This window comes from Ipomoea nil, unplaced genomic scaffold (genome assembly GCF_001879475.1).
Source record: "Ipomoea nil cultivar Tokyo-kokei standard unplaced genomic scaffold, Asagao_1.1 scaffold2742, whole genome shotgun sequence".
Taxonomy (NCBI): Eukaryota; Viridiplantae; Streptophyta; class Magnoliopsida; order Solanales; family Convolvulaceae; genus Ipomoea; species Ipomoea nil.
The window spans coordinates 206,200-278,288 of NW_017619170.1; the positions used below are offsets into that span (position 1 = coordinate 206,200).

General features: G+C 38.7%; 3 protein-coding genes and 1 pseudogene across 4 annotated transcripts; 3 read left to right on the forward strand and 1 right to left on the reverse strand.

The window, feature by feature from the left end:
* Nucleotides 1-129: 129 nt before the first annotated feature.
* On the forward strand, nucleotides 130-2,847 carry LOC109156609 (F-box/FBD/LRR-repeat protein At1g13570-like). Its single transcript, XM_019304463.1, has 4 exons — nucleotides 130-234; nucleotides 1,229-2,073; nucleotides 2,146-2,310; nucleotides 2,400-2,847. Exons 2-4 carry the CDS (start codon nucleotides 1,231-1,233, stop codon nucleotides 2,670-2,672), a joined length of 1,281 nt encoding a protein of 426 aa, XP_019160008.1. The 5' UTR covers nucleotides 130-234; nucleotides 1,229-1,230; the 3' UTR covers nucleotides 2,673-2,847.
* A 4,431-nt stretch (nucleotides 2,848-7,278) lies between these two features.
* Nucleotides 7,279-9,961, forward strand: LOC109156608 (F-box/FBD/LRR-repeat protein At1g13570-like). 2 transcript variants are annotated; one of them, XM_019304462.1, is made up of 4 exons: nucleotides 7,279-7,362; nucleotides 8,332-9,176; nucleotides 9,261-9,425; nucleotides 9,515-9,961. In XM_019304462.1, exons 2-4 carry the CDS (start codon nucleotides 8,334-8,336, stop codon nucleotides 9,785-9,787), a joined length of 1,281 nt encoding a protein of 426 aa, XP_019160007.1. In that variant the 5' UTR covers nucleotides 7,279-7,362; nucleotides 8,332-8,333; the 3' UTR covers nucleotides 9,788-9,961. The 2 variants fall into 2 exon arrangements, with proteins under 2 accessions (XP_019160007.1, XP_019160006.1); XM_019304461.1 differs by lacking the exon at nucleotides 7,279-7,362 and having other exon boundaries at nucleotides 8,110-9,176.
* A 25,576-nt stretch (nucleotides 9,962-35,537) lies between these two features.
* Nucleotides 35,538-36,528, forward strand: LOC109156587 (annotated as a pseudogene).
* A 219-nt stretch (nucleotides 36,529-36,747) lies between these two features.
* On the reverse strand, nucleotides 36,748-38,989 carry LOC109156612 (F-box/FBD/LRR-repeat protein At1g13570-like). Its single transcript, XM_019304464.1, has 4 exons — nucleotides 38,875-38,989; nucleotides 37,498-38,337; nucleotides 37,251-37,415; nucleotides 36,748-37,154 (listed from the first exon to the last, which is right to left on the reverse strand). The coding sequence occupies exons 2-4, from the start codon at nucleotides 38,290-38,292 to the stop codon at nucleotides 36,873-36,875; spliced, it is 1,242 nt and encodes a 413-aa protein (XP_019160009.1). The 5' UTR covers nucleotides 38,293-38,337; nucleotides 38,875-38,989; the 3' UTR covers nucleotides 36,748-36,872.
* Between the last annotated feature and the right edge of the window lie 33,100 nt (nucleotides 38,990-72,089).

The following is a 72,089-nucleotide window of genomic DNA, read 5'->3' on the forward strand; positions in this document are numbered from 1 at the left end:
ATTGAATAAGGTGGTGAAAAATGAGGTGGACGTTGGGACCCACAAATACCTTAGAAATAACCCTAAGTTACTGATAAGGATGCTCTAATAGATCGGCGGGGATTTTAAAGTCTAAATATATAAGGAGTAATAAATAGATAGGATCAGACGATTAGGGTTTACATAGAAGGTTGTCATCCCGACGAAGCGGAGTTGCTTGTTGCTCCGTCAACAGATCCGACCGTCTCCGTTCAGGTGATTTTAGGCTCCCAGCATTATCTGTATTTAGTTGTTCTTGTGTTTATTTACTTTGCTTTTACTAAAAAATTTCAGTTTTTTACTTTAGCTTGAGTTTGATCTTCTAGACGGAACTTAATTGGTTTGCTACATTTTTTCCCTTACATTGCCTTTGAGCCTAAAGCTCAGGAGTAATACTCCTAGGTTGGCCCTGTAACTAAGGGTGTGTTTGGTTCGTACATGAGAATCAAATACTTGGTGATGATAATGTGTTTTGGTGAAAATATTTTGCATGTTTGGTAGTTAGGGTGAAATTGAAATGATTATCAATATTGATGCTTGGTTGTGTATGATCCTATAATGATAATAAATATTTTTAAAATACAAAAGAAAAAAGCAAGACAATTGATCCTAATATAATGACATCCAAAGCATCAATATGAACAAAAATCTAAAAATACTAATCCAAACTTAAAAATTAGATTACCAATAAGATGAAAGGATATCCTTTTTAATTATGGAATGTAACTTTTAATTGAAGGAGTAATCTAAACCCATAGTTGTGGTTTTAAAAAGTTACCAACTAAACACTAACTATGATTTTGATTCCCATTCATAATGTGTAAACGCATGAACCAAACACACCCGAAGTAAAACTATAACCAGATTCTTGTTAATGTTCTATGATGTACAAGGGGGAAGCTAGTGATATAGTTCAATTCACTAATTTTTTCGTTTTTCTGTATATATTTGCTTTGAGCTTGATTGGTGAATAGTTTGGGTTTTCATGTTGCTTTCTGGATCTTTTCATTAAATAGGATAGTTTGCAATTTAAGTGTCACTATCATTATTATGTTATGAAATGGATACTTTTTCAAGCTTAAGTATTATAGAAGGATATAGGTATAACTTATAAGAGATGGAAATTTGGTGATTAAAAGGATACTAAATCAAACATTGTAAACTATATTTTTACAATTGGATTTTCTAATGCTGGTTCTCCTTTTATTAGAAATGGAAATCTCAAGAAATAGCAAACGGAGGGAAATGGAAGATAAAATTTTTAACTTGCCAAGCGATGTATTGAACTGCATCCTAGATCACTTGCCTGTTCGAGATGCAGCAAGAACAAGTATTCTGTCTAGAGAATGGAGATACATATGGGCTAATCACCCAAATCTTGTTCTTGAACCCAAAAATATGTTTGGAGATCTGGCAAACTTTACCAGCCGTGATTTTATTGACATAGTCGATGGAATTCTCTTCCAGCACATCGGACCCATTCTAACATTTAAAGTTAATCTTCCAGATCTTCCTGATGTGGACTTCACTCAGGTCCCATATGTTGATAGATGGATTCTTTACTTGTCAAGAAATGGACTGAGGAAACTAACTTTGGATAATTCCAGTTATTTCCTCTATGTACTTCCCTCTCATATATTCTTGTGTCAAGGACTTACACATCTGGTTCTGTCTAAGTGCATCTTCAAACCACCCTGTGGTACTACCAGAAGCTTTCATAGTCTTAAGAATCTTTCTTTGAATCTAGTTGTCATCAACCCAAAGGTTTCTGCTTCTATTTTTAGTGCCTCAAGGCTAGAGTATTTGAACTTAACTGAGTGCATTGGTATAGATCACTTGAACTTTGATGGCTGTGTAGAATCACTTCTCCACTTGGTACTTAAGAAGAATAATGAGGTTAAACTAAGTTGTTTTATGAACTGCAAAAGTATCACGCGTGCATATTTGGCAAAGAAAGGTGAATCTTTTGACCCTAATGAGAGGATCGATTTCACATGTCTTTTTGAGCACTGGTCTCAAATATCTAAGCTAACTCTGAATGGACAACAACTCAAGGTACATTTCTTTTTGTTTGTTTCCCAAATGATATATTTAGGCTGTACTATAATTTTCCTCTGTGGTGGTTAGTTTTTGGCCGCAGACTCTGTTACGAGTGCACTTCCAGTTGAAGTTAACAACTTGAGGGATCTTAGATTGTTTGGAATTAACTTCACCGATCTGGATCAAATCTCTTGCATTCTTTGCTTGCTTCATAGCTCTCCTAGGCTGAATAACCTTGTAATTTTGGTGAAGGTCAGAAACTAGTCCTCTATTTACATTTATTTCTTTCTACTCTTCTCTTAACGTCGAGGTTTGAACTTATTTCAAATTTTGTTTTATAGGTCCCATGGACTGCTGACAAAGACCCTGCTTTACAGTATTTGCAAGAACATATCCGTATAAGCGAACATATTAACAGTTTGCAGACCTTGAAGATCAAATATTTTGAGGGATCAAGATCTCAAATGCTTTTCGTTAAGCTCATACTTGCATGCTGCCCGTCGTTAGAAAGGATCACTTTTGTGCATAATAGAGTAGAGGCATGGAACCTGTCAAATATTTTGAAAGAGTTGTTGCTATTCCCTAGAGTGTCGAAAGCACAAATCGTGTTCTGAAGTTGTGACTAAAATCCAGTTAAAGTTTTTGGTTTCTCAATTTGAAATCTAGTGTCAATGAGCAGAAGAGACATGTTATTTATAGGTCCAAGTATTTTTATTTACAGAGTAGGATCAAGTTTTTGTCTTGCATTATCTGAGCAAGTTGCTAGCTATCACAGCTTTTTGATGTTTTGTTTAATTAGTTTTGAATGGTTTCACTAATGCTCATTGCACTAAAATGTGATATTTCTTGGTGTAATGGTTTAAAGGTTTGTATCTTGTTGAACACAATTGTTGAGAAAGCCAACCACGAGGTATGTCGGAAACCAATTGAAACATGTGTTTCATCTCAATTAAAAGTCTAAATTGATAGTCGGATTGTACATATATGTTTAAACTTTAAATATTATATATTCAATATGCCCTTCACGTGCGCAAGTCAGTTACTTTTGACGCATTCCAAGCAATACGTAAACCATATAATCTCTATTTTTATTAGGTGATGCGGAGATTCAAAGCCATAACCTTTGACATATATCAATGAAGTTGGATGGATGAAAAGACAGGACAACAATTGACATATTCCCTTGTAATCTATCTTGGATTAATTCCAAATAGGTACCATCCCATGTATGAAGTTCCTTATTTGCCGCGTCAATTATTTTAAAAGTAACGATTTTTCTTCCTTTAATGTTAAATGGTCATTTTTACACTTAAAATAATTATTTCATTTATTTTTCTTCTCTAACAAATTATTAAACAAATACCAATTTTGGTTCCACGAGTATTAAGAAAATGACAGTTTTATCCACATGTTTAATTCCTACCAATTTTAATTCATGACTATTATTTTAGTACCAATTTTCATTCACGACTATTGTTTTAGTGTCAAAATTCATCACATGCCGAGATCTAAAAATTTTAAGGGGCAAATACCAATTTTGGTCCCACGAGTATTAGCAAAATGACAATTTTAGTCCAAATGTTTAATTCCTACCAATTTTCATCCACGACTATTGTTTTAGTACCATTTTTCATCCATGACAATTATTTTAGTGCCAAAATTCATCACACCGGTCACACATTAGTTTAAGACATGCCAAAATATGAAATTATTAAGGGTATTTTTGTCATTTTCAAATTAAGATCCCAATTTGAACATGAATAAAGAGATTTAAGCCCTAAGATCGATTCCAATTCGCAATTATCCTCCTCAAAATGACCAATAAATAGTAAGTAAGACAGATAAAATGGGTTAGATGGAGTAAACTAAAAATTTATTTTCAATACATTGAATATTTATTTTTTAGTATACTAAACGTTCATTTTTTGTATACAACTTAAAAATGAAATGAACCTTCAACATATTAAAATGAACTTTCAATATATTAAAAAAATGAGCATTTATCAATAGTTTAATTCAAGGTTGAAAAAATCGCTAGGCGCCTGGGGACCGCCTAGGGCGCCTAGGTGACCGACCGCCTAGCGTCTAGGCCCGATTTTTACAACACTGGTTTAATTTGCCATAAGGAATAAAACATGTAAGAAATAGAAATTCATTACTTCTTCCCTTTGGAATAGTTATCCCTTGCAAGAAAAATAACTCAGGAATAAAAAGACAAAAAATAATAAAATTGACCTATTTTTTAGAATGTTATTTCATTCTCGGCTTTTTTTTTTTTGGGGAACAATGGAAAGGGGGAAACCCCAGAGCCAAGCTATAACCTGATTCTCACTATAGGACTACACCAATTTACACCCCTTTTATCAAGAGCAAGACTACACCAAAGTGCAGAGGGAGAAGCTTGGGCTGTTTACGTGGCTTTACAGTGGGCATGGAGTAAGAAGGTTGCGAGAGTCTGAATTTGGAGTGATGCGAAGGAAGTGGTTAGCTGGATCAATAATGAAGACAGGCAGGGGTGAGCCAGGATTTGTTGGTGTCGGGGCCAATCACAATTTGAAAGAGAATAATAAAATACGTTAATATTCATTTAATATATTCTAAAATACATCATTATATTACAAATCTACTCAAATTTAGAATGTCTTTCCTGCATATCACAAAAATCATCTATAATTGAATCTATACTAAATTATTTTGCAATTTATTTTTCAATGTATACTAACAAACAATCATTAAGAAATTCATCTTCCATCTTATTACGAAGCGTAGTCTTTAAATATTGTTACTAAGAAACCTTTCATTAAAGAGCAAACATTTCTTAAATATGGATAGTTCACCTATAAACATTGTCAAAACCCAATCGTTATGATGTGGAACCGTGTCTACCTTGCAAGGTGGACACGGTTCTATGTTCATAATTATATAGCTATATATATATATATTCATAATATTTGAATTTTATATTCATAATTATTGAACTCTATATTCATAATTACAGAACTCTATGTCCATAATTAGTAAACTATATGTTCATAATTATAAATTAATATTTTCATATTTTTGAACTTCATATTCACAATTATTTAATCTCTATAATCATAATTACAAAACTATATGTTCATAATTATGTTCACACCTTTATGTCCATAATTATAGAACTATATGTTCATAATTTTTGAACTATATATTCATAATTATAAAAAGTTTTGGAATCAGTTCCACCGCATAATTTGCCATCAAAACCCTCTAAACAAATTTAATTCAAGTGTAGATTAATAAGGAAAAAAGTCATTACTTTAAAATGAATATGGGAAACAAAAAGAAGAAGAAATATGTGATTGGAAGGGACAAGAGCGGGGGGAGGGCAAGGCCCCCTGCACTTACCATGTACCTCCGCCACTGAAGACACGAGTCTGAGTGGTCCGTGCAGAGATATAATACATGCTTGCAAAGAATGGATTAGAAGAGATTGGGAGGTTAAAATTTCCTTTACCTCTCATGAGCACAACACCGTAGCTGACAGATTGACAAGATACGCGGTTAAAGAAAGATGTGACTAGATTGAGTTTGAAAGGCTGCCGGATGATGTGTTTGAAGACCTTGTGAGAGATCGGAGCGCTTTGAGAGCTGGTAGCTAGCCCAGCTTGCGGGGTTACCGTACCCCATCCATTCCACACAAAAAAAAAAAAAAAAAAAACAAATTTTTTTTTGCATTAATGAAAATGAAATTATAATTGGTGACTAATTAAAGTAATTTATTTTTTTTTGAAGGAAAGTAATTAAAATTAAACTAATTAAAATACATATCAAATCAATTCATTAGAGATTCAATAATGATATTAATTAATAGATAAACCTTAATAACAAAAATTTATATATATATATATATATATATATATATATATATATATATATATATATATATATATATATATATATATATAGGGATGAATCCATTCCTATTTCGTGGACGGACAGAATCCATTCCTATTTCGTGCCTAGGCGAAGCATTCGCATCTGAGTGCGATTCTATATAGGGATGCACTCAGGTGCGAATAAGTGCTCAGGAGGGAAATGCGAACGAATCAGCGCGCAACACGTGTCCAGATCTAATAACTTAAAAAAAAACGCGGTGGCATTTTCATAAATAATTGAACATCGAAGTGCAAGTAAAATCACTTACAAGTGCACCTACTTTCACCTATAAGTGTATGTAATTTTGCCTTGTTAGCATTCACTTTCCGCAAACATTCATGCATCTGGGTGTGCTTATAACTATATGTGCAACTATTTATAACTATATGTGTAACTACTTATAACTATAGGTGCACCTACTTTCACCTATAAGTGCATGTAATTTTGCCTTGTTAACATTCATTGATCTGAGTTCAGCGGGTAGTAATACCCCTGAAATCCATTCGCAAACATTCATACACCTAGGTGCAACTACTTATAACTATGTGTGCAACTACTTAGAACTATAGGTGCAACTAAGTATTGATGCTCAGTGTAAATTTTTTACTTGCACCGATAATACATTTTACATGCACTTGTAATACATTTTACTTGCACTTCGATGTTCAATTATTTACGAAAATGCCACCGCATTTTTAAAAAAAATCAGTGTTTCTCATCCATTAGATCTGGACACGTGGACGGACAGAATCCATTCATATTTCGTGCCTGGGCGAAGCATTCGCACCTGAGTGCGATTCTCTCTCTCTCTCTCTCTATATATATATATATATATATATATATTTATTTATTTATTTATTTATTTAACTGTGCGTTTACAAAATTTACATAATAAAATATAGAAGATTAGAATTTGTTTTTTGGTATAAACCACAATGTGGTCCGGATCCAGTTCACTCCTAGAGCCACATTTCTGTGAATCGAACCTGAATTATTTCAAAATTTTCCTCAACAAAAAGAACTCCAAGAATTAAACCCATTATCTCCCATATAAAGGAGCAACGTGGTACAATTGATCGAACCAGAAGGTCCTTGGTCTATACCTATTCATTTGATGATTGTTTATGGACTTTACATATTAAAATTTACTATATTTATTATATTAAAAATTTAATTTAATTAGAATAAATTGTAAAATGAAATGAATTTCAAATTTCAAAACTAAAATTTTTACCTTCCTTGGATGAGCAAGGAAAAATCACTTCTTTTTTAATTTTAATATACACGGAGTAATAGATAGGATCACACGATTAGGACATAGAAGGTTGTCATCTCGATAAATCGGAGTTGCTTTGTGCTCCGTCAACAGATTCGACCGTCTCCGTTCAGGTGTTTTTAGGCTTTTAGCATTATCTGTATTTAGTTGTTCTTGTGTTTATTTACTTTGCTTTTACTAAAAATTTTCAGTGATTTACTTTAGCTTGAGTTTGATCTTCCAGACGGAACTTTGTTTGCTACATTTCTTCCATTACATTGCCTTTGAGCCTAAAACTCTGAGAGGTTGGCCCTGCTACTAAGGGCATGTTTGGTCGCACATGGGAATCAGAATCGGAATGGAATCAAATATTGTAATAAGGCTTTGGTGAAAGTATTTTGTATATTTGGTAGTAGGGTGGAATTTGAATTGGAATAATTACATGTTTGATTGTGTATGACCCTATACTGAGAATACATGTTTTAAAAATACAAAAAACAAGACAATTAATACTAATATAATACGGAGTAACATCTAAAGCATCAATATGAATAAAAAATCAAAACAAAAATCTAAAAAAATTAATCCAAACTTAAAAATTAGATTACCAATATCTCTTTTTAATAAGGAAATGAAACTTTTAATTGAAGCCATAGTTGTGTTTTAAAAAGTTGTCAACCAAATACTAACTATGATTTTGATTCCCATTTCTAATGTGCAAACCCATTAACCAAACACACCCTAAGTAAGACTATAACTAGGTTCTTGTTAATGTTCTATCATGTACAAGGGGGAAGCTAGTGATATAGTTCAATTCACTACTTTTTTCGTTTTTCTGTATATATTTGTTTTGAGCTTGATTGGTGGTGAATAGTTTGGGTTTTCATATTGCTTTCTGGATCTTTTCATTAGATAGGATAGTTTGCAAATTAAGTGTCACTATCATTATTATGTTATCAAATGGTTACTTTTTCAAGCTTAAGTATTATAGAAGGATATAGGTATAAGAGATGGAAATTTGGTGATTAAAAGGATACTAAAACAAACATTGTAAACTATATTTTTACAATTGGATTTTCTAATGCTGGTTCTCCTTTTATTAGAAATGGAAATATCAAGAAAGAGCAAACGGAGGGCAATGGAAGATAAATTTTTTAACTTGCCAACGGATGTTTTAAACTGCATCCTAGATCACTTGCCTGTTCGAGATGCAGCAAGAACAAGTATTCTGTCTAGAAAATGGAGATACATATGGGCTAATCACCCAAATCTTGTACTTGAACCCAAAAATATGTTTGGAGATCCGGCAAACATTAGCAGCGATGATTTTATTCGCATAGTCGATGGAATTCTCTTACAGCACATTGGACCCATTCTAACTTTTAAAGTTAATCTTTTAGATGTGGACATTACTCAGGAACCATATGTTGATAGGTGGATTCTTTACTTGTCAAGAAATGGATTGAGGAAACTAACTTTGGATAATTTCAGTCTTGACCTCTATGACCTTTATCCACTCCCCTCTTATGTACTCTTGTGTCGAGAACTTACACATCTGCATCTGTCTAACTGCATCTTCAAACGACCCTGTGGTACTACTGGAAGCTTTCGTAGTCTTAAGAATCTTTCTTTGAAACAAGTTGCCTTCTCCCTTGAGGTTTCTGCTTCTATTTTTACTGCCTCAAAGCTAGAGTATTTGAAGTTAACTAAGTGCAGTGGTATAGAGCACTTGAACTTTGATGGCTGTGTAGAATCGCTTCTCCACTTGGTACTTGAGATGAATCATGAGGTTAAACTAAGTTGTTTTATGAACTGCAAAAGTATCAAAAGTGCATATTTGGCAATGGAAGTTGAATCTTTTGACCCTAATGAGAGGATCAATTTAACAAGTCTTTTTGAGCACTGGTCTCAAATTTCAAAGCTAACTATGGATGGACGCCATCTCAAGGTGCATTTCCTTTTAAGATTCTCCGTGTTTATTTCAGAAATGATTTATTTAGGCTGTGCTATAATTTTCCTCTGTGGTGGTAAGTTTTTGGCTGCAGCCTATGTTACGAGTGCACTTCCAGTTAAAGTTAACAACTTGAGGGATCTTATATTGTTTGGAATTAACTTCACCGATCTGGATCAAATCTCTTGCATTCTTTGCTTGCTTCATAGCTCTCCTAGGTTGAATAACCTTGCAATTTGGGTGAAGGTCAGAAACTAGTCCTATATTTACATTTATTTCTTTCTACTCTTCTCTTAACGTCGAGGTTTGAACTTATTTCAAATTTTGTTTTATAGGTCTCAGAGACTGCTGACAAGAACCCTGCTTTACAGTATTTGCAAGAACATATCTGTATAAGCAAACATATTAACAGTTTGCAGACCTTGATGATCAAATATTTCGAGGGGTCAAGAGCTCAAATGCTCTTCGTAAAGCTCATACTTGCATGCTGCCCGTCGTTAGAAAGGATCAGTTTTGTAGATAATAGAGTAAAGGCATGGAACCTGTCAAATATTTTGAAAAAGTTGTTGCTATTCCCTAGAGTGTCGAAAGCACAAATCGTGTTCTGAAGTTGTGACTAAAATCCAGTTAAAGTTTTTGGTTTCTCAATTTGAAATCTAGTGTCAATGAGCAGAAGAAACATGTTATTTATAGGTCCAGGTATTTTTATTTACAGAGTAGGATCAAGTTTGTGTCTTGCATTGTCTGAGCAAGTTGCTAGCAACTTAGCTAGCTATCAGAGCTTTTTGATGTTTTGAATGGTTTCTCTAATGCTCATTGCACTAAAATGTGATATTTCTTAGTGTAATGGTTTAAAGGTTTGTATCTTGTTGCACAATTGTTGAGAAAGCCAACCACGAGGTTTGCAGGATATCAATTGAAGCATGTGTTTCATCTCAATTAAAAGTCTAAACTAATAGTTGGATTGGATATATATGTGTAAATATTATATGTTTAACATGCCCCTTACGTGTGTAAGTTGGTTACTTTTGACGGTGTTTTAAACAACACGTGAATTATAGTCTCTATTTTTATCGAGGAGATTCAAAGCCATAACCTTTGGCATAATGTATCAATGAAGTTGGGATGGATGAAAAGACAACAGGACAAGTTATTTGCCCTGCAACAATTGACATATTCCCTTGTAATCTATCTTGGATTAATTTCAATTGGTACAATCCCATGTATGAAGTTCCTTAATTTCTTCAAAACAAAAATATACAAAAATACTCTTACTCAAACACCTATACAGACTTCATAGTACACTACCATTTCGTCTGTTGAATGCACCAGAGAAATCCAAATAAATACTCGCAATGATATTCATTGTTGTCTCTTTAGACGGCACTCTGGTGCTAGAGATAACATGTTTGATTTACAAAATAAATTTTGGAGGATTAGGAATCCATTCCATACGAAATTAATTATTATACTATAGATCATGATTCACCTTATTATATAGGCTACTGACATAAAGTTCATTTTTAGTACGAAATATACTGAAAGTTCATTGAAAAAGTTGATTGACCTATAAATAATAACTAAGATAGATAAAATAGGATTGAGGGGATAAACTAAAAGTTCATTTTCAGTATTGAATATTCATTTTTGAATGTTTATTTTTTAGTATACTAAACGTTCGTTTTTTGTATATAAGTAATACAACCTAAAAATGAAATGAATCTTCAATATATTAAAATGAACTTTCAATATATTAAAAAAAAAAAAAGAGCATTTATCAATGGTCCACGTTGCAATGTGGACCATTGTGCATAGTTTAATTTGTCATAAGAAATGGAACATGCAAGAAATAGAAATTCATTACTTCTTCCCTTGGGAATAGTTTTCCCTTGCAAGGAAAATAACTAATTCCTAGAAATAAAATGACAAAAAATAATGAAGTAGACCTATTTTTTTAGAATGCTATTTCATTCTAGACCTATTTAATGAATCATGTTAGTGTAATATCTACTAATTCAATTTGTTTTCTATTTTTTTTTTATAATTACATATACAAAATGTGAAACGCAATATTTATTTAAAAAAATTCTATTAACATATAAAATATTCGACTATTAAAACTTAAAATATACAATTCAAACATTTACTTTAAGGGTCCGTTTGGAAATATGGGAAATGACTTCCGAAAGTCATTTTTTAAAAAATATTTCAGTGTTTGGGTACTAAGGAAAATGAAGTCAAAGTAAAATATTCATTTTGGTCAACAGAAAAAAAGTTTAATTTGGTAAAAAATGTCTTCCTAATTTTTTAGTCAGAAGACATTTTCTGGATTCTTTATTTTCCGATCTCTCTCTTGACTTTCTTCTTTTTTAAATTAATTTTCAAATTATTATTATTACCACCACAATCACCACCAACATCAACACCACCTCTACTGCTACCACCACCAACACCAACAACACTACCACACCACCATTACCAACACCATCACCAATAACTACCACCACCACCACCAACATCAACACTGCCACCACTGCCACATCACCACTAACACTACTACCACCACCACCACCACCACTACCACACTACCAACTCCACCACCACCAGCACCACCGCCACCACTACAACCATTATTGTTGTTGTTGTTGTTGTTATTCTTATCATAACAAATAATATGTTCATTTTCAAGAAAATGAACCAAACAGAAAAAAAAATGATAAGTTAATTATGTCCCTGAATTTTTAAAAAGGTATAATTAAGCATATCAACATGTCATTTTAGTGAATCGAAGCTCAAAAAACTGGTATGCGACCTGTAATAGTAGATCACTAGGGTTTCAACGATGTTCTAGCTACCTTGGAATGTAAAGAATTTTTATATTGGAGAAAAATAAATACAATATAACTAATGAAATTATTTCTCTTATTTAATTTATTGATAATGAATAAATTTTTTTGAATAAAGACATTGTAGACACATAATTCTAAATTAAATAAATACATATGTATTATTTTTTGTTGTAGCTACTAAATTATTATTTTTAATTTAATAAGAGTAAAATAGAGTACTAATTATGCCAACTTTGATTGGGATGTGGTTCGAACTTCAGACCTTTCTTATTGAAATCAATGAGTAAGTTAACGGTGAACTAACAGAAATTAACGGAAAAATATTTAACAGAAAATTTAACGGATAATCATATTCATTAAGGATAAATTAGGAAATTTAAAGGAAAAATTAAAATCTGGTCAATCTGAGCCATTCATTTGATTAAAAAATTTAACCACCATTCCGTCATTTTTTCTACCCATTATAGACCTAACTCTCTTGGGCTCTTATTAGTATAGTAGATATGACGTAAGAGTGAATATATTGTATATTTTGGATTTATATTTATTATAAAAATATAATGATGATATTTTTTTATTGCATTATCGGGTCAATATATCATTGATTTAGTTCAAACATATATTTAAAAATTGAGTTAATACCATCCGAGGTCCTCCCAGTATAGTGGTTTTGCCACGTTTAGTCGTAAACTTTCAAATTGACCATCTGTGATCCTTCAACTTTCAAATTTAACCATTCGTGGTCCAAGTTAACCACCCATGGTCTTTCAACTATTAAATTTTAACCAACCATGATCCTTTCAAGGGGACCACGACTGGTTAAATTTTGAAACTTGAAGGACCATGTGTGGTTAACTTGGATCACGAATGGTTAAATTTGAAAGTCGAAAGACCACAGATAGTCAATTTGAAAGTTTAGAACTAAACGTGGCAAAACCACTATACTCGGAAGACCTCACATGGTATTAACTCTTTAAAAATTTCTCATTCTTGATCTTAAGGGTTAAGAATGTGAGTTAGGACTTAATTAATAAAACATTCCTAGTGATTATAGTAAAGATATGATAGGACGTGTACATGTGTATAATGTCGTCCTTAGGATATTGAAAATTATGATACACAATATATAATAACAAGTAACTAGTCATTAGTTTTACGAAATTAACAAGAAGTGAAATAATAACAAGTCTTTATAAACAAGAGATAAATATGGAATAGATGAAGTCTGATTCAAGTTAGTGTTGGAGCCGTTGGTAGAAAAAACAAATAATAATCAAAAAATAAGATTATTATTTTCTGGAAAACAAGGGAAGGAAAGATGGAGAATTTTGGCTCGTGTTTGGCTTTGGGTTTTTGCAAGAGTCAAGCGATCATTCTTTCCTTAAAATCTTATTTGCCACCTCCCAAAGATGCTAGGAGCGTTGTGGCCTAGGCTTCCCAGGATAAAACTTGCTAGTGATTCAATGTTTGAGCACTCAAACAAGGAATCCGGCGAGCAAGACACGGTTATGGACACAGTAGGCTAAAGAAGGAGTAGAAGCAGAGAGGTTTTGAGGCTAAAAGATGAACTTTCCTGTTCTATAATTTTCTGTGTATCTCTCTACTGCCTCTACCCTCTCTTATATAGGTTTGAAGGATTAAATAGCTTTTATTAGGGCACTTTAAAGCTGGCTCTCCAACAGCTATAACAGCAGGCCACTACCTGAGAATTGAATTCAGAATTCAAAATTGGAGTTAATAGGATATTAATTACGTAATAGATGAATTCAATCCCCATAACAGTCAGAACTTTCGGGTTCCAGACCGTTGGCGTACAGGGTTCGGTCTCAACTTTCGACCTTACCCCCCACCGGCTCTTTCATCAAAAATTCGTCCCGGGATCCCTTTGTGGAACCCGAAACCATGCTTAGACACTTTTAAACGCAATTAACGACACCACGTAGTCAATTAATAGATCAAAAGCAAGAATCATGTATAATTCATCCTATCGCGACTTCTAAACATAAACAACACCCAAACATGCGAATTCTCACCCAATATATATCAAGAACATTACAATACAAATTCCCAATCCATCCTAGGGCTCTAATCCCACCCAAATCATCAAGATCATATTTTATCTTTAACATCAAGAAATATCAAGATTCGTCAAGAATTATCACATCAATACCAAGAACTTCTCTTCAACATCAAGATCATCAAGATTATCAAGAATGCACATAAATCATCTTATCAATCATCAAGAACATATCATAATTACCATAGAAGAATTTATCAAGACACAAGAATATAGGGGGAGGCCAAAGAAAGAGATTATAGCGAAGAAAATAGGTTTTGTTGAGACATGGGTTACCTCTTAGCCTTAATTAATTTCCTTGGCTATGAAGGGTCTTTCTTTAAGATTTCTCTTTTCTTGATTTCTCCTAAGGGAATTCTTGGAACTTCTTGTGTGGTGAGAGATTATTTGTGGTGTGAGTTCTAGGTGCCTCTTATGTCCCTATTTATATATCTAATAGTCCTATTTAGGATCTAAATGGTATGGACTTAGCTAATTCTATTTCATATAGGACTAAGGGTTGGGTTTAGGGATAAGAGTCCATGGGCTTATGGTGGACTCTTCCTCATTAATTAATGAATTTTAGTTCTTCTCTTTTGGGTAAAGGTTTAAATAATTAATCGGTTTAGGGGCCGTAACACGGGGTGTTACAATTATACATATGACTCTGTACTCTTCCAATTGTGGCTTGACTATCGCAATGCACACATATTGGAGGTACCGGTCTTTCCCAATTAGGAATATCCTCTATAAAATGGCGTAGCCATTCAGCCTCTTCACAACCTTTGTCCAAGGCTATCAGCTCAGATTCCATCGTGGATCTAGCTATCACAGTTTGCTTAGAGAATTTCCATGCAACGGCTGCACCGGCTAGTGTAAACACGTAGCCACTTGTGGACTTAGAGTCCTTAATATCAGATATCCAATTCGCGTCGCTATACCCTTCAAGTACAACGGGATATCTCCCGTAGTGCAGTCCAAGATCACGAGTATACCTCAAGTATCTCATAACCTTTACTATTGCCTTCCAGTGCATAGCACCGGGGTTACTCGTATATCTACTGAGTTTACTAACCGCATAGCTAGGCAATATCCGGCCTAGTACAGCTCATAAGATACATCAAACTACCAATAACTCGAGCATATTCCACTTGTGAAATACCTTCTCCGTGGTTCTTGGTTAGATGAATATTTGTATCAAATGGTGTCCTAGCCGCTTGACTATCATCCTTGTTAAATTTCTCAAGGATTTTGTCAATATAATGTGATTGGCTCACCACGAGACCATCAGATCTTCTAATGATTCTAATCCCGAGGATTAAATCAGCCAAACCCATATCCTTCATGTCAAATCTCGTATTTAACATGTTTTTAGTAGACTTGATCATCCGATCATTGCTACCAACGATGAGAATATCATCGACATATAAACAAAGGATGACGTAGCCGTCTATCGTTTCCTTAACGTAGACACATTTGTCACTTTCGTTTATTTTAAACCCGTTAGTTAACATCGCATGGTCAAACTTCTCGTGCCACTGCTTAGGCGCTTGTTTTAAACCATAGAGCGATTTAACCAACTTACACACTTTCCTTTCTTGGCCCGGAACCACGAACCCTTCGGGTTGTTCCATATAGATTTCCTCATCTAATTCGCCGTTTAGGAAAGCGGTTTTCACATCCATTTGATGAACTTCCAAGTTCCGCAGTGCGGCTATGGCAAGTATCATCCTTATGGAGTTTATTCTCGTCACGGGAGAATACGTGTCGAAGTAATCGAGGCCCTCGCATTGCCTGTAACCCTTGATTACAAGCCTAGCCTTATACTTCTCGATGGAACCGTCCGGTTTCATCTTCCTTTTAAAGACCCACTTGGATCCTAAAGGTTTACTACCCAGAGGAAGATCAACAAGTTCCCTAGTGTGATTCTGTAGAATAGAATCCACTTCACTTTTTATAGCCTCTTTCCACATTGGTCCTTCTGTAGAAGTCACAGCTTCTACATACGTTCGAGGCTCGTTTTCTATCAAACAAGATAGAAAATCAGGTTCGTTTTCTAATAAACAAGTTAGAGTACCCGAATCGTACTCTAACAAGTAAGTTAGAAAATCAGGACCGAATGATTTTCCAACTCTCGCCCGCTTACTGCGTCTTGGCTCGAGCTCGGGTTCTCTCTCAGACTCCCCATTATCTTTATCCATAGTTTCGTCAAACGTTCGTTTTGACGTACTTGATCCCTCATTGGACCTACAAGGAAATATATTTTCGAAGAAATATGCGTTCCTTGATTCTATTATCGTGTACATCCAGATTATTGGACTCGTGTACTAAGAACCGATAAGCACTACTATTATGTGCATAGCCAATAAAGATACAGTCCACCGTCTTAGGACCTATCTTTACTTTCTTAGGTGTTGGCACCAAAACTTTGGCAAGACACCCCCACACTTTCAGGTACTGGTAGGAAGGTTTCCTACCGTTCCACAACTCATAAGGAGTCTTATCGAGCTTTTTGCGGGGTACCTTATTCAAAAGGTAATTACTTGTCAAAATCGCCTCACCCCATACATCTTGAGGTAGGCCCGAACTTATAAGCATCGCATTCATCATATCTTTCAATGTAGGATTCTTTCGTTCGGCAACACCGTTCGATTAAGGTGAGTAAGGTGCAGTACGCTTATGTATTATACCTACACTCGCGCAGAAGTCACCAATAGGTGCTTCGTACTCACCACCTCGATCGCTTCTAACCTTCTTAATTCTCCGTTTAAGTTGGTTTTCCACATCATTCTTATAAAGAACGAATTTATCAACGACTTCATCTTTGCTCTTAAGCAAATACACATAGCAGTATCGTGTGCTATCGTCAATAAATGTGATAAAATATTTATTACCACCTCTCGTTTGTATCGATCTAAAATCGCACAAATCACTATGGATTAATTCTAGTGGTTCAGTTTCCCTTTCAACCGATTTGAAAGATAATTTCGTTAGTTTTGCCTCAACACAAATTTCACACTTGTTATTTGTGTCAATTTGAAAGTTAGGAATATGGTCCATGCTAATTAATCTACGCATAGAATTAAAATTAACATGACCTAGTCTACCATGCCACAAACTGGAAGACTCAAGCAAGTAAACAGAATTAAATTTGCTTTTGTTGATAACAGGAATTACACTGAGCTTAAAAAGCCCATCAGTTACATATCCTTTACCAACAAACATCCCTAACTTGGACAAAACTACTTTGTCTGACTCGAACACCATGCGAAAGCCATGCTTGTTCAACAGAGAGCCAGACACAAGATTCTTCCTCAGCTCAGGAACATACAGCACGTTGTTCAACGTCAGTTCCTTCCCGGAAATCATCTTCAGAACCACCTTGCCCATGCCTTCCACAGCAGACTGAGCAGAGTTTCCCATCCACACCTTTTCACCCTCAACGGTCTCAAAGGTGTTGAATATCTCTCGGTTGCAACACAATTGCCTGGTTGCACCGGTATCAATGAACCATTCACGAGGGTTTGAGCCCACGAGGTTCACCTCGGTCACCATAGCCGAAAGGCTAATCTCGACCTCCTTCTGATTGCTATCTCCAACAACGTTGGCTTCAGAACTCTTGTCCTTCTTCCTTGGAGCCTTGCATTCAGATGCTCTGTGGCCATGCTTGCCACAATTGTAGCATTCACCAGGAAACTTGTTCTTGGTAACGCCACCTTTCGGACCTAGCTTTCGCTTGTCCTTCTGGTTCCTCTTGGAGCTCTTACCGTGCTCCACAACGTTGGCCTTAGCACCAACAACGATAGGAACTTTCCTATCATTCGTCCTGTTCCCCTCCTCAATCCTGAGTCGCTGGATCAGGTCCTCCAGATTCATCTCCTTTCGCTTATGCTTAAGGTAGTTCTTGAAGTCCTTCCAACCTGGAGGCAACAAATGGATCACAGATCCCACTTGGAAGGCTTCACTTAGCACCAGCCCTCATCACGGATCTCATAGAAGATTAATTGCAAATCTTCTACCTGACTTAGCACAGTTTTTGAATCAACCATTTTGAAGTCGAGGAATCGGCCAACCACAAACTTCTTTGAGCCGGTATCCTCACTTCGGTATTTATGATCCAAAGCTTCCCACAACGCTTTTGATGTGCTTATCTTTCGATATACATCATATAGCGTGTCACACAGTCCATTCAGGATGTAGTTTCGGCAAAGGAAGTCCGAATCCTTCCAATAGCCAACCGCCATCACGGATTGTGCATCTTGTTCCTTCAACTCGGGAACTTTCTCGGACAAGAACCTTGCCAAGCCGAGAGTTTCTAGGTAGAACAACATTTTCTGTTGCCACCTCTTGAAGTTCGAACCAACACCGGTGAACTTCTCTGACTTTTCTGCCGAACCACTCGGTACCGAAGGTACCCGAGACATGGGAATATATCCCTCAGTGCTCCCACCATCTTGTGAACCAACGTTCACTGGTGTAGCTTGGGAATTAGCAATATTGTTGCCGTTTCCTCCATTGTTGTTCTCAACAGCATTTTCTTCCCCATTGTTAACGATAGGCAGCTCAGGGTTCTCCATTTCTTCAAGGAAATTAGAGAAAACAACCAACGGGAAAACAAGGAATAAGGTTTTAAGACTGTTGGAGCCATTGGTAGAAAAAACAAATAATAATCAAAAAATAAGATTATTATTTTATGGAAAACAAGGGAAGGAAAGATGGAGAATTTTGGCTCGTGTTTGGCGTTGGGTTTTTGCAAGAGTCAAGCGATCACTCTTTCCTTAAAACCTTATTTACCACCTACCAAAGATGCTAGGAGCGTTGTGGCCTAGGCTTCCCAGGATAAAACTTGCTAGTGATTCAATGTTTGAGCACTCAAACAAGGAATTCGGCGAGCAAGACACGGTTATGAACACAGTAGGCTAAAGAAGGAGTAGAAGCAGAGAGGTTTTGAGGCTAAAATATGAACTTTCCTGTTCTATATTTTTCTGTGTATCTCTCTACTACCTCTACCCTCTCTTATATAGGTTTGAAGGATTAAATAGCTTTTATTAGGGCACTTTAAAGCTAGCTCTCCAACAGCTATAACAGCAGGCCACTACATGAGAATTGAATTCAGAATTCAAAATTGGAGTTAATAGGATATTAATTCCGTAACAGATGAATTCAATCCCCATAACAGTCAGAACTTTCGGGTTCCAGACCGTTGGCGTACAGGGTTCGGTCTCAACTTTCGACCTTACCCAGTTTCGGCCTTTACACCTCTCGTGGTCACCGTTGCACGAAAGTTGTGCTCTCGGTGCACCACAACCTTGCGTGCTCTCTGTAGCATGAGAGTGGTGCTCTCGGTTTCGGCCGAACTAAGTGACTATACCGGTTGGAAAATGATACCGAAGTTTGGCATAACTTAGCCCGCAAGGCCAGCCAATTTTCGGTCCGGCGTACACGAGCTCGGGCTTGGATCAAGCCTTTTTCAATCTCGTCTAGTTGGAATTTGATTTGCACCCCCCCCCCCGCGCGCGCGCGCGAGAGAGCCTCTATGCTATACAATTCTACAAGCTTCAAAAGAGCTCTTGTATATAAGGGGGGCAAATCCTCTTTCCAAACCAATGTGGGACAAAAGCTCACTTTTTCCCTTCATTTTCCAACTCAAATAGGTCTACTTTGAGAATCAATATCTCATTCACCCATTATCCGTTTTGAGCGTACAATATATCAATCTCTTCGTCTCACTACGAAGAATCCGAATCCACTTTGACCCGACCCAAATCGGAAGTGGACCTCACTGATAATTGTACCACAAAATAGCCACTTAACATGTCATTTTAAGCTATTTTTTCCAACAATTAGAGGGCACAATCTACTAGAAGTCTAGAAGCAAGCAAACTTAAGGAATTATGTGAGAACGCATAACTGAGGAAGTGAATGATGCATGTAGAAATTCTAGTCTAAAAAGTAAAAACCATTCTTGTGATCATAAAAACAATAATTAGGACTAGGAATTGTCCCACTCTCGTGACTTATCATTTCTACGTCCTTCAAGCACATATAACATCGAAATCCTCGATCATATCTCCCCTATTCTCATAGTTGGAAATATTGATTATGTAAGGAACAACTTGAAATCTTGACCTAACTCTCGTTGTGGCCAAAAATCTTCAAAAAATATGCTAATGAATGTTACGAATCAAACATTAATAATACTCAAACACAAATCCTTCAAAATTTCAAAGATTCCTAGATTAAGAGTTCTAGCATTTATGCAATAATAATAAAAAAATAGAGCATCTAGATAGATAATACAATCATAACCTAAGCCCATAAACTAACTACTACTCATACATACTAGGCATAAGAAACACAAACTCACAAGAATAATATGTATGGTAAATCACATGAATAAAATGGGTATAAAGGAAATAGATACTTATCTATTAAATGGGAAAAGTAATCTTCAAATCAAAGTGTAAATTCTTGATTACAGCTTCAAATATGTTAAAGAACCTAAATCTAATACTATTCTAACTTAAAAATATGAAGACAAATGAAAAAAAAAAAAAAAAAAAAAAACAACTAGGATTAATCTAGAGATCAGAACCACCTTCAAACTAACCGAAAAGGCTTAATTATGCAGTAGAACACAGTGCACACAACCATGTATGGCCGTGCACGAGGCCATATCAACTAGCTAAGGTGAAAGGTCCGTAGATGACATTCTGTCATAATTATGGTAATTAAGGCAAGCACACCACTATATATGTGTTTGACAGTATGTTATTGTAATGCCCGCAGAAGATGCTGAGGGAATTGGATAAAGGGCAAAACGGGGTAGTATGACATAAGGAGTTGAAAGTGGTTACAGGTTGTTACGCAGAGCTGATACGCTGTCGTTTAGATAAGTAGACAGTTGGGTGACGGTTGTGAAGAGAACATCCAACAGTGTCGTATTGATAATACAATTGTTTCTAAACAAGCTATGTATATAAGAGAACAATCCCAGTGTAATAGGGCATGCTATGAATAAGACCTTCTGATTCTGTTTTATCACCTCATCTCTCTCTCTCTCTCTCTCTGTCTGCCTCTCTCTCTCTCTCCCTCTCTCTCTCTCTCTCTCTCTCTCTCTCTCTCTCTCTCTCTCTCTCTCTCTCTCTCTCTCTCTCTCTCTCTCTCTCTTTTCTCTTCTGCAACCCTAAGGTCCGTTACATTTGGTATCAGAGCCCATGGAGGCACGGATGAAGCATCTGGAAACAGTAGTGGCTGACTTGAGCAGCCAGATGGAAGAACACAAAAAAGGATCGCATGAGATGATAGAGCGATTGGTAGCTCAGATGGATAGTCGGATGAGCAATTGGAAGGATGAGATTAATGAGACTACTCGTCTCAATCGTCCAATTCCACCATTAATGAGTCCTGCTCCTGGAGGATCATCAGTGAATGGAGTAGGGAAAATACCACCTGCAAGCTGCCAGCAAGAGCACCATCCCTCAGGAAGAAGGCCAGGCAAGGCACCTGTAACTTCCTTACAGATTGCAGGGTTAGACAAGGATGGGATGGATGAAGAGGATTCTGATAGTGAAATGGGGTTGGAAGTCAACGCGGTTGGATCTCTGAGAAGGAACCAATCGATCAGGCAGGGCATGGACCATTCATTGATGAGATATAGGTATGATTTTCCTTCGTTTGATTACAATCATCCTAGACTCTGGATCAGTAGATGTGAGAGATTCATCTTAATGACTCATATCCCTAAGGTGGAGATTATGCATGTGTTGTATGTCAACCTGACTGGGAAAGTAAGTCTATGGTTTGAAGGATACTTAACTGGATTGGAAAGGCCCTTTCAATGGGCTCACTTTGCAGAAGCTATCTGTAGGAGGTTTGGGAGTGATAGTGGTGTGGTAATGGAGGAGTTTGCCAGTTTTAGGCAAAGTGGGGGGGTCCTTGAGTTCACAGATAAGTTTGAAGAGTTCAAAAGCCCATTGCTACAAAAACACCCTACCCTGACAGATTCCTATTTCCTGGAAGCTTATATAGTTAGACTTAAACCCAACCTAAGATGCTTTGTAAAAACTACACAACCTAAATCCCTGGATGATGCAATTTGGTTTGCCAAACAATTTGAAAAAGGATTCAAGACCAATGAGCCATTCAAAACCTCCTTCAGCTATGCAAATAAAACCTCACAGACAAATAACCCCAGCCACTCCCAACCATACAAGCCATATAACCCCAAATCTACCAATTCCTTTACTAATTCCCTGGGAACATCAGCTTCCAAGACAGTGAGCAACACTGCTAGGGGTCCTGAAGGATCCAGGAACAAATCCCAGTTAAGGGAGCAAAATAAATATTTCAAATGCTTTGAGGCCTAGCAACCTGGGCATAGGTGTAGGGGATCTACCCTAAACACTATTGAGGAATGTGAGTTTAAAGATGCATCTGAAGAAATGAGTCCGGAAGGACAAGATCAGGGAAACAATGAAAACCATGTTGACAATCAAGCTGAGGTTTCCTTTTATGCCATGATGGGAGAGGAAGGTTTGAATACTATCAAGTTGGTAGGATCAGTTCACAAACAACAGATAGTAATCCTAGTTGACAGTGGGAGTACCCACAGCTTCTTAGATCCCAAGCTACTTAGCCAGCTCAGGATTGAGCCAGAAAAAGCCCAACCACTCTGTGTCACTGTGGCTAATGGAGAACAATTGATGTGTGATTTTGTTTGCAAGGGATTGAAGTGGCAAGTGCAAGAGAAGGAGTTTGAAAAAGATTTCAGACTGATCAGGTTGGGGGGTTGTGATATGGTCCTTGGGATGGATTGGATAGATCAATTTACCCCTATTCAACTCCACACCAGACCTCTTGGTATATCCTTTTACAAAGATGGCCAGAAAATTATGTTGAAAGGGCTATCTAGTAGGGGGTGCAGACTGCAATCAGTGACTAAGAATGACCTTAAGAAATGGCAAAGTTGTGGGATCCAGGGATTCTTAATACAATGTGAGGGGCTAATCAGAGAAACCCCAGAACAACAATGCTTTACTGTTACTGTCCAGACAGAATTCCTGGAGTTGAGGGCCTTGATACAGGAATTCCAGGATGTATTTGAAAAACCAAAAACATTACCCCCAAGGAGAGCTTATGATCATTCCATACCACTAATACCAGGAGCACAACCAGTTAATATCAGTTCTTACAGGTATTCTTTTGACCAAAAGAACACCATAGAAGATATGTTTAAGGCAGGAGTCATCAGAGAGAGTGTGTCACCATTTGCCTCACCTGTATTGTTAGTGCAAAAAAAAAAAAAAAAAAGATAACACTTGGAGATTTTGCATTGATTTTAGGGCACTGAACAATATTACTGTGAAAAATAAGTTCCCTATACCACTGGTGGAGGACCTATTTTCTGAATTAGCTGGATCTAAGCATTTCATTAAGCTGGACTTGAGGGCAGGCTACCATCAAGTTAGAATGAAGAAAGGGGAGGAGTATAAGACTGCATTCAGGACTCACCAAGGCCTTTATGAGTTTAGAGTCATACCTTTAGGCCTAACTAATGCACCAGCTACTTTTCAGGCTTTAATGAACTGTGTGTTCAAGCCCTTGCTAAGAAAGTTTGTTCTAGTCTTTTTTTTTATGATATTTTAATATACAGTTCTGACTTAAAGGCACATTGGGAGCATCTGAAGGAAGCCTTGATGATAATGAGGCAGCATAAGTTGTTTGCTAAGCTCAGTAAGTGTTCATTTGCAAAAAATGAAGTGGAGTATTTGGGGCATATCATATCTGAAGGAGGATTACACACTGATCCTTCAAAATTGCAGGCAGTGGCTGAGTGGCCTAAACCAGTATCTGTCAAAGGGCTAAGAGGCTTCCTTGGCCTAACAGGCTACTATAGGAGATTCATCAAGGGGTATGGAGTGATTAGTAGACCCCTAACTAAAATGTTGAAGAAACACTCCTTCTAGTGGAGTGATGAGGCTGAAGGTGCTTTTGAAAAATTGAAACAAGCTCTGTGTTCAGCTCCAGTGTTGGCCTTACCTGACTTCCATAAACCCTTCATCATAGAGGCTGATGCGTGCCACAAGGGAATGGGGCAGTCTTGATTCAGGAAGGAAGACCCATTGCATATTACAGTAAGGCTTTTGGGGATAAACACCTAGGTCTGTCAATTTATGAGAAGGAGTACATGTCCATTATTAATGATGTGGAAAAATGGAGGGCATATTTACTGGGAAGGCACTTCATTATAAGGACAGATCATCACAGCCTTAAGTTCTTACTGGAGCAAAAAATTACTACTGCTGCACAGCAAAGAGGGTTGTCTAAGCTATTGGGGCTCCATTATACAATTCAGTACAAAAAGGGCATAGAAAACTGTGTTGCAGATGCCTTTTCAAGGAGAGAAACCAACCAAGAGCCTGAGATTAATTCCATCATTAGTATTAGGCCCCAATGGATTGAAGAAGCTGTTAACAGCTATGAAAGGGATGATTGGGCCCAAGACAGATTGACAGCTGCACTAATACAACCCAATAGTGAACCTAATGTGGCAATAATGGAAGGATTGATCATGTATAAGGGTAAAATTTACATTGGCTGCAAGGGAAATTTGAGAAATAGGTTGGTACTGCAACTGCATGACTCACCTTTGGGGGGTCACTCTGGTCAGCAAGGGACATACCAGAGGTTAAAATCATTATTTTACTGGAAAGGCATGAAGCAGGAAGTATAGAAACTGGTTAAGAAATGTGATACTTGACAGAGATGTAAGGCTGAGAACATACCTTCTCCTGGATTACTGCAGCCTTTGGCCATTCCTAACCAAGCTTGGAAAGGAATTTCTATGGATTTTATAGAGGGATTGCCCAAATCACAAGGGAAGGAGGTGATCCTAGTTGTGGTGGACAGACTCACCAAATACAGTCATTTTATTGCCTTAGCTCATCCCTATACTGCTGAGGTTGTAGCCTTGGCATTTATGGAAAATGTCTACAAACTACATGGGTTACCTGAAGATATTGTATCTGACAGGGATAGGGTTTTCCTCAGTAAGTTTTGGCAATCAGTCTTTAAGCAATTTCAGATCCAGCTAAGCATGTTAACAGCCTATCACCCCCAGTCAGATGGTCAGACTGAGAGGATTAACAGATGCCTAGAAACATATTTGAGATGTATGGTATTCAACAAACCAAAGAGCTGGGCCAGCTGGCTACACATGGCTGAATATTGGTACAATACCAATTTCCACTCTTCATTACAGTGTACACCATTCCAAGCCCTCTATGGCTATCAACCCCATGCTGGCCTTAGGGGCTGGACAGAGAAAAGAAGAAGGCTTGTTGGCTGAAAGAGAGGCCTTTTTGGCAGTACTTAAGGACAATTTAAGGTTGGCACCGCAGAGGATGAAGCAACAGGCAGATAAGAATAGAAGTGAGAGGGTTTTGCAAATAGGGGATTGGGTTTATCTGAAAATCTAACCCTAAAGACAGACTTCAGTAGCCATAAGAGCTAATGTTAAGCTCTCATCCAAGTATTATGGACCTTATCAGGTTATTGCGAAGGTTGGGTCAGTGGCCTATCTTTTAGCACTGCCAGCAGGTACACAGATCCATCCTGTGTTCCATGTCTCACAATTTAAGAAGAAGGTAGGAGATCAGATTATACCTCAGCTAGAGCCTCCTCTTACTGGCCAAGGAGGAGAGGTGCTTGCTCAGCCAATGGCAGTCCTGAGCAAACGATTGGTCAACCGAAACAATAGGGCTATTACAGAGATCCTTGTGCAATGGGCTAACTTACCAAAGGAAGCTGCTACATGGGAAGACTATTATCACATCATTAGGCAGTTTCCTACATTCGATCCTTGGGGACAAGGATCATTGGGAGGAGGGAATAAAGTAATGCACACAGAAGATGCTGAGGGAATTGGATAAAGGGCAAAACGGCGTAGTATGACATAAGGAGTTGAAAGTGGTTACAGGTTGTTACGCAGAGCCGATACGCTGTCGTTTAGATAAGTAGACAGTTGGGCGACGGTTGTGAAGAAAAGATCCAACGGTGTTGTATTGATAATTCAATTGTTTCTAAACATGCTATGTATATAAGAGAATAATCTCAGTGTAATAGGGCATGCTATGAATAATACCTTCTGATTCTGTTTTTCTCACCTCATCTCTCTCTCTCTCTCTCTCCCTTTTCTCTTCTGCAAACCTAAGGTCCGTTACAGTTATCACCCTCTAAACTTTTGAATTTGTTTTTATGTTTTTCACAAAAGTTATATTCCTTCAAGTTGGTTTTTCAATGCCTCAAGAATCAGTTAATATGGACATTCTTCTGCTGAGAAATAACCAAAATACCTAACACTAGACATGTTGAGTGAGATTTGCAACTTCTTGCTCTTTTAATTTGTTCAACTTTTATCTTGATTTGCCCAAATGATCAAGACGATTGAAAATACTATTTTTAAGCTCTCTAAATAAGTGTTATATCCATCTCATTGGCTTCTCTTTAATTTGTACCTCCAGTGACCTACTCAATAATTTCTTCCAAAACTCATACAAAATCAATCATTTTTGCTTAAAGAGAATTTGTACTTAATTGAACAATTGAAATAAATAAAGATCCTTTTAAACATAATATCTACATTTAAAGAAAAAAAAAAGGTTAAACATGGGGTAAACCATGACCAAATATAAACTTATCACCTGGTCATAGAACTTCTAATTGGGCATTAGAATTCAGTTAAAACTATCACATTTTTTACATATCGTTTTAGATAGGGTGAGTCATATACCATTTTATATATGAGATACAAAAAGTGGACATGTGGGTACTTGTTAGTAAAACAAGTTCACTGAATAAGAACTAACAAACAACGTATCACATTTGAATTGACTTCGAGTTATCAATTTGTTGTTAGTTGTTGGATATAATCCATTCAAACTTCGGCCTTAATTATTGGGGAGCCAACAAATGACTTCCGTCATTTGTGTACATGATGTGGCTAAATGACTTTTTGTCATTACCACTCCCCTTGCTTGTAGCTATTGTGTGGTTGGGACAAAAGGTGTCTTCACCTTCCTACACACTATATAAACAAGCAAGGAAATCTTGTCTAAAGGCAAGAAAAAAGCTTCTTCCTTCTTTCTATATAAGAATTAATATATATTATAATATAATATATATAATTCGTGTCTTGCTATTATTAATCATTTAACTTGCACGGCTAGAAATTATGGAATTTCCGACCACTTGAAAGTGATCTTATATCAAGTCGAAAGTAAAAAGTGGTCGGAATAGCAGCAAAGGTTTTTCCGGATACCAAAAGTGGTCGGAATAGGGCTTTAGACTTGATTTAAGATTATTTTCAGGTGGTCGAAAATTTCATATTTTTCAGCAGTGTTGAGACAACATGTTTGTCTTGTAAGTCAATTGGATTATATTAGCATTTGTAAATAATTTACTTCTTCTTCGTGTCTAGGTTAGTTAAACGTTCTCTATTTCTCCAATATTGTTTGAACGAAGATGTGTATATCCAGTCGAGGATTCACCACCTTGAAGTAGCAATGATGTTCCATATATGTTATTGAATAATATAATAAAAGGAATTATTGGCTAGAGTGCATGCATGTAATGAAGTTAGGCTTCATCTTATGAATACTGAATAAATGATATAACCAAATTCATTTTGTTTAATTTGTTTGATCATGACTTTTATCTATTTGGAATAAGTGTCACTACAAGAAAAATGCACATAGACAACGGTTAAAAATCGTTGTCTTTGAGGTAAAATTTTTATTATTGAAACCAATGTTGTTGTGTATTCAAATGCGCTTAAAAACAACACACCAACGACAACGATTAAATAAATAATTGTCTTTGAAGTGTTGTGTATTCAAGTGCACTTAAAGACAACACACAAACGACAACGGTTAAATAAAACCGTTGTCTTTTTTTAAAAAATGATGCGCAAAGAGAACGATTTTAAAAAAAAATCGTTGTCTTTGTAGTGTTGTGTATTCAAGTACGCTTAAAGGCAACACACCAACACCAACAACAGTTACATAATCGTTGTCTTTTATTTAAAAAAAAATGCACATAGACAACGGTTTTTAAAAATCGTTGTCTTTGTGGTGTTATTTTTTAAAATGCACAAAGACAACGGTTTGGTAAAAACCATAGTCTTTGAAAAAAGTATTGCGTCAAAGACAACGATTTTGGACAAAACTGCTGTCTTTTACCCAAAAGACAACACTTTTATCAAAAACTATTGTCTTTGTAGTGTTGTCTTTGTGCATTTTTTTTATTTTTATTTTTTGTAGTGTGTCATGTAAAACGATTGTATTACGGTAATTGTAAATAATAGATTCATAGTGGTTGTACTTTATTGTTAATTAGGTAATCATGGCATACTATTAGGTGTCACTCATGATTTAGGGGTAATTTAAGAAAAATTATATTCTTAAATAATATTGAAAGTGTTAGTACCAATTTTGTGTTGATAATATATTTTGGCGAAACATGAAGATTTGGAAAATAAATTAATTTCTTTCTTCAAAGTGAAATTAAATTGCATTCTTGAATGTGTGGTGGTGGTGGTGCATTACAAGATTGAAAATCAATAACATATATTTTTTAGGAATAAGGGTCAAATAGGCAATCCAACTGCACACGATAATGCTATTAGGCGACTAAACCTTAAAAAATAATAATTGAATCCCTAAACTAACCTATTTCATGCAATTCGTCAAATTTGTAAGTTTTCTCAGTTTATAACAGGTCACTCAAATTAGATTATTGCATATGACCCTTATTTTTATTAGAACGACCCTGGTCGGAAGTTGTTGTGTTTGTCATCCACTTTTTTCCCTCTTGCAATAGTTCCCTGGCCTATGCTCCTCTGCAAATATTTGTTTTCCAATTTGTTCTACTTAGTTCAAATCTTGTGTTGTGATGGTGGCACAATATACCCAACCTCCTGGTCAGTTCATTGATGACGACATTCACTGGAAATGGTATATTATTCTCTGGCAACGGAGACGCTTTTTTTTTTTTTTTTTAATAATTTTAAATTTGAGTGACTTGTTAGAAATTGAATTTTTTGTTTTTTAATAATTTTAAATTTGGGTGACCTGTTAGAAATTGGAAAAACCTATAAATGGGACAAATTACATGAAATGAGTTAGTTTAGGAATTCAATTGTAAATTTTTTATTTTTTATTTTTTTTAGGTTCATTGGCCTTTTTTTTTTTGAAGGAAAACCAATGCGTATATTAAGCAATCAAAGCCGAGAGGAAAGCAGGAGGATTAATCTCCCGCACCATAGAGTCTACCTGCTGAGAGGCTACAGAGGCTAACGAATGAGCTAAAACATTTGAAATACGTGACACGTACGAAATAGAACAAGACAAAAAAGAACGCATTAACTCCTTACATGTTGAAACAGCTATGCCATCATATGAACGAAACGCAGTCCATGGTGTTGATAGAACCTGGCAAAGGTTTGAACAATCCAAACGAACAACCACATCCGAGACACCTCGTCCACGTAGCCAAGAGAGTGCCTCCACACATGCCATCGCTTCCGCCATAAACGGCCCCAAGCATGTCGGTAAGGGCCCATTCTTCGCCGCAAGGAAGCTACCGTCGGCGCACTAAAGATAGAGCCCGTAAGCCCCCTTGCCGGAGGTAGGGTCATAGCCGCCGTCGAAAAAGCATTCCAGCGAAGCTAGAACAGACTCAGGCGCTGCGGCAACATTCGGGAGAGCGGTTCTGACAGTAGTAGCACGCCAGGCTTTAAGCGTTGCCATAGCCGTAGCCACGACCCTGTTCGGAACAGCCAGCTTATATTCCCATAAGGCTGAATTTATTTGAAACAATAGAAAATATAAGACAACAATAACCCGCACAAAATGATCCTCCAAAACCTTTTGTGACAAATCTTCAAGCCATCCACCAAAACCGCCATCCACCGTACACTGCACCAATAACCCAGAAACATTCCATACATGTTTAGAATATTCACATAACACTAAAGTATGCAAAATAGTTTCATTGTGGAGACCGCACAAAGGGCATGATAGGGGAACCTCTACCCTCCTATTATATAAGTTAGAGGTGGTAGGGGGCACATCACTCACAGCTCTCCATATAAATGTTTTCCACTTAGGGGGAACTTTCAGATTCCAAATTCTATTCCATGATGAAAAACCAGTACGTCGTGGGGTTATGGTCCCCATTATATCGCGGTAAGCTCCTTTGACAGTGTACATTCCCTTGGGGTCCCCATGCCAGTACCACCTATCCTCATAGGCAGGGCTTAATGGAATTTTCAATATCCTTTCAATATCATCAGGCATAAAAAGTTCATCAAGTAATGGTTGGTCCCAAGACATAGTAGTTAGGTCTATTAGCCCCAAAACCATAACATTACCCAAATGTGGTGGTTTTTCCGTTTAAATAGTAGGAGTGGAATCACCTAACAACCAAGGGTCACCTGTAACACCCCAGATTTTCAAGACATTTAAAACTTATATAAATAAGGTAACATCTCATTAAATCCCAAAGCGTAACATAAGTGTACGGGGTGCTATGCCACACCTGGGCTAGAGAACCCGGGTGCACAGGCTGTCTAACTACTATCCTCCGAAATATAAATGCATAACATGGCACGCAGGCCGAAAGGGAAACTATACTACTTCTACGCTCCAGTTCTAGCGCGCTCCAGTGCTCTAATCCTCTGTGCCTGAAAGCCAAATATATCTGTTCAGCGAGAGATGCTGGCAACCCACTCCAACGCGTTGAAATACAATACATATAGCAATATATATAGATATACGAAAACCATTTTGAGCATGAAGATATATCCTACGAACTCTAGCTTTTAAAACCGGGAATGACTCAACAGTTAAGGCTAGACACCAGCAGTAGACATAGCAAGCATAAGCAATTCACAATAGATAAAGCAGTTACGACAAGGCATAAACGGTAATCATAATCCCATCATAAACAAACCCCGATACGAAACCCATAGTCACATCCCAAGGCACTTATAGTCACAACTCGTCCATATCACACACATAACGCATATTGTTGGCGCCACGGGACCGATCGCATGCCCATACATGAGGGTCAGCGCATATAGCTCTGACACAGCCCCGCAGCACCATGCCCCGTATCGCAACACGGGGAGGTCGATCGCAACCGACCGATGAACCGCAGCTCATCATAATGTTTGATCGCAACCAAACAGTGGACCGCAGCCCAAGAGAGTGTCATCTGACCGCAGCCAGGATAAAGGACGAACCGCAGCTCGTATAGAAACGTTTGATCGCAACCAAACGGTGGACCGCAGCCCAAGAGAATGTCATCTGACCGCAGCCAGGAATACCAATCTGACCGCAGCCAGCTTCTGAACCGCAGCTCAGGATAACCAATCCGATCGCAACCGAATTGGGGTAGCACACACACAAAACACATAGCAAGCACATACAACCCACGTTACACATCGGGAAGGGGGATAAAGCGTATAACAAACCTATGCGTGATCCATCACATACTAAGAATAGTCCTAAGGGGTTCATACTTCTTCCACCTAGGTCAACGGGATACCAATTCAACTAGCATGCAATATAATAGACTCATAAACCTACGAACGGTACCCGAAACATCAAACTAGGCATAGGCACGACAAACGGGGTCCGCTGGGACACCACGGGGATCGGGGAAACATCAAACGGGGAAGCCGAGGTCCCGGGTGGGGTGAGATTCCAGCGGGTAGCCGGTGGGTGGGGGTCCACCCGCCGGCTGTCACTGTTCCGGGCAGCGGGTGCCCGGCGGGCAGCTGCCCGCCTGCCGGCTGCCCGCTGCCGAAGTTACCCGAGTTTGCCGCGGGTAGGTGGCGGGTCCCCTACCCCCCACTGACTCTTTCCATCACTTTTCGCCCCGGGAACCGTTGTGGAACCCGAAACCATGCTTAGACACTTTTCAACGTAACTAACGACAACACATAGACGATTAACGGATCAAATACGATAGACGAACGACACATAACCTATCATGCTTTTCTAATCATAATCAACGCCCAAACATGCGATTTCCCACCCGATAAACCAAGAATCAAAGCATACGGTGCAACCTAGGGTTCTAATCACTTTTATATCAAACAAGAATACGATTCATCTTCTAATTGCAAGATTCGGTAGGAACAACACATAATCATCAAGGATAGCAATTAATCATCAAGAACATCATAATCATCAAGAACAACACATCATCATCAAGAATCCCAATTAATCATCAAGAACATCCCAATTATCAAGAAACTCCCAATATCAAGATTATCAAGATTATCAAGATTCCCCATGGGATCATTAAATCGACATCAATAATAATTATAGGAATTCGCCATTCACAATCATACGGGGGAAACCCTAAGGGGAAATCATAGCTATGAAAATAGGTTTTGTTGAGACATGGGTTACCTCTTAGCCTTAATTAATCCCTTGGCTATGAAGGATCTTTCTTTAAGCTTCCTTGCTTTCTTGATTTCTCCTAAGGGGATTCTTGGAGCTCTTTCTGGGGTGGTGGGGCGTTAATCTTGTGGGGGGATTCTAGGTGCCTCTTAAGTCCTCTATTTATACATTTAGGAGTCCCAATAAGGAACTAATATTATAGGCTCGCTAATTCTATTCCTTTTGGAACTAAGGATTGGGTTTAGGGGTTGGGGTTTATACATGAGGGCCCATGGACTATGGTGGGCCTTTTTCCCTAATTAATTATAATTTATTCTTTCTCTTGGGTTACTGATTAATTGATTAAATGGTTTTAGGGGCCGTAACACGGGGTGTTACATCACCCCATACGGAAGTAGTTGCCCCATTCCCTATCCTGCGTCTGACCTTACGTCGGATCAAGCCATGAGACGCCATAATACTCCTCCACCAGAAACTCGGGCAACTACCCAAGGTAGCATCTAAAAAATCTGTCTTTGGGAAATACCTGGCCTTATAAACACGAGTAGCCAGGGACTTAGGATTAGTGAGAAACCTCCATCCCTGCTTACCCAACATTGCAATGTTAAACGCCCTCAAATCCTTAAACCCCAGACCACCAAACTTCCTCAGGACACATAACTATCCCAAGCCAACCAATGAATTCCTCCACCATTCCTGCCATTGCCCCACCAAAACCTATTCATAACACGTTCCAGGTTTTTATATAATGAGTCAGGCAATAAAAAGACCCCATTGTAAACGTAGGCATAGCCTGGGCCACAGATTTCAACAAAACCTCCTTACCTGCTCGGGTAAGCAATTTCTTATTCCACGACCCGATTCTCTGTTTGATTTTAGCATCTATATAGGAAAAGACAGCACGCGTATTTCTGCCAACAAAGGCGGGCAACCCCAAATACTTCCCAAAATTTGAAGCATGCTGCACCCCAAACACCCCCGCCACTGAATCCCTGTCAGACTGTAAGGTGTTCCTGCTAAAACAAATATTAGATTTATGAAAATTAATAGTCTGACCAGAGAGCTCCTCATAGGATCTTAGACACCGTTTTACCACTTCTGCCTCCTGTACATTAGCGTTGAAAAACAGTAGGCTATCATCCGCAAAAAAATAAAAAAAAATAAAATAAAAATAAAAAAATAAAAAAAATAAAAAAATAAAAGATGAGAGAGAGCTGGAGCCCCCCTCGCCACCCTAATTCCGTGAATTTCACGCCAATCCTGAGTCTGCTGCAACAACAAAGACAATCCCTCCGCACAAATAATAAACAAATGCGGAGACAAAGGATCCCCTTGACGGAGACCCCGCGACGGGATTAACTGACCACCACTCGCCCCATTAATCATAACATTATAGGACACCATTGTTACACACTCCATAATCAAATTTACCCAGCTCCCCTCAAACCCCAAGGCCAAAAGCATCTTCCTTAGGAAAGACCATTCCATTTTATCATAGGCCTTTGTCATATCAAGCTTCAAAGCCCCCCAACCTACCTACCCCACTTGCTTCCTATTCAAAAAATTTCCCACCTCTGCCGCCACAAGTATATTATCTGTAATGAGTCTACCCGAGATAAAGGCGTTCTGTGACTCAGAAATTACCTCCCCCAAAAACGGCTTCATACGATTAGCAATCAATGGCCTAATTATATTATTGTGTACAATTGACCAATTTAACCCTTGTTCCTATATATATATATATATATATATATATATATATATATATATATATAAATGGCTTGGCCACAGGCAAACCCACGGGTTGTGGGTCAAACCCGTTAGGCCTGCATTTTTACGGTCTATAACTTTCAGGACACTAAACCCGCCCTCACTGTTCGTAAATTGCCAAATTTTGACTCTTTGCTATTTCTGGAGAAATGGTATGGCACAAAGTCTCTACAAAGTTTCCAATTAGCAAGAACCTTTTAATAGATATTATGGTTTTTATTTTATATATGTAATTATATAATAACGGATTAAAATTAAGTTAGTAGACATTGCGAGTAATTAGCGGAGGACAATGTAGTGAGGAGTTAATTACCAAAATAGTCCATGGATTATAGCAAAAGACTTATTTTCTTGACCAGTTTAGTTATCACCTATTCAATTTTTGACTCATATGGTCCTCCGTTAATTTAAATGTTAACTGTAAATTCATAATTTTCGAAACTCTATGTTCACAATTTTAGAGCTCTATGTTCATAATTTTATCACTATATGTTCATATTGTAAGTTCATAATGTCAGAGCTCTGTGTTCATAATTCCATAACTGTACATTCATAATTCCATAACTGTACATTCATAATTTTCGAAACTCTATGTTCACAATTTTAGAGCTCTATGTTCATAATTTTATCACTATATGTTCATAATTGTAAATTCATAATGTCAGAGCTCTGTGTTCATAATTTCATAACTTATATTTATAATTTCATAACTGTACATTCATAATTCCATAACTGTAGATTCATAATGCAACAAACGAATAACGCCGTTAACAGCGAGACAAAATCAGATTTAAAAAAAAAAAACTAGAATGCCGCTTTTTTTTTTAATGAAAACGACGTCGTTTTGGACTCGTGTTCACAATGTATTGTAACTTTATATTAAAGTCAGGGCCCTTATTTTTTACTTTGTCCCTGACCTATAAAATGATAAAACCAACCTTGGTGCCCAGCTTCACCACCCTCTATCTCTCTCCCTCCGTAGTCCGTACTGCCTGTTTTCGTAGTGCCCAGCATGTAGTAACTTTAATATGCATAAACTCCCTCTCTCTCGGTGAAAAATAGAACAAGTAGTCTCTCATCTTCCGTTCTGAAACTCCCAAAAAAAAATGAATTCGATAAAACACAGTTTTAATAAAAAGAAAAAGGAATAATCAGGAGAACTATGTGAGAATCTATCATCGGTCTCCATCTTCTCCGATGGCCGTCGGCAATGATCAAAGTTGAGCTGTAGTGTTGGTCTCCGAGTTCGAAAACCTATTGTTCGGGTAGCTTCTGGAAACTAGCATTGACGCGATCTCCCGGGGCAAGCGAGAAGAGAAACTAGGATGACGTTTGCCCTGATGTGGTAGAGAAATTACCTGGTGACAATTCACTATCAAAACTCAAACTGTTATACACACAAGCCAAAGAGCTTTCTGAGAGTTCATTTGCTAGGTCAACTGGATGCATTAATCCCGTCTGGACCACCAGGGCAACAACGGAGAAGATTCAATTCCAAGGTAATGAGCCGAAAAAGAAAAGAATGAAGGCTGATTCTAATGTCACAAGGCTTTCTCCTAACATGATAAATCAGCAGGCCGGAGTTCTTTGCTAACTTGAAGGGTGGTGAACAAGTGGCTCATACCTTTCCCCAAGAGGAATGAGCCCTCTAATACTCCAGATTTGCCTCCTGCACTGGAAGGCAAGTTTTGACAGTTTACGCAGGAACAGTAGTCCAATCTCGTAAGAGGAAGACCCACGATTACATTTTAGAGTTTGACGATGATATGATGAGGAAGATGGATCTCTACCTCGGCAATCAGTCCCCTTCCACAGGGTACGTAGTCGCCCTTCCAAACGGACATATATCGCCAGTAACTTAGACACTACTTTTGGTTGTCCACAAGACCAAGAATCTGTAACTAGAGTACTAGAATTGCTTCTTTTGTGTATCTATGGAGTATTTGTCAGTATCACCCTCGACAACATAGTAACCTGTCTGCATCTAGCCTTTAATCAACTATCCTGGCATTGTTCAGGGTTCTTTTTCCGCCACCGGGGGCGGTGGCGAGAGAAGCATTGGTGGGAGTAGCAGCGGGTTGTCGAAGGGGATGAAGATGTGGGAGGAGAGTAAGCAAGACGCGGGAATGGATGAATCGAAGCTCTCTCTCTCTTCTCCATCAGTTCCGAGTAAAAAGAAAAGAGAGAAGAATCCAACGTAAGAAGAAGTTTGTTATAGAATTGGTGGAAAAGATTATTATGTCCTCACAATAGAGGGTGACTTAACTCCCAAATAGACGGAAGACCATATCGGTCAAAAATTGAATAGTTGATGACTGAATCAGTCAAGAAAATAAGTCGAGGACCAAGTCGGTACTTTCGCTATAGTCGAGGGATCATTTTAGTAATTAACTCCAATGTAGTGTACTGAAAGGGGAAGCTAGGAAGTCCATATAGGTATTCTTTGAATAAAATAAGGAACTTCATACATGAGATGGTACTAATCCAACCTAATTTCAAACTGCCAAACTGAAAACTTTAACCACATAATAATTATGTCACAAGTTCAGAATATGATTTGTGCTTTTCTTGAAGCTCGAGGGAATACCACTAACTCTTTCAAAATATTAGAGACCTCCGATGCCTCTACTACTTTCTTGTCCTCAAAACTAACCCTTTTTAAGGCCGGGCAGCACGCGAGTATTAGCTTTACAAAAAGCATTTCAGCTCTTGACCCCTGGAAATATTTGATCTTCAAAGCCCGCAAACTGTTAATCTCTTCGCTCATGCAGCTACGTTCTTGCAAATACTGTAAAACGAGGTTGTTGTCAGCAGCCTCTGTAGGAACCTATACATACAACAAAACTGAAATAAGTTCAAAACACAACAGTGAGAGTAGGGTAGAAATAAATAAATAAATATAAGTAGACCATAAGTTTCTCACGTCCATCATAATTTCAAGGCTATGCACCCTAAGAGAGCTGTGAAGCAAGCAAAGGCTGCTGGAGACTTGTACCAGATCGGTAAAGTTAATTTGAAATAGTCTAAGATCCCTCAACTTGTTGATTTTAACTGGAAGTGCACTCATAATAGAGCCTGCAGCCAAAAGCTTACCAGCACAGAAAAATGATAATGCAACCTAAACACATTGTTTGGGAAATAAGAATCGAAAATCTTAAAAGAGATTGTACCTTGAGATGGTATCCATCCATATAAAGGGTTGAAATTAGAGGCCAGTGTTCAAACAAGCTTGCTAAATTGATCCTCTCACCAGGGCCAAAAGATTTAATTCCATTAGCCAATACAAGGCATGCATTTGTAATACTTTTGCAGTTCATAAAACAATTCAGTTTAACCTCGTGATTCTTGTAAAGTACCAAGGAGGAAAGTGATGATGAACAGCCATCAAAGTTCACGTGATCCATACCACTGCACATTTCTAAGATCAAACGTTTAAGCTTTGATGCAGCAAAGATAGAAGCAGAAACCTCCGGCTTGAAAGCAACTTGACTCAAATAAAGCACCTTAAGATTTTGAAAGCTTCTTATAGTACCACATGGTTGTTTGAAGATACACTTAGACAGATACAGATACGTAAGTTCTTGACACAAGAATACATAAGAGGGAAGTGCATAGAGATCACGACTGGAATTCTTCACTGTGAGTTCCCTCAATCCATTTCTTGACAAGTATAGTATCCATGGATCAATGTTTGGGTACTGTGACATGTGTACATCTGAAAGGTTGACATGAAAAGTTAGAATGGGCCCAATATGCTGTAAGAGAATTTTATTGCCTATTCCAACAAAATCATTTTTGGTGACAGTGACTATATTCTTGGAATCAAGTACAAGATTTGGATGACCAGCCCATATGTATCTCCATTTTCTAGACAAAACACTTGTTCTTGCTGCATCTCGAGCAGGCAAGCGATCTAGGATGCAATTTAAAACATCCGTTGGCAAGTTAAGAAGTTGATCATCCATAGCCCTCCGTTCGCTATTTCCTGAGATTTCCTGAGATATCCATTCCTAATAAAAGGAGAAACCAGCATTAGAAAATCCAATTGTAAAAGAACAGTTTACAATAGTTGTTTTAGTTTTCTTTTCATCACCCAAAAATTCCCTATCTATTGTGCCTATCTAATATCTATATCCTTCTATAATACTTAACCTTGAAAAGTTAACCATTTGATAATATCATAATATAATGACAGTGACATTTATATCTGCAAACTATCAAATCCAATGAATACTACTACATCAAAACCCATATTCACCATCACCATTCGAGCTCAAAGCAGATATATACAAAATGGAAAAAGAATAAAACAGAGTGAATTGAACTATATCACTAGCTTCTCCCTTCTACATGGTGGAAAATAACCAAATAAAAACTGGTTAATTAGGGCCAACCTCTCAGTCTCAGGGTTAGAGTATTTCTAAACATAGGGTTTTAAGGAAGATCAAATTGAAGCTGAAGTAAACAAAAAGCTGGAAATTTTTAGTAACAGCAAAGAAAATAAACACAAGAATAGCTTGTATTAACGCTACTAATGCAGGAAACACCTGAACGGAGACGGTCGGATCTTCGACGGAGCACAAGGCAGGTCCGATTCGACGGAATGTCTTCCACCCTGAATAATCCCTAAAAATCTTCGACGGAGCAAGGCACTGAGGCAGGTCGCTATTTTATATAATCCCTAAAAATGTCTTCCACCCCCTCCACGTGGTGTCGTGGGTAAAAATCAATTTTACGGTTTTTAACTGCATTTTGTTAATCAAGTGGTCCTTGGTAAATTTTATACGGAGTAGTATTTTTCTTTGAGTATTCCCTGCATTCTTTATGTATGATTTTTGAGTATTCGGGTATGGAGACGAAGCCGGTCGGAGACGAAAGGACAATTTCTGTTTTTGTTAATAATATTTTAATTAATTAATTATTAAAAATTATTTTAAAAATTAATTTTAAAATTGATAACTTGTTACATTAGGTAAACAAGTTATTTTGAATTAAATTGCATGTTTTTGTGTAGTTTAATGGCTCAATTGTATTTTTTTTTTTAATTTCAAGGGCCTAATTACAGTTTAGTGTGTAGTTCAGTGAACTATTTGACCCTTATTCCTTTTATTAAATATATAAATCAGTATGAATATTGATTGGGGAATGAGCTTGAGGTCCAAAGTCAATATGGGTTTGAGTAGAAGCGCAAAGATTAATTAGGTCAAGATGATGTTGGAGTCCATGGGTAATATTTGGGAGGCTTATGTAAGAAGGGAAAGGAGTTGGAGGTGCAAATTGAACTAAGGATCCTAATACATACCCCATCATCACCCATTAATTATCCTATTGAAACGTATTTATCTACCTCAACCTAACCCCAACTTATTACCCCACTAAATTACCCTATTTATTTCTAACCTCCTATTCATAACCCACTAAATGACCAATTTATTACCCTATTAATCCCTCACTAATTACCCAACGTCTACTACCCATCTGATTACTATAAAAAGAAGACAAAATAGTGAATTTGGGGGACCACATTATTCTTCTTCACCAGAGGACTCTTCTTCACCACTCTTTCAAGAAGACTCCATAACTCTTCCTCTTACTAGAAGATGCACTCTTCATCTTTACACCAGGAGGCTTCATTCCCTCACGCAAAGGTCACTCCCCCAACAAGAACACTTCATCTCTATGTACAAAAATAGATTCATTCCTACACAAACATGTACAAACTACCCTACAAAAATAGTGAATTTAGGCTTGGCACTGCCCAAAAAGTCCATGGTTTTCACTTTTCGGTTTTCACGTAAAAAGTATCGTGTCATATTCTTTCTATATCTATTTTTATATTCTACTTCTAGCAATACAAATTATCTATTTTTCTTTATATTTTCTCCGGTGAATCCACCAATCTTCCGGTTGTGTTGGACCTAGTGAGCTTCCCAAAAGTCCTAAAATCAACATGTGCGCGTATGTGGGGAACGATACAAGTAGTCCCGTGGTTCCTACTAATGTCCATTGCTCCGAAGAGAATCGGGCAATGAAGACTGCATGTTGATGTCTAAAATATTATCCATTATTATGTAGATTAGACGTGATGTTCATAATTAAAGTACTCAAAAGTTGTTGGCAAGAGAAGAGTCAATTCATCACACTGAGGGACTTGACCGAGAGGCCGGGTCAAGAAGTCGGCTGTAAAAATACGGTCGGCAAAGAGGTAAATGGGCAAGTGGCGCTGAATAGGCAGCCCCCCACCCCAGCTACAAAGTTAAAGTGACGTATGAGTGGGCGAGGAACACTGAGTAAGTAGTTTGCCCACCCGACTTTAACGATGGACACTACGACTTTAGCGGTGAACACTACGGTCACAATTCTTTGGCTCCCATGGTCAATGAGATACACAATGAAGAATAGTGAATCCCACGAGGTCTACATACATGAATCATCGCCCAATTGTTCCTACGATTGCCATATCATATCCGGGCATGTTAAGGGAGACACGCGACAAGCAAGAATTTTAACAAAAGTACATGGGGTTTTTTTACCTGGGAGCTTGCATGTGACGCTCATTCTTCCCCGAGGCTGCTGAGCTCAATAATGAAGTGGTATAATCTTCAGCCATCAAACAAAAATAAACTGGCACAAAATGAAGAATCAAGAACCCCTGTGAATATATACTCAGCGCCCGTGCAAGCAGCGTCGTAGAAGGAGAAACGGGAGAGCGGTTTAAGGACACGATGCCCAGGGACCCCTCTCCATACAGACCACCAGCAATCCACGCCATCCGCCTCTTCTAGACTCCCAAAGACTTCCTCTTCTCCATCCCTAAGAGGTCTAAGGACACGGTGCCCCAATCTCTAAGCAAGCAACGCTGACTGGTCGGCGATAACCAGGATGGTCGGAAGCTGGATGCCTTCCTGCATGGTCGTGAGGTTCCAGAGTTTGTTTATATAGTCGAGAGGCACAATAGTGGTCGGCGTTGACTTGCCGAGTAGAAGGAGCGATGGTCGAAGGATTTGATCGGATGGTTCGCAGAAGTGTGGTCTATCAAAAGCCATGGTTGGCGGCAACAATGCACTACTGGAAATTATGGAATTTCCAACCATCTGAAAGTGATCTTAAATCAAGTTGAAAGCAAAAGGTGGTCGGAAATAGCAACAAAGGTTTTCTCCGATACCAAAAGTGTCGGAAACAAGACTTTCAACTTGATTTAAGATGATTTTGGGTGGTCGGAAATTTCAGAATTTTCAGTAGTGATAGTGGCCGACTCCTGGTGGAATGCTATCAGCAGCCGACCTTGGTGTTCTCCTTATTTTATAATAAAGCATGCGTACATCCAGTTGCCTGGAAGAAATCAGGAAAAAGACATGATGTGAGTGAGGCGATCGGTAGCAAAATAGTGAATGGGATGAAGCTTTACAGCTTATCTTTCTGATGTGCAAACAGACCAAGGACATTGATCATGTTACTCTTGGATTGATCCTCAATGTGTCTGCTGCCCTTTCAGATATTGGATTGGGGAAACAGGTTCATGGATTCATGTATAGACATGAACTCCATTCCAATTTGTTTGTCGCCAATGCGCTTCTTGACATGTGTGGAAAATGTGGGTACTTGAGATGGACTAACCTTTATCAAGAATGGAGAATTAAGATTACATTTATCAAGAACTAACCTTGGCAGATAATATAAAAAAGAGTTAATGCCATTTTTGGTCCTAGACTTATTGGGAGTGGACAGTTTTCATCCTCCATAATAAAAATTGCCAATTTCTAACCACACTTATTGGTTGTTGGACACTTTTAGTCCTCCGCCAATGAAACCGTCAGTTGACCGTGAAATAGAAGGACAAAACTGTCTTTTTATGTGTTCTTCATTACTTTGTATTTCTCCATTTCAGTTTACAAATTAACACATTCAAATTGTGGTCCCCATTTCAAAACAACATGTGTGGTGTGTTCTAAACAACAACCCACACGAGGAATTTTGAAGAAGATGTCTGGTGTGATCAAGAACTTCAACTTAGATGCGGCGGAGGAAGTGGCAGTGGCGGCGGCGATGACGCAGCAGCTGTCGCCGGCGAAGAAGTCTAAAAAAGGCATAGGGTCGATTTTGGGGTCAGATTTCGATCACAGAGGCACTGAGGATGATTCTTCCAAGTTGCTTCCTCCCCTTATGTTCATCCTTTAGTCTCAAAACACTGAGGCACTTGAGGCATTACTCTAGCTAGAAAAAAAAAAAAACGTAAATTGCCATCTTTCTCCAACTGTGTTCTTTATGGATCTTCAGCTGCCTTTGCTCTGTGGTCTTCCTTTATTGGAGAAAGGAGCATCTCAAACTGCACACTGGATTGTTGGGAGATCAGGGAAGCATCTCTTCCTCACTGATAATGATGATGGAAAACCTCCTCTTCTTCTTAGGATGGCTTATGACTCAGATGATCTCAAGTTCATGTTAGTAATAATCTTTTCTTTCCACTTCTCATGTTAGTAACAATAAAGCAGTTGATTTCGAAGAGGAGGAGGAGGATCTCATCATTACTCCACTTCCACCGCCGGCGACGGGAGTTGCAGGTCTAATCCTGGCGGCGGCGCCACACGCCACCGCCGCCTTCGTCAACACCTACGACTACTTCTGGAGGAAGAAACCCACAGTTGCAAGCTTACAAAGAAGAACGCAATTTGCAATGGCTGAGCTTCGTGTGGGTTGTTGTTTATAAGTAAAAAATATTAGACTAATACAACAAAGAAGAAGAACACAAAAAGACAGTTTTGCCTTTCTATTTCACGGTCAAATGACAGCTTTATTGACGAAGGACTAAAAGTGTCCAACTACCAATAAGTGTGGTTACAAATTGACAATTTTTATTATGGAAGATGAAAATTGCCTACACCCCAATAAGTCTAGGACCAAAAATAATGAAGTAGAGAGGACTTTGATCATTGTGCTTTGATTGTTAATTTGAAAATCAAAATCTGGGGTTAATCATTCTTTAACAGATGTTGTATCTGAATTCTTTAGACACGACAAGATCCTCAAAATTGTAACAAAATCAAGTTTGCTCTTGTGTCTCTCGGGGAATGTTTTCCTTACCCAAGAACTCATTTGTAGGTATGCAAGAAAACGTAACTCTAAAGTGTTTGACCCTTATTTTATTGTTTAAAGCTTTGCAATTAGTTTGCTAATTGCACATATGTATTACGGTTATTCATAATAAATTTGAATTATTGAGAATTTTTTAAAAAAATTTAAAATATATATTTGACGTCATTCCTTCAGTACTCCGTAGCCCCTTCACCCTGACCTCTCGGTTAGGTTCGCATGGGTATTCTTAAAACAATAGTCCCTCACTCCTTACTCCTTTCTTCTCCTTTTTTAGTCTGTGAGTAAAAAATCTTATGTTTCTGGGATGAATAAGTATTTCGAAGTCTATCACTTATTTTTTATTTTTTATTTATTAAATTTTGTCATCAATGGCTCGGAGTTTGTTATGCCTCATTCGTCTCATATATAGGAGATGAAGCTTTGTCTCTTGTCTCTCCTCCTAGGGAAATAGAGCCCCGGCAAAGCTCCGTATCGCATGGTAAATGGAGCCAGTTTTTCTATATCCTTGGGGAGCGAGACTGAGCTTCGTATAGTACGTATCACGTATTCAAGAAGCTCTAGCTCCCATTGGAGATGGAGTTATTGAAGTTTGACCTCTTTTATTTTTTTGATTCTGACATAAAATTGTGTCCATAAATTTATTTGTAATTTTTAGGTTGGAGGAGTATATATTTACTTTATTCTTCGAAAAGACTGAACCCCAACATTACGGGCCCCCCCACACCCCGAACCGACAGAACATTTGGGAGGATGTTATATGTTTACTTTATTGTATTTCATGGCTGTGTTCAGCTAGTGCATATGTGGCTAGTAGCCATATTTTCAACACATCTATCTTTACCTAAAAAACTAAATTGATGTACTACTGGCCGCATATGCTGTAGCCAAATACAACAATAAACACATACCTTGACAAATATCCTCTAATATTTACCCACCATAAATATATAGAACACCAATTCCCTACACTCTAATCCATGCCACCAAAACATGCAACCATGTCTCTTAGTGTATATATATATATATATATATATATATATATATATATATAAATTAATTAATTAACCATATTTTTTTAAAAAAAAATTATACAATTTTTATACCAACAATTTTTAGTTTGAGTTGCACCACGGTACATCATAATAAGATTTCAAGTTCTAATTGTGTGAAACTTTATATCAACAAGTCTAATGTATTGAACATACTAGTATGTACACGTATGACGTATCGCATGTATATATGTAGAGATTTAAACTCATAATCTTTTGAATGAAGTTGGTTATAATAATTATAATAAGATTATATTAATATTTGTATTCCTTCGTCCGTCTTATTTTACGTATCTAGTTGGTTAATATGACTTACAGAAGTAATTTACAATTTAATTTTTTAATATTATTATTATTATATAAAATTTATATAATTATAAATTATATTTAAAATACTATTAAACACATAAATAATAAAAATAATACTAAAGATGATAGGGTTATAACAAAAAAATAAATACATAGCGCATGCAATTGCTGGGGTAGGGTAGGATAAGGTCTAAAATAACACACAAAAATAGGGTGGTTACTGGTTAGTGATGTATATATTATTTTATTTTATGAAGAGACCAGTGAGCTTAGAATGGCATACAATTGAAAATTACATGCAGTGCATTAGGTGGGGTCCACAAAATTTGAACGTTGGAACTAATGAAAAGATCAGGATATACCAAGGGTGTTGCTGCACAATCGTTGTACCTTACACCACGGCGTGCATAGCATTGTGCGCCGCGCCTCCCAAAACGAGGTCATTTTGAGAAGCGCAGTAAAAAGTTGCTGTGATTATGTATATTTGTTCATACAATTATGTATATTTGTTCATACAATTATGTACATTTTTTATACAATTATGTATATTCTTTTTGTACAATTATATACATCCGAATCATGAAATTTTTGTGTATTATGTTAAGAGTTGATGTGTATTATGTTAAAAGTTTATGTTGTTTATGTATTATGTTAGATTATGTGTATTATCTTTTAAAAAAGAGTATATATATTTTGTTATATAATTATGTACATTCATGTATACAATTATGTGTATTCTAGTATAACATTATGTACATTTTTTAACATGGATTTTTTTTAAAGAAAAATTAACTGCCAAACACAGGAGCGGAAAATTTCAAAAAAAAAAAAAAAAAAATTGAAACGACTTCGTTTTGCATATGGGCGCACAATGCAACGCGCACCGTGGTGCAGGATATAAATTGCCGTTGCTGCACCACCCTTTGACAAAAAGTGAGTATAAAGTATTTTGAAATTATAAAAAGATAAAAAAAATTAATAATTAATAAGTGGTGTAAATAGTCAAATGGGGGTACATTTTACTATTTGCACCACCTGGTCAAACTTACAATTAATAATTTGTTAATTTAAAATTTATTTAATTAATACATTAGAAAAAAAAAATAATAATAATAAAAAAAACTAAACGTCACCTTCTCTGGTGAGAAGGCAACTGGGCTCACTTTTCCATTGAGAAGGCAGTTCCTCGCCTTCTCACCGGAGAAGGTGACGAGATCTTTTTTTTTTTTTTTAATAATTAATATTTTGAGTTTTAAAAAGATAGATAATAAATATTACTCTTTGACCACATTTAATGATGGTGATGATACAAATAGCACTTTTGTATTTGCACCACATATAAAGTTACTACACCTATTAAATAGATGGTGTAAATACCAAAATAAGTGATGTGAATAGAATTTCCCTATACCCAGGAAGCATTGCATGTAATCTGTACGTTAATTCCAAAGTCCAACCAACCATATAATTAATACAAGTTAAATGCACAGTAGTGCACTCAATTACACACATCTAGACCCGTTTAGTTAACGAATCTCTTACGTACATATACACTTTTTTTTTTTTTTTTGAAAATTCTTACGTACATATACACACTCACACTCAAATGCACAAAAAAAATTAAAGGCAAAGCTAGATAGCTTCTTACCTTAAGATATGATCTTCTCGCCTAGATGAACCCGTATCAAGTATTTCAATCTCAAACACTTTGTAGTGTGCGTGCGTCGTCCGTGCGTAGTGCGTGCATTGTGTGATATCAGAGCAATAATTCATTTATTAAATATTTATTACTAGTTGTATCAACAATTATCATTTATTAAAGATTGATTATATTAAATAAAAGAGTAAATTTGAATTTTGGTCATGTGATTGTAGGGGTCCTGTTAATTGTAGTCCCTAACTTTCAAAAGTGTTAATTTAGTACCTTGACTATACAATTTTTATCAATTTTGGTCATTAAAATGCCGGCCAAATTTCACTGAAATAGTTAAAATAGTGGGGATATTTTTGTTTTTTGTTTTTTGTTTTTTGTTTTTTTTTGTTTTTTGTTTTTTTTTTTGTTTTTTTTTTTTGTTTTTTTTGCATATCTTTTCTTTCTCCCCTGTAAATTCGCCGGTATTGATGAATTGAACAGAAAATTATTACAGATTCATATATATGTTGGCGGCACCTTCTAATCTTGTTTTACAAGACAAATATAGGTGGCATCATTTCCCAAATTTGCAGCATAACTGATTAAGCTATAAAAAGCCTTTTTCTGTGCACTTTTTCCCCATTATCATTCTTTTTTGAGCTTTTCTCTCATTAATGTTCTCCTACTATTTCCATCACTATATTTGGTAAATGCAGTAGGCCTGAAAGAGCAGAGAAGTGAATCATCAGAAAGCTGCGAATTTTTTGAAGGGAGCTGGGTTGAAGATGATGATTCATACGTACTTTATGAAGAGTGCACATTTATCGGCGCTGGGTTGAATTTCCATAAGAATGGCAGACCCGATTATGAAGGGTTCAATAATTTTCTGTTGAATTCACCATTACCGGTGATCTTCTCCCACGAATTTGCAGGGGAGAAAGGAAAGAGATGCAAAAAATTTAAAATTTTAATTACTTAAATTTTTCGACGAAATTTGACTGGTAATTTGACCGGAGTGATCAAAATTGATAAAATTGCATAGTCAAGATACTAAATTAAAACTTTTGAAGGTCATGGACAGCAATTACCAGGACCCCTAAAGTCACAGGACCACTCTAAATAAAATATGCATATACAATGGGTTGTTGAATTTATATGTTGTAAAACTCACCGGGTCATTAATGGTTAGTGCCTCCAAATGTGTGATTGTTGGAGGCCTTTCAACCTCCTGAAATGAAATTACACCAATTAATAATATTAAAATAAAGAATTTAAGAAGAAGAAGAAATAAATACTAAGGTCTAAGTGTAGTTCATACAACATGTGATCGGAAATCACTACAATTCAATCAAAAACGCCTGTTTTGACCACTTTTCTGATTAATTTGGGCATCTAGAAAAAACCCTTGTCACCCTTTCATAAAAAAAAAATACAAATAAAAATTATAAAAAACACTTGTCGCTAGATAAAAACATTCTCACTCAAATGTACAAACAAATTAAAAGGCAAAGATATATAGATAGCTTCTTACCTTACGATATGATCTTCTCGCCTAGATGGACCCGTATCAAGTATTTCAATCTGAAACATTTTGTGGTGTGCGTGCGTCACCCGTGCATGGTGCGTGCGTTGTTTGATATCAGAGCAATAATTCATTTATTAAATATTTATTACTAGTTGTATCAATAATTATCATTTATTAAAGATTGATTATATTAAATAAAAGAGTAAATTTCAATTTTGGTTATGTGACTGTAGGGGTCCTGTTAATTGCAGTCCACGACTTTTAAAAGTGTTAATTTAGGATCCGTTTGGAAACCCGTAAAATGACTTCTAGAAAATATTTTCTAGAAAATGAGTCATTTCCAGAAAACATTTTCCTTTCTGATGTTTGGCTACACAATGGAAAACTGTCTTTGTGTGTTTGGTTCATTTTCCAGAAAATAAGCACGAAAATAAAAAGAATTTAATATTTTAAAATTTTAATTATTTGATATTTTTGATAAAATCCTTCTATGAATAGAACTCTTATATATATATATATATATATATATATATATATATATATATATATATATATATATATATATATAAACATTTTTAAAAATGTATTTTTTAAGTACGAAAAAATGAATATTATTTGTGGACTTTAATTATTTTTTTAAATTTTGAATTAAAAAAAAAAAAAAAAGTCAGCGGATCGGGTCCCAGGGCCCGTCAACCCGCATGGGGCGAGCTGTGGTTGCATGAACCCTAGCCCACGGGCTTGGTAGGTCGACATGCAAAAGCCGGTAAAAAATTAGGCCCGAAAAATTTTGCATGTGCATCATTTGGAAAATGACTTCCCCCAAAAAAAAGGAAGTCATTTTACCCCAAAACATACCTATTTTCCTTTGACTAATGCATCATTTTCCATTGACTTCATTTTCCTCCTTCTTACCAAACACTGGAAACCCGGAAAACATTTTCCAGAAGTCATTTTCCGGGTTCCCAATCGCACCCTTAGTACATTGACTATACAATTTTTTATCAATTTTGATCACTTCGGTTAAATTATTGGTCAAATTTCGTCAAAATATTTTAATAGTTAAAATAGTGAGGATATTTTTGTTTTTTTTTGCATATCTTTTCTTTCTCCCCTACAAATTCATCGGAAAAGGTCGCCGGTATTGGTGAATTGAACAGAAAATTATTACAGATTCATTATTCATATATATGTTGGCGGCACCTTCTAATCTTGTTTTACAAGACAAATATAGGTGGCATCATTTCCCAAATCTGCAGCATAACTGATTAAGCTATAAAAAGCCTTTTTCTGTGCACTTTTCCCCCATTATCATTCTTTTTTGAGTTTTTCTCTCATTAATGTTCTCCTACTATTTCCATCACTATATTTGGTAAATGTTGTAGGCCCGAAAGAGTAGAGAAGTGAATCATTAGAAAGCTGCGATTTTGTTGAAGGGAGTTGGGTTGAAGATGATGATTCATACCTACTGACGGTAAATATGTTACCGGAAATATATTATTAGAATAACGGATTGTTGTATTGCTAAGTGTTTCAGTATAGAAAATACAGTGTGTCCTTTGCTAGCTGAGGAGAGCCCTATTTATACCAAAGTCCTAACAGTAACAACATGGGACATAAATGGGGAGCCTAAACCTTTAATTCACTCTCATCAATGGTGGCTTCAATGGTGTCTTCAATGGTGTCTTCAATGGCAGTAAAGATTGCAGTAAAGGTGACACATGTTGGAATTCTGTCCGTTGGAGTTCTGCCCGTTGGGGTTTTGCCCGTTGGGTTCCCATGTGATGGTGGGTCAGATGCCCACTTATGATCCGGGTCGGGTGCCAGCCCTATTATCCTGTCACCAGTCTCCCCTACTCCTGAGTCAACGGATGTGTTTGAGTTGACTTGGGAGTAAGGTTGAATATATATTGTGCAGAATCCTGATTAATTTAGGATATATGATTTTATTTTCCAAATCCCCCATGATTTGTGTTTTCCAAATCCTTTCCTGCTTCTAATGATATTTACTTAACTTTTTTATCATTGGCTCCTCTCCAATATAAACCCTGTCCTAAGAGTAGTTTGAGAGCACCTCTTCATCAGCTTCTGCCACCATTCTGTAAGTCTCCGCTGTTATTACTATTTACTTTATATATGCACGCGCACACACACACACACACACATATATATATATATATATATATATATATATATATATATATATATATATATATATATATATATATATATATATATATATATATATATATATATATATATATATATATATATATATATTTCCTCCATTTTTTTTTACGGGCGGGCTGAGGCGCCGCCTCAGCCGAGTTTGGCCGAGGCGTTGCCTCAGCCGTGGGCGCTGGCCGAGACGCGTGCCTCGGCCAGTGGCCGAGGCGTGCACCTCAGGCCTCTTTTTTTTTTTTTTTTTGGCTGCCGGGGTCGGCCGTGCCTTCGGTCGAGGCGTCGCCTCTGCCAGCGTTGGGCCATGGCGTGTGCCTCGAACCATGGCCGAGGCGTGCGCCTCGGCCTTGGGTTTTTTTTTTTTTTTTTTTTTTTTTTTTTGTTTGTTTGTTTTTTTTTTTTTTTTGTTTTTTTTGACAATATGTCAGTGGTCATCCTTTTTTGGCAGGCAATTTTGTACCCAAGTCTTGCAAGCTTATCTGTAACCAGGTGAGGTTAGTGTCTTTCTACTTGTAATGGATATCACACCCTTGATTGATGTTGGAGAACTTGATTTTGATGGTGATGATGATGAGTACCTTCTCGAGCATGATTCCCCTCTTTTTTGGAACTTTCTCCCTCTTCCGTTTGTCGTTGACTCGCCAACACCTAAGCCCCAACCGAAAAAGAAGAAAAAACGCAAGGCCTCATACTCTCCTCTTGATAACTCCCTTGTCCTGTCCACACGGCCTCAACTAGGATCACATGATTGGGAGGATATTAAAGGTCTCCTTGGTCCTGGCGTTCTGACTTTCCCTCCTAAGCCTGAGGGTAATATCTCCGAACCACCTCTCGATAAGTATTTTGGGGTCCACCTTCTGTCGCTACAGGTTGGGCTGCGGTTTCCCCTTCATAGGTTTGTGATAGACTTTATGAACTACTACGAGATAGCCCCCGGCCAGCTCGTTCCCAACGGTCACCAGGTGATTGCAGGCTTTCCTTCTATATGTCAGGACAAAAGGATAGAACCCACGCTAGATCTTTTCCAGCCTCTTTTCATAGTTGGTAGGGCCTCTCAGGAGGCTAAGGGATTTGTCATGGTTTTGAGTAGGCCGCGTCACAAGCTCTTTGAGGACCGCCCTACCTTTAACAAGGACTGGAAACCCAAATTCGTCTTTGTCACACTTGTGGGTTCTCCGTCTCCCTTTTGTGTCAAATGCGGATCCCATCTACATTGCCCTCATTCCCTCGATATGAGTCTTTCTCTCTGCCGAGATGTAGATGACCTAATGGGGGATGGCCTTTTATCGATCGTTGATTACACCAACAAGTGGAAACTTGCGGGCTTAGGCTTCGTGAGGACTCGACCTGCTGCACTTGCACCCACGGCTATTCTTCTGTTACCACCTAGTCTTTATTCATCAACCACTAACTCTAACTTGTCTTCTTTTGTTACAGGTACCATGTCTTCGTCTTCGAGGTTTAGTCGATACTTGTCGCGATCGCAGGATCCCCCCCTCCAAGAAGAGCAAGGTAGAGAAAGGTAAAAAGAGCCAAGCTGCGTCCGTGGAGGTGATGCCGACCCCGCCGGCACGCACGCCTACTCCATCCAAGGTTGCCGAGGGGGTGGCGCAGCCCTCATCAACTCGCACACCCACGACCGTTACCTTTTCCCCTCAACCCCCCGAGGTGCAGGGAGACACTTCCATTGAGCCCGGCTCGCGTGTTCGGACCAACTTGATCCGACTAGGAGCGGACGTACCACTAGGAGCGTCGATAATAAATAAAAGTCTCGAGCGGTTGAGTATGCTGCTCGTATTGCTCCTCCTGCGGACTTGGAACACCTCACCGCCATGGATGTCAACATGCTGCAAGAGCGTTACCTTCGACACATTTTTGAGGTCAGTTTTCTCATACTTATGTTCTTTCCCTACCCTGACGTATCTTACTCTGTCTGTTACTTTCAGGCCCTGCTAGAGGGACAAATCATTCATGACCAACGGCAGCGGGTGATGGACTCGCTCATTGAGGATGTTAAAAGTAGGGATGTGGAAAACAAGACCCTGAAGGACCTACTGTCGATCCGGGAGGGGGCTCTGAGCAAAATGGAAGGCGAGCTTGGGGCGCTAAGGAAGGAGCACAGAGCACTGTTGACTCGGGAGGGGGCTCTGAGCAAAATGGAAGGCGAGCTTGAGGCGCTAAGGAAAGAGCGCGTAACACTTACACTTGCCCTAGGGAAGGAGAGGTAAGACCATGAGAGGACCCGTGCTGACCATGCTGACGCCCTTAGCCGGGCTGTGGAGGCCTACAAGAGTTCAGGCAAGTTTAAAGAGGACGCGATGAACTATATGTGCACTCCTGAGGCTGTCCGGGAATTCCTTAAAACTAGAGCTGGCCAAGAGGCGGTCGAGGCCGAGGCGCAGGTTGCCTTTAACATTGGGATGTATACGAAGCAACAACAGATTTTTCCAGCGCTGAGGGAGAAGGTTCCAAATTTTGACCCCGTGGTACTTGGCTTGCCTGTCATAGAGAAGAATCCTGACCCTGATGTCCAGAATGAATCCACCGATGATGTTGCTGATGCTCGTGAGGATTCTTTGGTGGACGAGTTTCATGGCATCGACACCAGCAACGTCCCCAATGTTCCACTTGATCAGATTGTGATTGAGGACCTCACGGACAACGAGTAGTTCTATAGTCGTACTTGAGATTTTTTCCTTGCTTCCCAGCTATATCTTTGAATAATTTTCTTCTCTATGTTCGAAATAAAACTTGTTACTTTTGGAATATTCAGAATAAACCAATTACTTCGGAATAAACTTGTTACTTTGAATTTTTTGTTTTGTTTTTTTTTTTTTTTTTTGTTTTTGTTTTGTTTTTTTTTTTGGCCGAGATGGACCATGAAAACAAGATATTATTTCAAAAAGTTCTAGCATGTAGAGCGGACGATTACCACTAATTCCAGATGATTACCACTATAGGATATTTAAGGAAAATACTTGATCAAATGTTCCAAGTTCCATACCCGATCGATCATCCTTTCCATGTCATTTTTAACTTGTATGTTCCTGGGCGAATGACCTCTTCCACGACGTAAGACCCCTCCCATTTCTTTGAGAATTTTCCTCCTTCCAGTGGTTGGCTAGCTTCCCTTTTTTCGTAACGTGCGAGGTCGCTAACTTGGAAATATCGGGGTCGGACTTTTGCGTCGTGGTAGGACTTTAGCTGGCGACTGTAGTTCTCCATTTTGCAGAATGCCGCTTCTCTCTTTTCATCTAAGAAGTTCAGATCAATCCTTTGGTGGAGTTCATTTTGTTCTGAATCGAACTCCTCCACCCTTCTACTAGGTATGATCACTTCCACCGGGGCCCAAGCTTCGAATCCATAAGCGAGTGCGAACGGGGTTTATCCGGTAGTCTTTCTTGGTGTCGTGCGGTAAGCCCAGAGGATGCCGTCGAGTTCTTCTACCCAGGCTCCGTCGGCTACTTCTAGCTTTTTCTTGATGTCGTCGAGGATGGTTCTGTTCACATTTTCCACTTGTCCGTTCGCCTGAGGATAAGATACCGCCACTCGGCTATGCTTAATGCCCCATCCTGCTAGGAATTCTGAAAATTCTCATGCCTCGAACTTACGACCATTGTCTATGATTACCTGGAGTGGGATACCGAAACAATACAGAATGTTTTTCTCGACAAACCTTTTGCACCATGCTGTGGTGATGCTCGCCAGGGACTCGGCCTCCACCCACTTCGTGAAATAGTCGATGCCCACAATGATGTACTTCTTGCTTCCAGTCCCCGTGGGAAGGGCCCCTACCAGGTTAATTCCCCATCTTGAAAAAGGAATCGTGGTGCTTACCGGGGTATAGTTTGTCGCAGGTCATCCTGGTAGTGCCTAGAATTCCTGGCATTTGGGACATCGCTTTGTATACTCGGTGCAGTCCCTCAGCATTTTGGGCCAAAAATACCCTTGTAACATGATGCGTCGTGCAATGGTGTACGCCCCTCGGTGCGCGGAGCATACCCCCTCGTGGATTTCTTTCATCACCAACTTGGCTTCATCTGGGTATAGACACCTCAGTAACGTGCCGTTGTAGGAGCGTTTGTATAGCTTATCGCCCGAGACAACGTAGCTGGGTGCCCGTAACTTTGTTACCTTTGTGTCTGCCTCGTCTTGTGGTAAGGAGCCATCTGCCTTGCATCGCTTGATATGGTCAATCCAACATGGCTCCCTAGTCTGCACAGGGAAGACCCACGAAACATAGATACTTGAAGTCTCGAGGTCTTCTAGCCGAGCGATCTTCCTGATGTGGCTGGGGACTCCGGTACTTAGTTTTGAGAGCATGTCGGCGTCGGCGTTCTGCTCTCTTGGTACCTAGTGTATTTCATATCCCTCAAATTCGCGCAGGGTTCTCAGCACCGCGTCTCTATATTTCTGCATGCTTCCTTCATTGGCTTCATACTCCCAGACACCTGGCTAATTACCAGCTTGGAATCGCATCAAATTCGGCCATTTTCAGCTCGTAGTCCTGCCGCCAACCGCAGCCAATTGAGGAGAGCCTCATATTCCGCCTCATTGTTAGATAACTTGAAGTGGAATCGGATGACATAGTAGGCGCGGAATCCCTCTAGAGTGACGAGCACTACGCCACCGCCGCAACCTTTGTTGTTGGAAGAACCATCTGTGGACAAGGTCCACCACCCTCCATCTTCAGTTTCTACCTGGTCCGTCTCTTCCCGGGCTGTGCACTCCACTATAAAGTCTGCAAGAGCTTGGCCTTTGATGGCGGGCCTCGGTTTGAAATCTATGTCAAACTGACTGAGGTGCATGGCCCACCGTGCCATCCTGGCGGAGCTGTTAGTATTCCAGAGGAAGCTCCCCAACGATTGGTGTGAGAGCACGTGGATGGGGTGAGCTTGGAAGTAATGAGCCAACCTTTTTGATGAAGTGACTATGGCAAATACTGTTTTCTCCAACACACTGTACCGGAGCTCCGCGTCGTGTAGGGCTTTACTTACGTAGTAGATGGGACACTGAGTCCCTCCTTCTTCTTTGACCAGTACGGAGCTGATCGCACCCTATGACACACCCAAATACAAGATTAAGGTTTCACCTGCCCCTGGCTTTGCAAGCAGGGGCGGGGACAACAAATATTTTTTCAATTCCTCAAAGGCCTTTTGACAATCTAGCGTCCACTCGAGCCCTTTGTTCTTTTTCAATATTTGGAAGAAGGGGAGGGATAGTTCAACCGATTTAGATAGGAAACGGCCTAAAGCCGCCAGACGCCCGTTGAGCCTCTGGACTTCCTTTATAGACCGCGGAGGGTCCATGTCAAGGATAGTCCTTACCTTTTCTGGGTTCGGCTCAATGCCATTCCTAGTGACCATGAAGCCCAAAAATTTGCCCCCATCAACGGTGAAGGTGCATTTTTTTGGGTTCAAGCGCAAATTAAATTTCTTCATAATGGAAAATACCTCGCTGAGATCCTCGACATGAGAGGTGGCCTTGCGACTTTTGACGATCATGTCATCCACGTATGCTTCCATGTTTCGTCCCAACACCGTCTTAAACAGCTTTGCCACCATGCGAGTGTACGTGGCCTCGACATTCTTCAATCGGAATGGCATGACCAAGTAGCAGAATATCCCCTCGGGAGTGGTGAAGGCGGTCTTCTCGACGTCCTCCTCATGCATGGATATCTGATGGTACCCACGGAAGGCGTCCATGAAGCTCATAAGTTCGCATCCTGCCGTCTCATCCACCAACTAATCTATGTTGGGTAGTGGAAAACGGTCCATAGAGCTTGCCCTATTGAGGTCCGTGTAGTCCACACACATCCTCCACGTTGATCCTTTGGGAGCTAGGACTATGTTGCTCAACCATTGCGGGTAGTAAATTTCCTTGATGTGCCCCACGTGAAGCAACGCAGCCACCTCTTTTTTCACGAACTCTCTTCGTTCTGCCGACATATACCTTTTTCGCTGATGCACCGGCTTTCCGCTAGGGTCGACTACGAGCTTGTGGGTTATGATGCTTCGATCTATGCCTGACATGTCCTCTGGCCCCCATGCGAACACTGCGCGGGAACGGTGAATTACATCCACTATCTGGGCCCTTAGCTCCGGGCTTAAGCCTGTGCCGATCTGGTCTGGAGGGATCCAGAACTATATCTTCCGTTTCTAATACGGGCTCGGCGCGGGGCTAGGCCTCTTCTTCTTTGAAAATTTTCTCCGCGATCGTGTGGACCTGCAGGTCCTTGCTGCCAATCTTCTTGCATGCCTTTACTTAGCAACTGCGGGCTGCTCGCCGGTCTCCTCTGACGACTCCTATCCCATTCGGAGTAGGGAACTTCATACACAAGTGTTCCACCGACACTATGACCTTGAGGTCCTCTAGTGCCGGCCTCCGCAATATGATGTTGTGCGCGCAAGTGAGTCTTACCACGATGAATTCCATGTCCAGCTTGCGAATGTTGGGGCTTATGCCTATCTCCACGGGTAGGATCACCGACCATTTTGTTTCCACCGAATCCCCAGTAAACCCAGAGAGTGGAGTTCGTACCTCTTTGAGCTGGCTCCTAGGTAGCCCTAACTTGGTGAAGGCGTCGTAGTACATCACATTGACTGAGCTTCCCGTGTCGACCAGGATGCGATGCATTATCATTGATGTCCATTTTAATCACTAGTGCGTCGTGATGGGGCAGGGGGGCCTCGGGGAAGTCCTCGTCAGAGAAAGTGATGGCCTCCCACCTCTGCTTCTTTCCTTTGGGAAGACTTACCACTTCTCCCACGTACAGTTTCCTGCTCCACTTCTTCCTCTCTGTGGGTGTGTCGCCCCTCGCAGGTCCACCATAGATAAAGTGTAACACCCCAAAATTTTGAAACTTTTAAAACTTATATAATAAAGGTAAATTCTCATTAAATCCCAAAACAGAGTATTACTAAACATAAGAGTGCGGGGTGTTATGCCACATCTGAGCTGGAGAACTCAGATGCACAGGCTAAACTAACTAAATATCCTCAATACATCATCATGGCACGCAGGCCGAAAAGAAAACTATTTATCTAATCTAAGTCCTTCTAGCGCGCTCTGGAAGATAATCATGTGTGCCTGAAAACCAAATATATCTATTCAGCGAATGATGCTGGTAACCCACTCCAACGCGTTGAAATACTTAGGAGACTCTAGCTTTAAAACTAGGAATAGACTCGATAGGTAGGGATCAGCACATTAAACAATGATAATCAGTTATATAGAGACAATATCATGAAGAACATGTATCTAAGGTCACAGTTCACTTTCAAATCATTCACATCATCATTCAATCAACATTCATATCACACAAGCACACTTTGGTGGCGCCACGGGACCAATCGCATGCCCCGAACATGAGGGTTAGTGCATATAGTACTAACATGGCCCCGCAGCACCCTACCTCATACCGCAGCATGAAGGAGTTGACCGCAGCCAACTGTATAGACCGTCGATAGTTTCAACGGCGGATCACAGCCCTACACACCGCTGACGCGCTCAGTCGGTGGACTATGATCCTCTTTTGGGGACTGCGACCCTACACACCGCTTGACGAGCACAGTCGGTGGGTCGTAGCTGATCAAAGCCCTACACACCGCCTGAGGGACTCATTAGGTGGACAATGATCTTCGGGGACTACGACCCTACACCTCGCTGGCCCATACACTCGGTGGATCGCAGCCGACCATAACCCTACACACCGCCTGATCACTCATTCGGTGGACTATGGCCTTCCTCGGGCTAGTGGCCCTACACACCGCCTGGCGCGTCTAGTCGGTGGACCATAGCACACGAGGCCCATGTGGACCGCAGCCTAAGAAGTGAGTCACTGACCGCAGCCAGGAGAATGAACCGCAGCTCATGAGTAACCAGCTTGACCGCAGCCAAGTGTTTAACCAATTTGATCGCAACCAAATTGGGGTATCATGCTCACATAACACATAGTAACACATATTAGCACATTGGGAAGGGGGAAAGCGTATAAATAAACTTATGCGTGATTATCCACATACTAAGAATAGTCCTAAGGGGTTCATACATCTTCCTCCTAGGCCAACGGGTTACCGATTCAACTAGCATGCAATATACGAGACTCTTTTATCCTACGAATGGTACCCAAAACATCAACTAGACTCATGCACAACAAACGGAGTCCGTTGGGACACCACGGGGGGTTGGGGAACATCAAATGGGGAAGCCGAAGTCCCAAAGTGGTCAAATTCCAGCGGGTGGAGGACCACCCGTCGGCGAAGAACCTCCGGGCAGCGGGTGCCCGGCGGGCAGACGTCTGCCCACCGGCAGGCGTCAAAGTTGGGTAGCGGGTAGGTGGCGGGTCCCCCCTACCCCCCACTGACTCTTTTTCCAAAATATACGTCCCGGGATCCTTCGTGAAATCCGAAACCATGCTTAGACACTTTTAAACGCAATAGATGACACACGTAGACAATTAACGGATCAAAAGCAAGAATCACATAGAACACATCCTATCATGACTTCTAAACATAATCAACACCCGAACATGTGAATTCCCACCCAAATATACCAAGAATATCCCAATACGAAATTCATGATTCAACCTAGGGCTCTAATAATATTTAAATCACAAAATCATGCTTTATCTTTAAAAATCAAGAACATCAAGATTTATCAAGAACATCACACAATCATCAAGATCCTCTTATCATCTTCAAGATCATCAAGATCACACATAAAATCATATCATCAATTATCAAGATCATATCACAATTATTATAGCAGGTTTCATCAAGACACAAGCATAGAATAAGGAGCCAAAGAAGAAGATTATAGCAAGGAAAATAGGTTTTGTTGAGACATGGGTTACGTCTTAGCCTTAATTAAATTCCTTGGCTATGAAGGGTCTTACTTTAAAATCTCTTCTTTCTTGATTTCTCCTATGGGAATTCTTGGGAATTCTTGTGTGGTGAAAGTTATTGTGGTCTGGGTTCTAGGTGCCTCCTATGCCCCTATTTATATATATATATATATATATATATATATATATATATATATATATATATATATATATCTAAGAGTCCCAATTAGGGTCTAAATGGTATGGGCTTGCTAATTCTATTCCTTGTAGGACTAAGGGGTTGGTTTTAGGGATAAGGGTCCATGGGCTATGGTGGACCCCTTTTTAGTTAATTAATGGATTTTAGTTCTCTTTTTAGGGTAGGTAATTAAATAATTAGTTTGGGTTAGAGGTCGTAACACGGGGTGTTATATAAAGTGTATGGTGTGCTTCTTTTGTCGTTTGGGCGCCACCTTGGTTTCCTTCTCGCTATCAACCTGCTCAGATATTTGGTCGTGTTCTCTTTTTTTGGCGTTCGAGGTGGACGGCTCGGCGCCATCCTCCTTCCTCCAGACATTTTTTGGTGGATCGTGTTGCGGCTGTTGCTGCTGCTTGGATCGCTTGACAAAATGTCGGACGTAGCCCTACTGTATGAGTTCTTCTATTTGTCTCTTCAACACGTTACATTCATCTGTGTCGTGCCCGGGTTGCCTATGGAACCTGCAGTACTTTGCTTGGTCTCCTTTCGGAGAGACCTTCATGCACTCTGGCGGGAACTCCACTATTCCCATCTCCTCAGCCTGGTTTAGAATGACACTGACCGGATGGGTAAGAGGAGTTAAGTTACGCAAGGGGACCAGGCGAGGTCATTCGTGGTCTCGGCCTTTCCTTGCGGTCGGGTGGTTCGAGCGTGGTGCCTGGCTGGGCGGACTAGCTTTCCCAGGCTTCCCACCTTTCCTGCCATCCTCTTCGTCCTTCTTCTTCCTGTCGATGTCCTCTGCTTCGGCATAGCGGCTAGCCATCCTTATCAGATCTTCGTAAGAGCGGGGGTGGTGGGCGTTCAACTGCTTGTGGAAATAGCCTGATCTTAAGGCATGGATAAATATCGGGATCGCCGCCTTGGAGTCGAAGTCGTAGACATTATTGACTTCCTTTTTCCATTTTATCAGGAAGTCTTTGAGGCTCTCGCCTCTATCTTGCTTCACTACACAGAGGTGAGAGAAGGGTTTCTTACGCTGTATGCTACCGGAGAAGTATGTCAGGAAGCTCTTGGACAACTCCCCAAAGTTTTGGATCGACCCATCAGGGATAGTGTTGAACCAGTCTTGGGCCGCTCCATCCAGGGTGGACAAGAACGCTCGGCACATGATGGCGTCCCCTGCCCCGATCATTACCATAGCATCCTTGTATCTCGTCATGTGGACACGTGGGTCGGTGGCCCCCGTGTACGCCTTGATGGCAGGCAACCTAAAGTTCCTCGGCAAAGGTACGTCCATGATGCTTGGGGAGAATGGTGCTGCCATCCGCACCTCGGGTTCCGGCGACTGCTCCCGTGCCTCCACCCTTCTTGCTAACTCCTCGATTCTTCTTTGCAGCCTCTCGACCAGGACTGACTCGTCAGGGTGCCAACGCGTGGCCGGCTGTCGCTCCTCCACGTGTTGGCGTGGAGCTAGCTCATCGACGTGCTGTCCATATGAGTGTCGACGCGGAATTGGTACCTCGACGTTCCGTCCATCTAAGTGTCGATGTGGAACCCGCTCATCAGCGCGTCGCTCGCCCGCTGAGTGCCGACGCGTCGCTCAGCCGAGTGCCGACGCAGAGCCGGTTCATCGAAGTGTTGACGCAGGGCCGACTCGCCACCGTGCCGGCGTGGGGCCGGCCCACGAGACTCACCCATCCTTTCCGTGGGTGACCATTCTTCTTCTCTTTCTTCGTACCGGCGAGGGCCTCTAGCGGAGGACCCCTCGGCCAGTGACTCTGGCCTTTGCCAAGCGGGCGCCCCGTGTCCCAACCGTTCCAGGGTAGAGCGGGAGGGTCCAGGTTGCCGTTTGGCCGGTCCACTTCTTTGGGTGCCCTCCTCTGGACCCCCTGTCCTGGTACGACGCCCTGCGTCCCTCGCTACACGGGTTGCGTCCTGGAAATCTACCATCCGCGGGGATTCTACCTCTATTTCCTGAGGTCGCAGCGGGGCCACTTGGCCTTGTAGTCCCACCGCCACCTGATTTAGCACCGCCGTCACTGCTTGCTGAATGGTTGCCTGGAGGTTCACGGCTTGGTTCGCCCCTCCATTGTTGAGTTGGTCTCGAAGGTCCCCTCCATTGTTGAGTTGGTCTCGAAGGTCCCCGGGCCTCCCGTTGTTGAGCTGTTCTCGGAGGTCCCCTCTGCGATTGTTGGTGAGTTGGTCCCGGAGGTCACCTGAGGCATTGCCATTGTTCACGTTGCGGGAACCGTGGGAGCTGCGGGACACCATTCTTTCAAGCCTGCTGTTGAAAGAGGAATGAGTTGTGTGTGTCGTCGCCTGCTTGAGTGTGGGACTCAGGCTCTCAATGAAAGCACCAATGACGGTAAATATGTTACCGGAAATATATTATTAGAATAACGGATTGTTGTATTGCTAAGTGTTTCAGTATAGAAAATACAGTGTGTCCCTTGCTAGCTGAGGAGAGCCCTATTTATACCAAAGTCCTAACGGTAACAACATGGGACATAAATGGGGAGCCTAAGCCTTTAATTCACTCTCATCAATGGTGGCTTCAATGGCAGTAAAGATGGAAGTAAAGGTGGCACCTGTTGAAATTCTGTCCGTTGGAGTTTTGCCCATTGGGTTCCCATGTGATGCCGGGTCAGATGCCCACTTATGATCCGGGTCGGGTGCAAGCCCTATTATCTTGTCACCTACTTTATGAAGAGTGCCCATTTATCGACGCAGGGTTGAATTGTTAGAAGAATGGCAGACCTGATTATGAAGGGTTCAATAATTTTCTGTTGAATTCACCATTACCGGCGACCTACGCACTAGCACTCAAACACACAAACAAATTAAAGGCAAAGCTAGCTAGCTTCTTACCTTGCGATATGATGCTTTCGCCTAGAGGGATCTTTATCAAGTATTTCAATCTCAACCACTTTGTGTTGTGCGTGCGTCGTCCGTGCGATGTGCGTGTGTTGTGTGATATTAGAGCAATAATGCATTTATTAAAGATTTATAATTAGTTGTATCAATAATTATCATTTATTAAAGATTGATTATATTAAACAAAATATGCATATACAATAGGTTGTGATGTGTGTATTTCACTATGCGTCATTCGCGCGTGGTGCGTGCGTTGTGTGATATAAGGGCAATAATTCATGATATCAGAGCAATATATATATATATATATATATATATATATATATATATATATATATATATATATATATATATATATATATATAGGGAAGGGATCAGGTGCATTTGTTGTTTTCCGTGCGGTTGTGCGGTGGATTAATGTGCGTGAGGTTTATACTTAATGTGCGTGAGTGTTATGCTCAATATGCTTGAGATTTGTACTTAATGTGCGTCATGTTAATATGCGTGAGTTTTGTACTTAATGTGCCTGAGTATTGTGCTTAATATGCGTGAGATTTGTGCTTAATGTGCTTGAGTAATAAGAGAATTTTCAACAATCTGGAATTGAAGCAAACAACAGAAGTTCCAGATTCTCACACCAAGATCGGTCTGCATAGACCATTGATAAGGATAGAATTTGTGTATTCACTTTGGGAAGCTTTTATTTCATTGTAAACATCAGTAAAGCAGAGCAACACACTATTATATGTCGTTATTGAAACTTGAAGATTCAAATCTTTCATCTTGGATAGAACAAAAAGAGCATGGCATTTCCGTAATTCGCGTCCAAATTTTGAACTTTGGACGCCTAAAATGTAGTGCGGTGGCATTTCCGTAATTAAAATGACATTATATAATTTGTTTTTTATTTTTTTTTAAATTAAAAAGAATAGGCGTCCAAAGTTATAGAACTTTGGACGCCTATTATCACGCGTTGTTTTTTAAAAAAATAATCTGCGTCCGAAGTTGAATCACTTTGGACGCGTTCATGCTTTTTAAAAAAAAAATTAAATTAAATATTAAAAAGTTACTAATTTCTCACGCCTCTCTTCTCTCTAATCTTCACGCCTCTCTCTCTTAAAATCTCTCCCTTCTCTCTACGACGGAGATAGTAAGAGCTTGCGATGGCTTGGGAATGACGGCAAAAGACTCACTTTCATTGTGACCAGAAGCTCCGACGCGGCTTGGGGATGACGGCAACGACGCTCCGCCTTCAGATCTGTCTCAAAGGCACAAAGGTAACGATATATTTTTTATTTTCTTGTGCTTTTTTTCTTAAAATAGATCAGATCTGTCTTCATATGTGTCTTCTAACGCTTCTCCGCTCCACTCCTCTTTCCACGGCGTGTCACTCAAAGTCAACAACAAACCCACTCACCAATCGCTCGCCCTCCGCGCCGTCTCCACCCCCAAGCCCCTCACCATCGTTGCCTCCTCCAAGAAGGTCGTCGCTGTACTCAAAGGCACCTCCAATGTCGAAGGCGTCCTCACTCTCACACAAGACGGCGATTGTCTGTCTTCTCCGTGCTCTGAACTCACTTGATTTTGCTTTTTTAAATCAACCATCGACGAAAATAACAAGCGTTTTCATTCTAGGTTTTGATTTTTTAAGATTTTAGCTGAATTTGTGTATGCAGAAAACTTCTATGTGTTCCAGATATGAAAATTTCGGCTGCAATTAAATTTATTTTATTGCTTTCTGCTTGAATAAATCGATTTTCGCCCAGGAACTGTAAGTATTGTATTGAAGGTTTTGACATTGGAGCTGTTAGTTAAATTTGTATATGTAGTAGGGTTTTCTGCCAAAACATAATGCATTTCCCCCTAAATGTAGGTCTATTAGATATGAAATTTGTGGCCATAGTAATAACATTTATGCATTGTCTCTTGTTTCAAATAGGTCCTACCACTGTGAAAGTTCGTATAACTGGGCTTACTCCTGGACCTCATGGATTTCATCTTGTGAGTATTTAGTTAAAACATAACAGCTAGTATGTTAATTTTCTGCTATTGTATTGAATTGCTTATATCTAAAATGTATGGGTGGATATTTATAATGTCTTGTACTGTTATGGGCTGTGTTGTAGCATGAGAAAATTAGATGATGTGTGTAGCTCTTGATAAGCATGAAATGCAAGGCTTCTAACTTTAGCAAAAATAAAATGAGATAGCTCTGCACTTATAGGCAAAAGCCTATGTTGTATGCTTGATTTAATTTGTTGAAGACTTGAGGTGACTAATTTTTGTTATGATTATTGAAATTCTAGAGGAATTTCATTGTGAGTTTGCATTTAAAATATTTTCATTTGGTTATATATAATTTAATGGTCGGCCTTTTCAGCTTTGCAGTGTTGATTTTCTTCTGTTCTTTACTATAATTAAAGTGTGCCTTAGGCCCTTAGTTAATATGTAAGAATTTTAGAAGATGAAATGAATAGAGCAAAGATTTGCTTTTGAAATTATTTGTTTCCTAAGAAACTTTTGATGCTTCAATGAAACAGAGATTGGGCTAGGCTTGACAGGATTCGGAGTGTTATTTTCATTCATTCGAATCATTTTCTTCTTTGACAAAGGGCTAATTGTGATGGGAAATGTAAGTTTCCATGCTATTATCTCATTTGTTTGCCAGTTTGTGTAATTTCTCGAGTTTCTTACATTTATATCCACATGCCAGCCATTAACGTGCCGTCATTTTACTGAACCAGATCCTCTTCGTATCAGGGGTTGCTTTAACGATTGGTTTGAAGCCATCCATGCAGTTCTTCATGAAACGTAGCAACTATAAGGTTTCTGCTTATTTCTTGTGATAACCCCCTGACTTTCTTGCTTCCTGCTTTCCCTATATGCTTCCATGTATCCCTCTCATATTGATGATTTGTGTGCCTTTGTAATATATGGCATGCATTTATTTATTTGCTTCATTTACCAGTTGGTCTTGTTTTTTAATCATTGCATAGGGAACAATGTTGTTTGGTGCTGGCTTTCTATTTGCTCTAATTCTCTTCCCATTCTTATTTTTACCGAGTTCCTCCCAAGGTTACTCATCAACTTTCTATTTGCTCTAATTCTCTTCCCTTCTTATTTTTCTTTGGCTACTTCCAGAGCAATTGGCATTTATCATTAACATGAATGACCTTCCATGGGTATAGAAGTAGGATTCTAACTGGTTCACCTTGAGAATTTCATATTCACTATTTGTAATCAACATGCTGCATGTACAATTTAGCACTGAAAGTCTCTATTCTTTTGTTTGTTCCCATCAGATTATCATTCATTTTATTATTATTATTATTATTATTATTATTATTATTATTTTTTTTTTTTTTTTTTTTTTTTTTACATATTTCTCCTTTCTGCTACTACGTCTAGAATCTTTTTGTGTTTATTTGTTGAGAAATTAGTAAGTATTAATGTAGTTCATTTCATAAAAGTTCTCATAAGTTTCTTTATATTTCTGTTTGCAGGCACGGGGGATGAATTATCTCCTATATCATCTCAGCCCACCACTTGTTCACCGTGATTTGAAGTCTTCAAATCTTCTTGTTGACAAGAACTGGACTGTGAAGGTCTGAGTTAGTTTTTCTTTCTTTCATCATGAGTAGTTGTAGCTTACTCTGCCAAGTCAATCTCCTTGCTTCATTTCTTGTTGTTTGGAGGTTCTAGAATTATTGATATTTCAAAATAATCTCATTTTATGATCTTAACAGGTGAATTCTCAGTGCAATAGACACTGCTGGTAGTTGTGTTTGATCATCTAGGATTAATGTATTGTGTTTGTAATACGTATACAAAGTTCATGAACTTTGTACGGGTATAGTATTTTTTTTTTTTTAAATACAAGCACTATACGCGTCCAAAGTTCATATTTGGACGCGGGTATAAACTTTGGATGCGTATAGTGTTTATATTTTTTAATAAAAAATACTTTACGCGTCCAAAGTTCTTCAACTTTGGACGCGAATTATCATTTTTCGCGTCCAAAGTAACTTTGGACGCTGATTGTATATACAATCAGTGTCCCCGACATCTGCGTCCCAGCTACTTTGGACGCGAATTATGCTTTACTTTAGACGCGAATGACTGTTTCTGTACTAGTGCATCTTAGATGTCGAATAAGCACAGGCCAGCATATTCCATACCACATTATGAGCAACCCAATAATCAAAGTTATTCTGAAGCAACTCACAGAGTGCAGGGATGGGGAAGAAGCTGATATCCATATTTTCTGCTGCATTTTACACATTCACGTACATTAAGTACAAATCTCAGGCACATTAGACACAACACTCACGCACATTGAGTACAAATCTCACGCACATTAATAACCGCACGGGAACCTTTCACTATATATATATATATATATATATATATATATATATATATATATATATATATATATATATATATAAGGTTTCAATGAGAACACTTGTTTAGGTGAGAACGCGAGAACAAAACGTGTGCATCCATCTAATATTTTTTAGTGGTCTAGATTAGATTTAAGTGTGTGCGAACGCGAATTAAATGTATGCAAACACACTTAATTGCGTTTGCACACATTTAATTCGCGTTTCCACACACTTAATCTAAGCTAGACCATTAAAAAATATTAAATGAATGCACATGATTTGTTCTCACATTCTCACCTAAGCAAGTGTTCTTATATGATCCTATATATCTATATATATATATATATATATATATATATATATATATATATATATATATATATATATATATATATATATATATATATATATATATACACACACACTTAATTGCGTTTGCACACATTTAATTCGCGTTTTCACACACTTAATCTAAGCTAGACCATTAAAAAATATTAAATGAATGCACATGATTTGTTCTCACATTCTCACCTAAGCAAGTGTTCTTATATGATCCTAAATATATATATATATATATATATATATATATATATATATATATATGTATGTATGTATGTATGTATGTATGTATGTATGTATGTATGTATGTATGTATGTATGTATGTATGTATGTTGGTCCCGATAGGGTGGTAAAAAGTCTAGAGGGGGGTGAATAGATTTTTTAAACATTTTCACAATAAATAACACTTTGATAATTTCAACTCCAAGTAATAAATAAAGAACAAGATATTCAACTTGGGTACATAGCGGAATGATTTAATAGTAAAGTGTTACTTAAAAACAGAGAGATATATATCACATGTAATACAATGGATATGCTTGAAATAGTTCAAGTGATATGTATGCACAATTTAACTTCGCATGCGAACGTGGAAACCAAATGAATTTATTTGTGTATGAAAAATAATGCAACATTAATTATTATTATGCATGCATGTTCACGTGTGCTAACCCAGATTAAATGCAAGTAATGTATGAATTGGGTAAGTCAAATATTAAATATGTAAAGCAATAATATAAATTATTCTTGCATGCATACGTATAAGCAATAGACCCAGATAATGAATAGTAAAAAATTAAATGGGTTAGTTCACAGTAAAATATAAGCAGTTAATAAAAGAGAGCAGTAAGTAAAATGCACGAGGAAATTTATAATGGTTTGGAGATGGTGTAATCCTCCTAGTCCACTCTTCTCCTTTCACTCCAAGGAGGAAATTTACTATCTCGTTCACCCGGATACAAATAGTGAATTAAGTGCTACATAGGCACTTTCCCGAGTGTCTTGCACACAGCTACACTCATTCTCGAGTATATCGCACACAGCTATACTCCTACACCAACTAAGTGTCTTGCACACAGCTACACTTAACGACTACGAGTGTCTCGCACACAGCTACACTCAACAACCACGAGTGTTTCGCACACAGCTACACTCACGAGTGTCTCGCACACAGCTACACTCAACCGGGTTTTCACACTCTTGCTACTCTCCCTCTTTCTACACTCAGTAGAAAAAATGTTTCACAAAGAAAACTAATTTTCCTCTCCCAAGACTTGATGTGTCTACGTGAAAGCTCAAGATAAATGTTTCAAATTTGCTCTCTGCTCTTGTGTATTTCCTCTGCTTCAAGTCTTCAATCCTTGCCTATATTTATAGTTGAGAATTTTTGAAGTTGCCCGTTGGAGATAGGCAATTTCAAATTTTGAAATCTTGTAGTGAGAGTTTACTTTGTAGAGATGTTCAAAATAATTTCAACTTTTATCAAATGTTAGGATGATTTGTGACTTTGTGTGATTTTCCTGATCTTGCAAATAATCTCCATATTTTGTGATTAAAACTTTGTTAGAGATTTGTCTTGATCTTCCTTGACCCCTTCTTCTAAAAATCTGACTGTAGCTTATCTATTTAATAAATAGATCTTGGCTCATCCTTCTTTTAAACTAACCGTAGCTCGTACCTAGCTCATTAATTATGTAAGGTACTCCAATTTCTTAGCTGATTCTGACATGCATTGGTAAGCATAAAGCAGCATGCATACACCAAAAATTACTTAAGGTGAGAGTCAATCCAAAATATCTGTCCATGCTTAGATTTGAACACTTATCTCTTTACACGAATACAACAATGCCTTGAACAATAACCTATTAACACTTTTTGGTACAATGACTGCAAATATATCCTAAAAGTACCAATATTCTGAGATGCTTTTGTTTCCTTGGAATTTTGTAGCATCTTTGGTTCTAGTCCATTTTGAAGATGTACTCTAGACTCAAAATAAAATATGGGGAATTCTAAAAATACAATTTTGTTTCATCAAAACTATATTACAATTATTCCTAACAATTTACCCTTTTTGATGATGCCAAAACCTATACTTAGTCATTTTGGCTTAGTCTTTTGAAAAATGAATTTTTAAGAATTATATTTTATTTTGACTAGCCAAGTGATGAGTTTAATATGATTTTGACCTAGAAAACAATTCTTGATACCAAAAATTGAAATAACTTCTAATCAAAGAATGAACTAAATGGCTACCAACTTCTTCCCTTTTTCTTATACGTCCAGTATAAAGAATTTCCAAAAATAATAATAGAACATGCATACCAAGAATTTACCTCATTTCTCCTTAGTAGATCTTCTCCTAAAATGACTGACATCTTCTTCCAAAATGACTTTCATTTTCTTCCATTTTCTTCCAAAATGACTATCATTTTCTTCCATTTTCTTCCCCCTTTTTGGCAGCATAAAAAAGGGTGTGGATGTCCTTTGAATCTTCCTTCTTGGCATTGTGAATTGACTTGACATTGTTTACAATCTCCTTACAATGTCAACTGGTTTAAGTTATCATTCATTTTTTTATGCTTTCGCCCATAGTATTGACAACATCTTCCCAAACATAGACTACATCATTATCTATGTCATAAGTTCCAACATTAGCGCCAATATAATCTCCAACATGAACTCTATCATGAGTTTCAACTTCTTCTCTAACATCATTTCCAACTTCTTCTCTAATCACATCTGATCTTTAACTCCAACAATGTCACCAACATGAACTCCAACCTCATCTATTTGAAATACTTATGCTCTGAAACCAGGCAAACAAATCCATGGATATATTATTAGAAATGATTATGAGATGGATATTGTGATTAATGGAACATTATATTGGTTAACATGTACTCCAAATGTTGTTGCGTTTACAATGCTCTTTGATGCTGGGATGTTATCATAATAGGAGGAGTGACTACGTATTTGAATTATTTGAGTTAATGAAGGAGAAGGGAATTAGACTAGACAGTACTACCTTCCAAGCGATATTTCTTGTGTGCATTCGTGAGGGTCATGTACAGTTAGGTAGACAACAATTTGATTTAATGAGTGATAAATATTGGATTACCCCTAGATTGGAGCATTATGATTCCATGATTGAACTGTTTGGTCGGCATGGATACTTTGATGAGCTTGAGGATTTCATTAAGTAGTTAATTGTCTTTTTCTCCCACGATACAGATGTTAGAGAGAGTTGTTCACTTCTGTCGAGAGCAAAGGAAACTCAAGTTGGGAAGTTGGGCTATTAATCAACTTAGCTCTCACCAAAAAGGAAAAACAAAACTTAAGCAACCAAATTTTCAGCGTAATTTGTTCTGAAATTGCAGAGTGAGCATAATTTTTCTTTGTTGGCTAATATGTCATGAAATAGCCTTATTTTTGTGCTCATTTATGCTTGCTTTTGTCTCAAATGTTAGGTAAAGGAAGGTGCCACAATGCATAATTTGGTATATCTTGATTGAAGGAGGAAAAGATCGAGTAATGGTGCAAGCAAGCATGAAAGGAAGCTAATCTTGGGAGAAAACGAGGCTTAAAAGCACAAGGAAAGCACCCGAAGGCACACTGGGGAATGAAGGAGAAAAATAGTAGCATGAAGGCCAATTGGAGGAATTCACGCTGACACTCACACCGTGAGTGCCAGCATGAGTCCGCTGTTGAATCTCTGATAAGGAGACTCACATTGAGACTCGCGGTGTGAGTCTCAGCGTGAGTGTGCTGATCAGATTCTGATCATCAAACTCACGCTAACACTCACACCGTGAGTCTCAACGTGACTCCTCGTCCAGTGGGCTACTGTTTGGCACGAACTCCATACTATAAATAGGTTTTACTGGTTATTTTATACATATTTTTTTTTTTTTCAATTTCAGACTTCTCCCTCTAGTTTTCTCTCCACAAAACCGTCTTAGAACCCTTCTATATTGTAATCCAATGTTACAAAATACGTTAGGCGCCCCCTTGGCGCCGAGGGGGCGCCTAGCATAAAACATAAGGTTCCTCTAGTTTTTTTTTTTCTTACAAACTATTTACGTAGGTGATTGTAAAATTGTTCAAAATATTGTTGAAACCATCTAAATACATTAAAAATTAAAATTAAGAGCAAAAGAAGCATTTTTCTTTTAGAACCGAGTCAAAAGTTATGTCTTGCCAAAGTTTGTCCAAAATGGATAACCGAGTCAAAAGTTATGTCTTGCCAAAGTTTCTACATTTTGCAACTAGTAGATACATCAACGGGACGGTTTAGCCGGCTAGGCGGCCGCCTAGACTGCCTAGCCGGCCGGCCACCTAGACCGTCCGGCCGCGGAGGAGGCCGATTCCGGCCTTCATCGCCGTGGCTGGGAGGCGCCAAGCACCTAGGCGCGATTTTTGCAACACTGTTGTAATCCATCATTTACTAGAAGATTTAGAGGAAGATTGTTCATTGTAACCGCACATTCCACATCAATTTTCATATTATTTCTTTTAATTAAATCATCAAGTTAAGTTCTCCATTTTATATTTTTGCATTTATACTTCTTGAAGTTTTGAATTCTATGTTTATTACTTCAATTGCTTCTAGTTTTACATTTCAATTATGACTAGTTAAACATATCTAGGGATTTGAATTGAACTCTAGTGTATAGATGCCAATGTGAATTGAATTACATAATTTAGGTTTTGAGTTGCCTTCATGTGAACTTGGTTATGAATTGGATGAAATTGAATGGACCCTTTCATAGTTATAGCCAAATTATGCAAGAGATGTTTGGAATTGGTGATTCACCTATTAGAACAGGGCTAAACCATAGACATACCCTTTATATTTCTTACTTCCCTTTGAGAAAAGGGAGTTTGAAGGAAATGAGCACACAAGGTGTTTGTTAATTTGCCTCATCTAGACAAGTTGCCATGAGAATGGACTTAAGATTAGTTGATAGTCTAATTGATCACGAGAGTGATATTGGCACTTACACCCCCCAAGTTTGACATTTGGAATTGCATAACTTAAACTTTAGACCACACAATGTATTCTACGCAAAGTTGTTTGGTTCAAATCTTTCTTTCATCTATTATCTTTTAATTCACTTGTTATCAATATATGTTGTTTGAGCATGAAACACTCAATTATCTATTGGTTAGCTTTCAAACACTATATGAACTCGTGCTTAACCCCTCACTACTTAAATACCCTTAAAGCCATTCCTTGAGGACGATACTCTTAATTTTCATATCACCACTAAAACCAACTTTCAAATGGCGTCGTTACCGAGGATCAGACAAACAAGACAAAATCCACACACTTAGACCTAGCTTGCCC

Bases quoted from the DNA above. Each gene is read 5' to 3' on its own strand.
- LOC109156608 (XM_019304461.1), top strand. From the start codon at position 8,310: ATGCTGGTTCTCCTTTTATTAGAAATGGAAATATCAAGAAAGAGCAAA. The intron at 9,177-9,260 runs GTGCATTTCCTT...TGTGGTGGTAAG, and splicing joins TGGATGGACGCCATCTCAAG to TTTTTGGCTGCAGCCTATGT. The intron at 9,426-9,514 runs GTCAGAAACTAG...TTTGTTTTATAG, and splicing joins ACCTTGCAATTTGGGTGAAG to GTCTCAGAGACTGCTGACAA.
- LOC109156612 (XM_019304464.1), bottom strand. From the start codon at position 38,292: ATGGATGATCAACTTCTTAACTTGCCAACGGATGTTTTAAATTGCATC. The intron at 37,416-37,497 runs GTACAATCTCTT...TGTGCTGGTAAG, and splicing joins TGGATGGATACCATCTCAAG to CTTTTGGCTGCAGGCTCTAT. The intron at 37,155-37,250 runs GTGAGAAACTTA...TTGTATGTATAG, and splicing joins GCCTTGAAATTATGATGGAC to GTTCCTACAGAGGCTGCTGA.
- LOC109156609 (XM_019304463.1), top strand. From the start codon at position 1,231: ATGGAAATCTCAAGAAATAGCAAACGGAGGGAAATGGAAGATAAAATT. The intron at 2,074-2,145 runs GTACATTTCTTT...TGTGGTGGTTAG, and splicing joins TGAATGGACAACAACTCAAG to TTTTTGGCCGCAGACTCTGT. The intron at 2,311-2,399 runs GTCAGAAACTAG...TTTGTTTTATAG, and splicing joins ACCTTGTAATTTTGGTGAAG to GTCCCATGGACTGCTGACAA.